Genomic DNA, 71,213 nt, shown 5'->3' on the forward strand with positions numbered 1-71,213 from the left:
CCAGTCTTCTTCAGATTACTCATTGGGTCCTCAAAGACGAACAGGATTTTCAAACCTATGGAGTATACAAGTGATCATAGTTTATTTCAGATTCCACCCATTCTGGAGTCAGGGTGTTACTGTGTTGTGTGGAAATGCCATATTATTAATATCATTTCAGCATTGTGGCTCAGATTTTGCTCCTAAAAGCAAAAATGTGTCCACAAAAATGGAAACATTAAGACCTGAGTGAACCCGGCAGCATGGCCTAGTGGCTAAAGTCCTCTCCTTGAACACACTGGGATTCCCTATGGGCGCCGGTTCTAATTCTAGCAGCTCTACTTCCCATCCAGCTCCCTGCTTGTGGCCTGGGAAAGCAGCAGAGGATGGCCCCAAGCCTTGGGCACCTGCACCCGCGTGGGATACCAAGAAGAGGTTCCTGGTTCCCGGCTTCAGATCGGCATAGCATCGGCCATTGAGCTCACTTAGGGAGTGAATCATCAGATGGAAGATCTTCCTCTCCGTCTCTCCTCCTCTCTGTATATCTGACTTTCCAATAAATAAATAAATATTTAAAAAAAAGACCTGAGTGAAACGAAGGGAAATTAATCATACAAAGTTATTTCCCCCTGAATGGGAGCAAGCTACATGTGAAGTTTTGTTTTTTGTTTGTTTGTTTTTGTTTTTTTTTTTAATTGGAAAGGCAGATATACAGAGAGGAGAGACAGAGAGGAAGATCTTGCATCCGATGATTCACTCCCCAAGTGAGCGCAATGGCCGATGCTATGCTGATCCGAAGCCAGGAGCCTCTTCCAGGTCTCCCACGCGGGTGCAGGGTCCCAAAGCTTTGGGCTGTCCTCCACGGCTTTCCTGGGCCACAGGTGGGAGCTGGATGGGAAGTGGAGCGCTCGGATTAGAACTGGTGCCCATATGGGATCCCGGGCGTGCAAGGCAAGGACCTTAACCACTTGCGCCATCACTCCAGGCCCCTACATGTGAAGTTTTAACCAACAAAATCCTAGCCACCCAGAAAAATGTAAACATGACTAGATGTTCAACAAGAAAGCCTAGATTCATCTAATGTTTTCTGTGTAAAGAATTTCACTCTACATCAGTTATTATAATCACCACCTGGGGAGAGAAAGAAGTTACAAACAAATTGCCATACATTCTGTGGCTCCATCTAACATAAATAAGACAAAATTTATCCACCGCAGTTTTATGATCCATTTTCCTTTAAACATGGCCCTTTCTCGAAACTACAGCTACAAGGTGCTGACAACATTTAATGAGAAGCATAAAACACGTGCAGGTAGGAAAATAGATGTACATTCAGAGTTACTAACAGATGCCTCAGTTACCATCCTTATAATTTAGATGCCCTGTCAGGGTTTTATTCCCTACTGTTTGTAGCGATATTTCTGCTAGCCTGAAAATAACTACATTTTATCATCAGCAGATATATGAAGCTTGGATGAGGTGTTGCAGTATTGCCTCTGTGTGTGTGAGCATATATATATATTTATGTATATATATATATATGATGCTAACTGAAATAGGATTATAAATTGAGCACAGCTCAAAAGAAGCCCAGTGGATCTTCTATTATTTATTTAAAAAAATATAGCTGTGCTTTTGGCATCCTGATCTGATCTGCAGTAGCCAGAGGTTACAGAGAACTCTGTCACAGAGGAATGCTGGCTCTACAATACAGGAATGCTTACAGGCCACATGACCAGAATGTAGATGGTCTCATGTTCTTCATGTCATGTCAATAGTCAAGCCATGTAAGGCTTCTCACAAGATCAGAGAAACCCCTACCTGCTCTTCATCGCTTTCGAGCCATACATTCAATTACAGGGTTCTCAAAAATCACTCAGAAAACAGCTGGAGACCATTCACGGGTTATTGAAAAGCCCAGAGCACCTTTGTAAGGCCTGCAAAATGCACTGGCTCTTTGTAAAATGACCTGGAAAGGGACATGCAGACCATTGCCAATGAGCTGGAATTAACTAATTTCCTTCTCAGAATGCAAATGGAAGTAGCTGTAGTTTGGGTGTTAACGGAATGTGAGGTACAACCAGTCTTTAGGCCCCTATATCTCCTGTGGCATTCTCTTAACAGGTAGACAGTCTGCATAGTCTGATTTAGTTTCTTCAGTAATTCACAGCTTAGACACCTTATTGTGCAGGGCAATTTATCCTTCATCATTTAAAAAGTTATATTATGTTTTAGTTTAAATAAGGTACACTGAAAAAAAGTTTTTTGAATGTTTTACTTATCTACTTGCAAGGTATGCTGACCAACCTTCCTAAAAGGCTACCATCCCCAGAGCTGGACTCAGGTGAGGCCCAAGCACTAGAGCTATTGTCAGCTTTCTCTCCAGGAAGCTGGGTGAGAAGACACGCAGTCATGATGCCAACCAGCACACTGATCTGGGATTCAGGCTTCCTAAGCAGCGGCTTAATGTGCTGCATCGCCACACCTGCCCCCACTCGCATGTCCATCAGTGAGACGGCACTCTGTCCACATTTCTATCTGTGTCATGACAGAATGCGTCCCAGTAATGCTGCAGCCTTCCTTCTTACCTCGAGGTGCATCTTAGTAAGATTCCACACTTACTCTGGTGCCGCCTTACTTCCCATGTGGCTTCATCCATTGATTCACACAACGTGCATCTATTGACTATCAGAGACTAACTGTTGAAGGTATCTCCATGAACACAGCAGACAAACATTCCCCCTTTCAAAATGCTTCCTTTATTTTCCAAGCTGCTGCAACTTTATGAGCACTGTCTGAAATAGAATTCCTCAGGTGACAAAACCAACCTATTTGGTCTCATCACTTTCGTCAATATGTCCATGTCATACCATTTACAGATAATATTTAGTTATCTTTATCTGGTGTGTGGAAAAGTTCTAATCATTTTACAGTGAGCTCATTTAGTCCTCACAGGAATAAGGAGATATAAGATTAGATTTGCTTTGGATCTTCAGTTTAAAAAGATGTATTTACTTGTTTGTTTTAAAAGCAGAGATTTCTCTTTCATTTACTGATTCACTCTCCCAAGTGACCACAATGGCAGGGGCTGGACCAGGTTGCTGATGGCTGAACTCCAACCAGGTCTGCCCCATGAGAGACAGGGGCCCAAGTGTTTGTGCCACCACCTGCTGTCTTCCAGAATGTACCAGCAGGAAGCTGGATCCCAGGCAGACCAGCTCTGACACAAATATGAGAGGCCAGGTCCCTGACTTTAATGCTTACCGGTTTTCCTATCCTCAGGTTTATGATGAACCAATGAACACAGCAGGCACTTCTTTTGGATTTCCATTCACTAACGCCTTAAGTTATCCCTAGAACAATCTAAGGATTTTGTGGGAAGGGGTTAGGGTGGCAGAAAACTAATTTTTTTTTTTGTCGTTGGATCTTTTGGCGTAGGCGTGGGGAGAGTTCAGCCAGGTGTTGAGGGGAGTCTGAGGTGTTGAGGAACCCCTGGAATGAGACCCGTGGCAGCAGCACTGCGGGGCCTAGAGGTAATGTTGACGTAGGGGCCACAAGAGCCCATTTAGTGGAGACACCGAGACCCCAGCCCCAATGTGAAAGGAAAGGCGAAAGGCAACACTGCGTGAGGTAAAGCCACCAGAACTCTTGGGGACGGTCAACAAATCAAGTCTTTTGACTCCCTCGTAGTATAACCCCACGGCTCCATACCGTTCTCTCCAATCTCTTAAAACCCCGCGCCCTACTCAGCCCAGGACCCCCTTTTACCTGCGGCTCCTTTCTGAGCAGCAGGCAGGCGCATGCGCCGAGAGACAGTCGCGGGAGCGCGGGAGGGCATCGATCAGCTCGGTGCTCGGCTGCTCGACTTGTCGGCGCTCGATGGAGGTACGTAGAGCATCGCTTCCGGGTCGGCGCTGTTTCCGGTTCCCACTGGAGGCAGCGCAGGCGTCTGGTGAGTTGCCTTCTTTCGTGATGCAGCTTTGGGCTTCTTTACTCCACGAGACCGGGTCGGGTGGCGCGGCGTCCTACCTTCGCGGAGCGGTGGGCTTGTCTGGGGACGAGGGAGCGCCCTCCGCGGCCAGCACGGTCGGCAGGCCGGTCTGTGTCTGGGCAGGCCCGAGGCTGGCGCTGACCGCGTCGGGGTGGTGCGGTGGCGGGGACCCCGGCCCTGAGCAGTCCGTGTAAGACCCTAAGACCTCCTGAGGGAGATTGCACGAGCCAGTTAGGCCCGTGTCCCTCCCTGCCCCGCGTCCACCTCGCGATCCCGTGCACCCGCCGGCCCCAGGTCTCTACTGAGGGACTTTGAGGGCTTTGCTGTAGCTCCTGCGTCTAAGTCCAGTCCGGGTCAGACAGGCCCTTTGCTCCAAGTTTCTGTACAATGTGCCCATAGGTGTTGACCTACAGTGTCCACTGACTGGTGAGACGAAGGAGCCCTGAGGGCCCCCACCCCACCCTGGGCAAGTGAAGTAGGTTCAGGTTTGCCGCCAAGACCCACCTGCAGCTTACCCGGTGGGTGTGGAGGGAATAGCAAGTGAGAAGGCCAGGGCTGTATTCCCAGGCCTCGTGCCCCTGCGTCCGGGTGGCCTCAGGGCGCGTGTTCCCTAATCTGCAGTAGCCAGGGTAGAAGCTGCTTAGGCTGCGCACTGGACTCGAGCCCACTGTGTGTGCTGCGTTTGAAGGGGCAGGTGCTGTACCATCCACATTTTACACAGGAAGACCCGGGAGAAGTAGGTGCTCGAGTCCTGCTGGCTGGTTGGTGGGGTGTGAACCCCTAAGCACCTGCGGCACAGCGCTTGGAGGTCACCTGGCCACAAGACAGCAGGTGAACTTGTACACCAATTAAGCGACCCCTGGGCAGGTGCCTTCCAAGTGCACACTTGGCTAATGCCCCATCTTCACAATTCTTACTGGATATACACTTGCTGTTTGCTTCCTATTTGCTTATTCATTTTCCTTTTTGCCATTTTTTGTTTTGTTTTGTTTTTTTTTACTAATGGTAGCTATTTCGTTAGGCAGATGGAAAGACAGTGTCACAAGTGAAGTAAAGGTTTAAAAATAAACATACTGAATGACATTGTGTTAGCCCCTGGCAGCACGTTGCTGGAGGTTTTGCATTGGGCCTGTGGTTAAAAAGCCTGTGGGACATCGTCGCGATAGCCTAATGGCTAAAGTCCTTGCCTCGTACACGCTCCAGGATCCCATATGAACTCCAGTTCTATTCCTAGCCGCCCCGCTTCCCATCCAGCTCCCTGCTTGTGGCCTGGGAAAGCAATCGAAGATGGCCCAAAGCTTTGGGATCCTGCACCTGTGTGGGAGACCTGGAAGAGACTCCTGGCTTTGGATTGGCTCAGCTCCAGCCGTTGTGGTCACTTGGGGAGTGAACCAGCAGATGGAAGATCTTCCTCTCTGTATCTCCTACTGTCTGTATATCTGAATGTCCAATAAAAATAAGACTTTTTTTAAAAAAAGCAGCAGCCTGTGGCCCACGTCCTGGTTGGAGTGCCTGCTCTGCCTCTTGACTCCAGTTTCCTGAGACCTATCAGTGCTGCCCAAGTGGCTGGAGACCCTCAGTGAGTGTCTGGTCCCTCCCTTCGTTTGACCTCTGTCAGGTTGGGCCATCTGGCAGCCATGTGGGGAGTGGACCTGAGGTGTGGAGCTCTGTCTCTGTCCCTGTGCACGTCTGGAGAGGGACTAAAGTCTGGCCAAACCGACATCCTGACAGGTGCCATTGAAAGTAAATGGCAAAGCTCATGGTAGTCATTGTATTGTGTGTGATTTAACCATGCGTATTTGGAATAGGTGTGTATAAGGGTTTTTGATTGTTTGTTTTGGTAATAGGTTTTTTTATCTTCTCTTTTAGGCTGTTTGAATATTTTTATGCAAACATGGATATCAGACCGAATCATACTATTTATATTAATAATATGAATGATAAAATAAAAAAAGAAGGTAAGTGCTTTCTTAAAAATATTTATTCATAGCTTAAATGTGTTTGCTCACTATAATCTTAAAAAATTGTACCACAAAACTTCTCACCTAGTCATTTTTCTTAGCTCCATAGTAATCAGTTCATTCAGTCTTGTGTAAGAATTTTCTAGGCCTTTTAAAAGCAAAAATAGGTAGGGGTAGACAGTATGTTGAATCTGTTCTTATTCATAGCTACTCGTATATGGCATCAAGTAGCTTTTTAAATTAGCACGGGGGAATAGCCGTTTGTGTTTGTAGGGAGGGAAGTGACAGCTGATGATGTAACCGAGTGGCGAGGGAGCTTTGTGTACTGACACAGGGAGCTGTCTCATCCCTCACAGCCCGTTTCCTTTCTTGTTTGCACAGAATTGAAGAGATCGCTATACGCCCTGTTTTCCCAGTTTGGCCATGTGGTGGACATTGTGGCTTTGAAGACCATGAAGATGAGGGGCCAGGCCTTTGTCATTTTTAAGGAACTGGGCTCCTCCACAAATGCTCTGAGACAGTTACAAGGCTTCCCCTTTTACGGGAAACCAATGGTAAGTCAGGACTGGTAGCTGGGCTTTAATCACTGGGAATGATTTATAAAGAGGTGCTTGAAATTCTGGCTTTTTGTATGTTACGGGGAACTTGGGTTTCTTTTATTTACGTATTTTTATAGAAATAAGTAAAGGTTGTTTCTTTCTTAGGATAATTCAGTTGAGCAAAACATAATGTATTGAAATGTAGAATACTTTCAGGACAATAGCAGAATAGGCGATTTTCTTGTGTCCAAAGTATTTAACTAGGCATTAATAGTAACCCATAGAGTTGAAATGAACACTGTAAAAATGTGAAACAAAAGTTTCAGGTGGAACAAGAATCCAGTCTGAAATTCCAGCAAGTACAGTGGTGAAAACCCTTCAGAGCAGGCAGGCGAGATGAAGCAGGGATCTTGGGGAGAAAGTCGTGCTCTCAACACAGAGATTTTGCGAAGCACAGTGAGAGGGAAGAGGGTGGGTATGTGTGGAGAGTTTTCGAACTCCAGCATAACTGAGGGGAGGTTCCCATCTCGGGCTGGAAGAAGCTTGGACTGGGGAAGGTAGGAAGGCCGTGGTGTCAGAGATGGACAGGGTACGGGTGAAGGGGCTGCCAAGTGAGGCTTCCCAGTACAAGAGTGAACACAAGCCTTGGGCATGGATTCCAGACCTTTGGATGCAGTGAGAAGGGATGTTGGCTTGGGGTCACCATTCTGGTTTTCCTGTTAACTCTGTGCTTGTGGTTGCTTCATTCCCTCCAGGGTGCCAGCTGGCCGGATAGTCTTTGCTTTAATTCAGGCATTAGCAAAAAACGAAGGAAGAAATAAGTATTTTAGACATCATGGGTCACACAGTTTTGCTCCCTGTTGCTTTGTGTTTGTAGCTTTTTTTCTTTTTTAACAGCCCTTAAAATTTGTATTTTAAACGTTCCTGGGTCCGGTGCTATAACCTAGCAGCTAAAGTCCTCTCCTTGAATGTGCTGGAATCCCATGTGGGCGCCAGTTCTAATGCTGGCAGCCCTGCTTCGCATCCAGCTCCCTGCTTGTGGCCTGGGAAAGCAGCAGAGGATGGCCCAAAGTCTTGGGACCCTACACCCACGTGGGAGACCTGGAAGAGGTTCCAGTTTCCTGACTTTGAATCAGTGCATCTCTGGCTATTGCAGCCACTTGGGGAGTGAATCAGCATACGGAAGATCTTCCTCTCTGCCTCTCCGCTCTGTATATCCAACTTTGTAATGAAATTAAGTAAATCTTAAAAAATGATTCTTAATTAGCAGGCCATAGAGAGGCCATGGGCTGTGTTGATCCACACGCTATGCTGCTGGTCTAATCCTTTGATGTTACAAATGAGTCGGGGACAGGAATGGGTAATTATCCATCTAGGTTGTATTAGTATGACTTTCAGCATCAAGATGTGAAAACTAGTCTCCTACCACTGCCTAGGACTAGTCATCTTTCAGTGAAGAGCCAGACAGTAAATATTTTTGGCTCCTCCAGCCGTGTGGTCCTCCTCGCAGGGACTCGCTCAATTCTGCTGTCTCAGTGAGAAAAGCAGCCCTAGGTGGTATGTGCATGAGTGGGTGCGCTAAGTTGTGTTCCAGCAGGGTCATGAACAGGCACTGTTGGCCGTGGCTGGTTGTTCGAGGGGCGTGGTGCTGGCTACCTCAGGACTGAGCACCTTCTGTTTGTCGCTGGGTAAGATCCCTCCTCACCTTCTCTCCTGTCACCATCTGTGTGGGAGGTGATCCCATCCCGGCATACTGGACTTCCAGCACTCACTGTCAGCCAGTAGGCAACCAACTGACATTTTTTGAAATTGTCAGGAAATAGAATAATTGAGATCTCAAATGACAGCAGTGTAGAACTGGACTTTAGTTTAGATCTAGAATTACACTAACATGAAGGTAATTCTCTTCCGTGGGTTTGAAGGCTGTTTGTTGGATGTGAGGAGCGTGCATGTGTCTGCTGCTCAGGTACAGGAACAGTGGGAACTGCTGTGTGTTGGCCCTTGCCTCACCTTGTCAAGTGATTGTGACAAAGAATCCGTTAACCTGATGTTTCTGTTGGAGTTGTATCAGGAAGATGGCAGAGATTGCCAAATTTTCAGAATTCTGGAAAAGAGGGAGAATTCTTTGAGATGTCTTATTTGTATCCATTTATGTAGCTTAGTTTTTCTTATGTTTTTTATTCCAGCAAACCAAATTAGAAATAAAAATAACATCATAAGTTGAAACTGTGAACAAGACGATTCTTTGTGATTCAAGGAGTCTTAGTGATCCTCAGTGAAGTTGGGCCCTTTTCCAGCCACTGGTGTAAATGTGCTCATTGCCCTTCTCTGTCTGAGTTGTGAGCTGAGGGTTCCTCTAATGGATGTTTAATCTAGACCAGGGATTCTCAGCACCGGTCCTCTTGACGTTGTCAGGTGAATAGTACTTTGTAGTAGGGGACTGTTGTGTTCGCTCTAGGGTGTTAGCAGTGTGGCTGTTAAGCATTAGATGCCAGGATGCCTCCAGACAGCGCCAGCTGCTCCCTGGCAGACAGGATCGCCGCTGCTGAAAGGCTTGGCTTAGAACGGTCGGCCGAGAGCCTTTGCTGAGATCAGGTGTTTGCACTTGTGTCTGTCGTCAGGGCACTTGAGGACTATCCAGGTCAAGCACAAACAAGGTTGGAGATCCAAGGGAGGGAGTCCTTGGGGACAAATGGTAGTCGCCTTCAGCTGTCAGCCTGTCTCCTCTGGTTAGGTCATGGTGAGCTGCCTGCCAGGGTGAGCACGCAGCGCAGACGAGCCTGAGAAGTCCTGGGATTCCGGGGAATGCTGCTGAGCCTCCCCCCCAGCGCCCATCATACATCTCTAGCTCAGTAAAACAGACTCCCTGATCTCTCATTTACACTACTAGAAATGTTGGGTTTTATCCAGATTGAGATCAAATTCTTGCTCTCCCAACATTGTTATTTTGTTGCTTTTTAAGGATTTGAGAGTCAGGAGCTCCATCCCCTGATCTGCTCCCGAATGGTGATGGCTGGGGCTGGGCCATGAGAACCAGGAGCCCAGGACTCAGCCCACTCTCCTGGGTGGTGGCAGAGCTGCTTCCTGAAGGACACATACGTGCTAGTTCTCAGGGGCCAGAGCAGGGGCGCGAACCTGCTCCCTCAGGTGGGAGACATAAGCACCTGTATTGTTTGGGGTAGGACTGCAGTGTTTTCTTGTGATCAGTGCAGGTGATGCTCTCTTCCAGGGAGGAAGTGTTTGTTTAACAGGTGTTTAACACGAAAGTTGCAATTTGGTGTTACATCCTAGATAACAGGTTAGTTCCTGGCTGTTTAACACTGTGTAATCTAGCAGTGATACTTCTGAGACCAGGTTGGTGCTGCTCAGTTTGTCTATGTAAATCGCCACCCATTGTGTCCTTGCTGCTTGTGCTGGGTCTCAGGCCCCAGCCACACTTGCTACACTTTTAAGCTGGCTGGGCCAGCAGGTTGCATATTGTGTAGTTGATGAAGCTGCCATCCTACACCGGGCTTGTAGATGAACTCCTGCTTGTCCTTGCAGCAAGGAGCTACCATTCTTGCTGACCTGGCAAAGTGAGAATAAGCAGGTGGCCCCAGTCATGCGGGCTGTGAGACCATCCTTGAGTTTCCTCAAAGCATTTGAAATTACATTGATGCTACCCTTACAGTCATCTCACTCTCAGGTAATATTCAGAGGACGGGCATTCCCAGTTCCCAGTATCCCATGCTGGCTCTTCTGTTGTGAGTTACCAGTGAGGAGTTGATAGCTTTCGAGTGCATTTTCTCTGCTCCTGAACAGAAAGACGTAATTGGGTGTTTCAGTTTTGTTTTTCCCAAATGAAAGCTTATGGTTTTCCTTGTAATGAACAGTTGAACCTAACTTTGTCTGTGTTGTTACTCAATTTGTTTCCATTTAGCTTTCAGTATATTTTAGGATTTCTTTAAAAATATGTTTCAAATTGGCTTGTGATGTGTTTGTGTAATAATTGAAAATGTTAATAACTAGTTTAAATGAGAAATAACCTATTTTAAAATCATTAAAACAGAGAATCCAGTATGCAAAAACAGATTCTGATATAATATCTAAAATGCGTGGCACTTTCGCTGACAAAGAGAAGAAAAAAGAAAAGAAAAAAGCCAAGGCCGTGGAACAGGCTGCAGCAACTGCCAACAAAAAGCCAGGCCAGGTGAGCTGGGCGATGCTCATCCAGGTGATATCCTGGCTGTCAGCTTGATGAGCCGGCCTTAAATGTAATGGGTGGTCTTGGAGACACATGTGTGTCTGTGTAACTATGTGTGCTTAAAAGGTACAATTTAAGAAACTGGAATGGCTAGGTTCTCAAATTTCTATATTTACATTTTAGCAACAAATTAAAATGTCAGCCTTTCCATATTGCGGTAGATAGTGGGCAGTTTGTAATTGTGTGACATTTAATTGTATAACTCATTAACTTTTTTCTCTGTTGCTACATGCAGATTAGTACCTTAGACATTATCTTTAATCCCAAGCACTCCACCAAGTGCTGCTTTCTCTGAACAATTCAAGGATGCAAATCTAGTATGAAATACCACGTAAAAGTGAAACTTGGCATCCAAAAACATTTACTTCTAGATTGAAAATGATTAGAAAAGCATTTTCACTAGGTACAGTGTTTGACTTTTCTCCAGTTGTTTTAAAGTAAGGCGTGTCCTCCTGCCCTTCCCTAGAGCTCCATAAGCTGAAAGCATAGTGACTTATGGTACAGTTCATTAAAACTAGGGCTGACAAGGTAAACACGTGAGTGTTTGAGTCAAAGCTAAAAGGGGAATGCTTAAAACTGAAATTACATGGCATTAGAAAAGCTGGAAGTTAAAGTTGTTTTTATACATGATTTAAACATGTGTTCTGCTATTTTATCTCTCATCCTGTTTCTTTTGTTTAGGTAACACCAAATGCAGCTAATAACCAAGGAAATGCAGCAGCAAATCCTCAGGTAGTATTTTTTCCGTTTAGTGGTTACTCTAGAATAAAATTAGGAAAAAATGATTAAAAAAACAACAACAACATCAATAACATTAGATCATTAAGAATACACAATGATAATATAAAGCAGCTGGTTTCCCAAAAAATGATCTACAAGACATAACACTTTTAAATTGTGTATCGTATAAGGTTCCTCAACATTTTAATTTTAAATGGAAAAGACAAAACCTCGCTTCATTGCTTGTTTCCCATTATCAGTGCATGATGACACATTTCAGACCTCGTGTCGGCAGTGCTGTTGGCCTGCACCGTGTAGCCAGAGCTTGGCCGACCCTGGCTCTGGGTAACGGGCGAGGCTCACGGCTCTTCCTGCACAACGTCGTTTCTGATCAGCTCAGACACTCTAAGGAGCTGTTTCCAGTCACACATGCCCTCATTTCCTCAGCCACGTGTGTTTTGGCCTTACTGTTTGCAGCCTCCTATATAAATCCTCTAGAAATTCCTTCTCAGTTATGGGCCATTGGTTGCATTTTTTCTGTCTGTCTGATGCTAGAGTTTGGCAGGAACCTGAAGTCCAGAGAAATCTCAGTGTACCTGACCTTTCCCTCTTGTTCTTGTTTTATTTGCAATTTCTATGTCCACTTCCTTTCTTTGAAATCTTGAGGCTTTTGTAGTCCACCTGACAAATATTCTCTTAGCTTTGAACTGTTCACTGATTGTTCTTTATATTGATCTTTTTCATGAAGCCAGCCTGAAGACAGAACGATCCTTTATATATATGTATGTACATATATACGTAGGATTTATTTTATTTCTGTTTGAAAAACTGAATTATAGAGAGAAGGCAAAACAGAGAGTGAAAATCTTCCATCTACTTCCGCTGAGCTGGTCCAAAGCCAGGAGCTCCTTCCAGGTCTCACCAGGGAAGAGTGGCCAGGGTCATGGGCTATCCTTGGCTGCCTTGCCAGGCCATAGCAGGCAGTGGGTTCAGGGAGTGGAGCAGCCAGGACAGCAGCTGGTGGTCATATGGGTGGCCAGTGCTGCAGGCAGAGATTTAGGCTACTGTGCCATGGTGCTAGCCAGAAAGATCTTTTTCTTGTGAACCATACCCGGTCCCTCTAGTTCTCCACCACTTCAACCTGTGTAGAGCTAATAGCTGTGCATATTTAATTTACTTGTCAAGAAAAATTATAAATTAAGCCAACCAGTAGTGTACTTGGTGGTAAGCTTTCTGGTTCCCAGGTTTGTTATGTGCTGGGAGGTGGGAACACTGCTGTGGGGAGTACCAAGTGTTGTGGTTTTATCTTTAATGTAACAATTGATGGCTTACAGTGCTGTTTATACTTACAAGCTATCTTTGCCTTTTTTTCTTTTTAATAGGTCCCTGATTACCCTCCAAACTATATTTTATTCCTTAATAACTTACCGGAAGAGACTAATGAGATGATGTTATCCATGCTTTTTAATCAGTAAGTTTTTTTCATAAGCAAGTCTGTGTCTGGAGCCTCCAGAGAGGACAAATGACTGTTGCAAGGGTTGAATCCATTTGTCATCACACAGCAGTAATTCCTTACAGGTGCATTGATTTGGTCTGGGATTAATCATGAATTAAAGCCAAGCTGCAGATTTAGCAAATAAAAACCTTAATTTCCTCTAATGTTTGGAATTAGTAGTTCTAATTGATGAGCAAAGAAAGAAGCAATGTGTTGATAGCATAATGACAAAGATAGAGTTAGCTTACATCAATCCTGTGGTTCTTTCACAGTATTAATTATATTTAGGCTCTTGCTGCATAGTACTCGGGTTTCATGTTGTAGGCTGTGAGTGTTTTTCTTGGAGTAATACAAAGTTACTCAGGCAGTTTGCTAACACAGCAGACATGTAAGTATTTGCACATCTTCATGAGTTCCTTTTCTTTACAGATTCCCTGGTTTCAAGGAGGTACGTTTGGTACCTGGAAGACACGATATTGCTTTCGTTGAGTTTGAAAATGATGGGCAGGCGGGAGCTGCCAGGGATGCTTTACAAGGGTTTAAGATCACACCATCCCATGCCATGAAGATCACCTACGCCAAGAAGTGATGTATGGGAGAGTCCTTTCTGCAGGGCCTGGCGTTATTTATAGTGTCTGTGTCGATACTATTGTGGGGTGAGGGGAGTGGAATTTTTGTGGCGGACTTAAAAACTAGTCTTTAGCCTTAGGGAAGTATGAAATATGAATGCCTTAATTTTGTACAATAAACTTATTTGTATTCTGTATGCATAATGGCTTGTTTATTGGCCCATTGATGTATCATCCAATGTCTTTTCCAGTCTACATCACTTTTTACAGTCTAAAACTCTGATAGCATGGTTTCTAGTCTTATGGACCAGCTAATGATACAGCAACATGGGTTTGTTTTAATGAAAGTTACTGTGAGTTACGTTATAGAAGCTAATAAAGCACTGGTGGCAGTGATCATCCTGGATATTAGAAGCACTTAAGACCAGGCAGGGTCTCAGTGTGGCCAGTGTGCCCTTCCCAGAAGTGAGCATCATGTTGGCGGACAGCGGACACTGAGATCTCTCCATTCAATAAGACCAGTTAGTTGTTCTGTTTGGGTAGAAAGTGCGGGAGGGAAACTGGTGTCCTGGGGTAGTGTATTCCTAAGGAATTTTGCATGATTACTATCTGACCTCTCTCCTGAATAAAGAACTGTAAGGGGAAGATTTTCTGATCCTTTTTTTTAAATATATATAAAACCAATAGGCTAATTGACAAGGGAACCAGTGCTCACCTTGTTACTTCTTTGTAATTATTAATGAGGCATTTCCAAAGCTCATTTTCCTCAGCCTTCAATTTAAACTTAAAGCTTGATTGCCAATAAAACTGTGCATGCTTTTAGAAGTGGGTAGTTTGTCTTGCAAAGAGCACGTGTTAAAAAGTATTATCTATTTTTATGTGTTTGAATATTTTCTTCAATGAAAATTTACATTATCACAGCATATATACTTATGGAAAAACCACTTTTAAAATTAATTTAGAGATAGGTCCTTATCACATACTTGGGCATGCATTCAGAGGAGTGAACAATGAAAACTCACTTTTACGAATTCCAGTGTGAAATACTAGAGAAATGAGTTATGTGACTAAACTTTGTACTCTTGGTTACTCTATTGTCTCAGGACAGAAACTGGCACAGGTTGACCCCAGGCTCCGGCGCTTGCTCTGAGGGTCTGTGTCGGAGGAAGTAGAAGTGCTCGGAAGTCTGGAGTTAAGTGAGATTGGAGGAGACAGGATAGGAAGAAATTGGGCCTTTAAAAGCACTTGCTTCTACTCCAAATTTAGTAACTATTTTAGGGTATTTTGAAAGTTGAGATAATTTACCAACTATAAAATTCAACCATTTTAGTATTTTGATTACCTTGGGCAGTCATAGACACACTTGTGTGATGATAATAATGATTCAGCACATCGCATTATCCCTAAGTTACATGTGCCAGGTTGCAGTCCAAGGGAGGCCACCCGACTGTCACTTAGTTCAGCCGCATTTGGAGTGGAGCTCTTCTGATACTCATTGGTGTTGGCTTGTGGCTGCAGTCCGTTCTGCCAGTCCAGTGGATGGGCATTTAGGTTCTTTCCATCTTGGAGATAAACGAACGCAGTGGCCGTAAACATTAGCATAGGAGTGTTGTGGGCCTTTCACACATTCTATTTGATTTTGAGCGCAGAAATGATACCTGATTTAATGTTTGTATTTCAATACAATTCCAAATGTAAGTAAAAGTTAAAGAAATAGTTCATAGAACAGCCTGAACTGTTCGCGAGGACAAAGGAACTGCAGAAGTTGGTCTGATTTCATGTTACCCTTCCAACTTACGTGTGGTTTTCCTTAGTACAAGATCAACCTCTTGATAAACAACATTATTATCAAAATCAAAGAATAACTATCTGATTGCAGTTTTGCTGATCTGTTAATGACCCAACCATGTAACCAGGGTCTTGTTGCATTCAGTTGTTAAGCACTCTAGTCTGTCAGTTCCTCACCGTCTGTGATCTTCATTTTACATAGAAGTAATCGATCTTTGGATAAGTCTATTTAGTACTATTAAAAACTATAAACTTAAAGCAATGTAGTCTACTTCCTTATCTGTGTTTCAAATCCATGGGCTCAACCACTTAGTATGTCTGGAAGAATATTCTGTCTCTACTGAATGTGCATGATAAGTAATTTAGGGACAGTTTGAAGTGTATGTGAAGTTGTGAGCAAGTTAGATGCAAATACTATGATTTTTACATGAGATCATTTAAATGTTCATATCCACGTAGCGTAGGATGCTCTATTCTTTGGGTGAACCTCATTTGTCTCATATACAATCGAAATATTGAATCAAACTCCCAAACCAGGACCAACTATCAGAACTCCTAATCCCAAAAATGACACAAGAGTGGAAGTGCAGAAAAATACACAACAGACATATGCACAAACAACCAGAAATTATTGTACACACACCTACATGCAATAACAGCCCTTAACAATACAACCCTTGTATTATACACTGTTGGGATAGTATGCTTATCGGTTGACCCTTGGGGACAAAATTATTTTTAATTGGCATTGAAGTGCTCAATAAGTTGCACTCTCCCTTGCTTTGTGGGCGGGTGTGGGAGGAGGGGCCCTCTGAAGCTTCATTGCTGAGCAAGAGAGCGCATCCAGAAATAATGGATGGGGGAAGAACTGGGGCCACCTCACAGGAGACAAACCAGCCTCAAACACCTTAGAACTGCAAATTGCAGTTCATCTCACTAGAAGTGAACTCTCAAGCTGGGGTCATTTTGCATTCATAGCTGTGTCTCCAGTGCCTGCCATGCAGAATGGGGCCATGTCCTGGTGCCTCAGCTCACAGTGGCCCTCTCTCCAATGAGAAAAATGCCCGGTGGCAGGGGAAGGGAGCAACCTTTAACTCTACTGCCTGCCTGCCTGCCTGCCTGCCTGCCAAGCATTATCTATGAGCACCAGATACCGAGTTTCAACAGTCTTGGATTGAGGAGGAGGGGAAAAGATTGTGCTGCTTTCCTCCACCCTCCTGCCTCCTTTCCCCGTTGGTAGGGTCTGGATGTACAGTAACTAGTATTTGCAAATTCATGTGCCTAGAACAGACAGAACTTGTAAGAATTCTATCACGAAGGACTTGTCAATGTGAAAGTCCTTTACCTAGCTATTATGTAAATCTAGATGGAATTTAAAAATAATGCACATTTTCCTGGAAACTTTTGGAAGGGGTTTTAATAGATTTCATATTTTCTTTTCCTTTTTTAATTTTCCAACGTTTATTTATTTCATTTGAAAGGCCAAGTGACAGATACAGAGAAAAGTTCTAGCTGCCGATTTGTTCTCCAAATGGTTACAAAGGCCAGGTCAAAGCTAGAAGCTCCATCTGGGTCTCCCATGTGGGCAGCAGGGACCCAAGCATTGGAGCCATAATTTTCTGCCTTCCAGATGCAATAAATAGCGAGGAGCTGGATTGGAATCAGAGCAGCCAGGCCTTCAATCAGCACCCTGATAAGGGATGCCAGTGCTGTCGCGCTGACTTGACCTACTGTGCCACAACACCAGCCCCGAGTCTCACGCTATCAAGATATTCCTGCAGTCAGCAGCACAGCTTTGCTCAGAAAGTGAAAGTGACACTAAACCAAAATACTAACACTAATAATAATAATGGTTTAAATTTTGTAATCCTCTCAAGCACATCCTGCTGTTGGATGCAATAAGACAAACCAGAGTAGCTGAACAATGGTGCACCTGAACACCCCTTGTGTGTAAAACAAGATGCTGAGTTTGAATCTCTTTGGAAAAGCAGATGCTAATTAGCCCCTGGAACGGGGTTGCCTGTTATGAAAGCAGACGAGCTGTGGACCTTTCCCATTGGCCCTGGGTATTTACCCAGAGGTCTGGCTCTTGCATAAAAGATGGAACTCACTTCCAGTCCAAGGGTGCTGGCCAAAACAGCCACGGGGGAAGATGGCAAGACGTGTACTCCTTCTGCTCTCGGGTTTCGTGGCAGTGTGGGCCGTGCAGGGCATCTTTATGGACAGACTGGCTTCTAAGAAGCTCTGTGCCGATGCCGAGTGTGTCTGTAAGGACTTGCTTGCGCTCATCATGACCTTTCTCTTCCCTGACAGCATGTGATGTGATTGCACCTTGAAGCGCAGTCTTTTTCAGGGTGCACGTGATAGCACGGCTTGTCCAGGTCTGTGCTTTCAGCGATCTGCCATCTATTCACGGCCGATTCAGTTGGCTGAGATGTTCTTGCAGCTCGCTTTTCTTGGCCGTCTTCATCTCCAATTGAACCCTGGCTGTGAGATGAAAAACATCAGTCTCTCTGACTTGCTAGTTTTCTTCTTCTTGCATTCTTTGCCTTTTGACTGCTAGAAAATTCGGGACCTTTAGATACATTTGTTTAAATTTTCTTTCTCTTTTCTTGCAGATACCATTTCTCTGGCTCAAGCTCAGGAAGACTACCATGCCCCAGACTGTAGATTCATTAACGTCAGCAAAGGGCAGCAGATCTACGTGTACTCGAAGCTGGTGAAAGAAAATGCAACTGGGGAGTTTTGGGCTGGCAGTGTAAGACAGGATGATAAAGAAAAAAAGAGGGGGCTTCAGAAAGTTCATAGACATGGAGATTAGATTTTGATGCAAAAATATTCTTGTGTGCATGCAAATTTCTCACAATGCATCATTTCCTTGAACACTTGTGTATCCACAGTGTCACTCATGATGCTGTTAGATGCTAACCTACCTTCAACATACTTGGATGCTTTAAATTAGCTGTTAAGAACAAGGTAGAGATTTCAGGCACAAGAACAAAAATTTAGGTATATTCTGCTTGTATTTCAAAGATGATTTCATAGAAAAACCAAATGCAGGTGATGTGACGGCAGGAAGAAAAAAATCCAAATGCTTTGGGGATTGAACATTCCAAAGACTTGCTTCTTATTCAAAAATGTTTCAGAAGAATGGCCAAGTTCACGTCCCAAGTGCTGGAACCAACTCAAGTTTCAGATTCTTTTAGGAAATGCTGGCAATCCCTGTAATTGCAAAGACTCTGCTTTCTTCAGTAAAAACATACCCGAGTGGGCCCTGGGGAAGGATGAAGGCGACACGCTTTACTGCCTTCCTCTGTGGCCCCAAACTTAGCTTCTAATGTCAAAAAGAACTACATCTAAGTGCCTTCAAGTATCTGTGCGAGGGAATTGTTAAAAATTGAGAAGTGTGCATCCTTTAAAATAGAAGCGTAAATTCACTGCTCAAAAAAAAAAAATTATCAGCTTTATTTATTGGTGATTTCCAAAAAGATTTTAGACAACTTGCAAGTTTGTGTGACAAGGAAATATTACATGTGTGGGTGTTCCTTAGTGCTGGGAGGGAACGCCAAGGCGAGCTGGGAGCACTGGGAGCCCCCAGTACAGGGAAGGACCGGCAGTGTTGCTGGTCTCCTTGTCAGCAAAGAGGATGCTGTGCACTCCTGAGCAGATCCTCCCGTCAGCACTGCCCTCAACGGTACTCTTCCGGCTTACAGGTGTACGGTGACAGCCAGGATGAGATGGGCATTGTGGGTTACTTCCCCAGCAACTTGGTTGAGGAGCAGCGTGTGTACCAAGAAGCTACCAAGGAAGTGCCGACCACGGTAAGTGTCTGTAGGGTGATCGGAGAAGGACTCCCAGCTTGGATCTTGCCTGGGATGCCCGCAAAACCACATCATGCAATGGATACGGAGTTTTAGTATAAGGCACCTAACTACCTTTGGTGACTTTTCTGATAGAGCAAGCCTGGGAAAACACCTGTGGCTACTCTAGGTAGTGAAAGATTTGTGAATGTTCTCTGTACAACTTGCTTTGTTTCTTTCTTTTTTTTTTTTAGCTTTATTATGGATATAATTGGCAAACAATTTATATGTACTTAAGAAGAACAATTTGAGGCTTTGATAGCTATGTGCACTGCGAAATGACCCTTATAATGAAACTGGTCAAAATATCTATTGTGTGTGTGTGTGTGTGTGTGTGTGTGTGTGTGTGTGTGTGTATTGAAAGCGTCAAAGAGCTAATCTCTTAGCAAATTCCAAGTGTACAAAATAGTACCTTTTTTGTCTTACATGAAAGTCATCCTAGAAAAGAGGCTGTATTGCAAAGAAAGAAATCAAAATAGTGTTAGCTGACTTCCCAATCATTGGCACTTATTCAACAATGACAGGTTAGGGGAAATGGGACAGCTGTTTTGGAGAAAATCAAAATAATCTTGGAGTGCTTTATTTTTTTGTAGTGGGTACATTGTATTTTTGTATGAAACAAAATCATGCTCTTCGTTGTGCCCTGGGCTCCTGTAAACTCCTGGCAGGAATAAAAGATCTTTTGTGAGCCACTCTGCAAGCCGTTCTTGGAAGTTATTCCCCTGGAGCTAATTACCGTGCCTCCAACATCCCAGCCTACGCACGTGCGACTCGCTCGTCCTGGCTTCTGAGCACTAAGCCAGAATCTACCAAGCAACCATAAATTAAAAGTTTACTGGCAGATTTTCATTTGAAGAAGTTTTTGACTTCAAGTAGTTACGCTTTCACACTTGTCAACATCTACGTATTTTAAATGTGACTTTCTCGTTGACTAAACTTGATTTTAGATAAAGAGTGCACATCTGTTTTCTGGTTCAGCCTGCCCAGTTCTAAGTTTTGTTTCTTTTCTTCTTCCTCCCCCCCCCCCCCCACCACAGGATATTGACTTCTTCTGTGAATGAGACATCAGTCCAAATGGCAGAGAGAAATGCCAACAATAAAGAAAATACTAAATACTACACAAAATGTGTGTCTCTCATTCTGGACTTTTGCTTCAAGAGTTTGTTACATTTCATGTCCTTGGTGGGGGGGAGGGTGGTGTGGGGCTGGAGGTGACAAGTCAGTGTGTTTCCGGCTAGCCTTGCCTTCCCACAAACAGGGCTATGTTTGACCCAAAGAAGTGACCTGAGGTTGGAGAATTATATTTCTTTTTTTTTTTTAACATTTATTTATTTTTATTGAAAAGTCAGATATACAGAGAGGAGAAGAGACAGAGAAAAATCTTCCATCCGATGATTCACTCTTCAAGTGACCGCAACAGCTGGTGCTATACTGATCCAAAGCTGGGAGCCAGGAGCTTCTTCCAGGTCTCCCACGCAGGTCTCCCCGGGTCCCAAGGCTTTAGGCTGTCCTCAGCTGCTTTCCCAGGCTACAAGCAGGGAGCTGGATGGGAAGCGGGGCTGCTGGGATTAGAACTGGCAACCATATGGGATCCTGGCACGTTCAAGGTGAGGACTTTAGCCGCTAGGCCACCGTGCCAGGCCTGGAGAATTACATTTCAACCTGGAGAATCTTCTAGTAAAGATGCACAAATAAGATGGTATATTTGTAGTTACTTCTGAATAGTCCTTCTCCCCAGCTTTCTGTATGTAAGCTTCCTTTAGGATATGGTGGCTTTTTACCTCGCTCTGGCAAGTGAAGTATTACTAATGTAACTGGAAGGGCTGTATTATCAAGGAAGATTCCAGTCGAGGGGAGAGCTTAGCTGCTGAAGCTTGAAGGTGAGCCAACACCTTCCTGCTAGGATAGCGGCCCTATGTGTCAAAAGCCTCTCGTTCAGGCAGTGGGGGCCTGGGCTGCTGTAGAAGGTACACTTAACTTTGTAATCCCCCTCAGGTGTTAAAATGAGAAACCTATCCTTGGCATTCCTGATCCCCAATCCCCAAGTCCCTTCACGAACCAGGCCAGCCAAGGCTTTTCTCAAAATGGAGGCCAATAGCCAGAATCGGCATTTTAGGAAAGGGCTGTCATGAGGGGCGTTGGAGGAATGGCGGTTCCCTAACCCTAGCTGCTGGCACCGTGTTTCCGTGAAGACAAGGTGAGTATGAAAAATGTTGGAGGCTCAGGGCACTCAGTTCACAGTTTACAATAACAAGCGTGAGTTACGGGGCTGGTGCATGGCACACTGAGCCAGGCAGCCACCTGCAGCAGACATTCGATGTTGGAGTGCTGGTTGCAGTTCCTGTTGCTCTGCTGCTGATGCAGCTGCCTGCTCATGCGCCTGGGATGGCAGCACAAGACGGCCCAAGCGATTGAGCCCCTGCACCCACAAGGGAGACACAGACAGAATCCTGGGTTCTTGACTTTGATCTGAATGAGCTTTGGTTGCTATGGCCATTTGGGGGAGTGGACTAGTGCATGGAAAAATCTCTCTTTCACCCTCTCTCTTCCATCACTCTGCCTTTCAAATTAAAAAAAAAAATACATTAAAAGAGAGAGAGAGAGAGAGAGAGAGAGAGAGATCATGACTGAAATTCAGCAACAGTTTCAGCTCAGGTCCATTACCGAGAGCCCAGGTGCTTGCCACAGGTTTGGAAGAAAGCCAAGGGACAGAGCCCCCGCCCAGTCAGCACCTGCCATGCCCAGCGAGTGATGCCTCCAGCTCCTCCATGGCGGCGCTGCTAGATGCCTATGCTTGTACCACAGTCAATGCCACAGGGAAGTCATTTAAAGGAATCTTGGGCAGGGACAAGCATTTCTGCTCCATTGCAGGTAGAAGAACCAGGCAGAAGCACTAGCAAGAAAATCACATTTCTTCAAACATCACCCTCCTTTATCTGAAAATGCTGAGGGGGGAAAAAAAATCAAAGGAAAAAGAAATGACTCCAGCTATGAATATTCCTTGCTGCACCCTGGAAATAGAATTTCAAGCTTTCAATGTCTTCTTAGTTGCATTAACTAACAAAGACCATGGCCGATGAGGAATTTAATTAGGGGCATGATATCTGGCCCTGGGTGCTTCATGGGAGCTGCCCTCCGAAGAATCGGGCCCTGTCATCACTGTAACAGCGTTCTCCCATCTCTGGTTTAAATATCGTTCTAAACGGAAATTACTTTCTCGTCATTTGGGAATAATTACTTTGATCATTTTTTCCCTCAAACATATACTGGGATAAAGTTCAGCATGTTTGGGGTCAAGATATCGACTTTCCCTCATCACTTTCCCTGTTTCCTGTGGGTTTCAAAGTGTGACTTTCTTCAGGCAACAGAATCCGCTGAGATGGAAGTTTTAATCTGACCGATGCTATATCAAGCTGGGAAAGGTGACCAAAGCTGCCGACAAGTACATCTCCACCAACAAAGGTAGAAGGCTCCGGCCCATGGTCCTCCCATGCCCCCTCACCCTGCTGCTGACCCCTCAATCATTCAGGGAGTATAAGCTGCCTCTTCTCTCCCGGCCAATGGGAGAACCTGAGGGCCACACTTAACATCTGTCCGTCTTTCCCTGGGTTTTCGATGACACTGTCAGGGCTGTGATGGAGACCAGACAAGCAGGGGAGGTCTGAAGCTTGCATCTTAGGAGCCGCCAGCTAATGTCCCCTGAGCAAGGGTGTTGGCTAAGCTGTTGGGGCTCAGGAATAGAATGGCACACTGACCAGAACGGCAGGAAAAGACCAAGGGGGTACTGATGTTCTCCCGACTCTGACTGTGTCCTGAGGCAGCCAGGTGCAGGAGGACAGCCAAGGTGTCAAGGTCTGAGAGTGACAGCTCTAAGCCAGGACCTTGTGTCAGGCTCTGAGAGGAGGATCCACACCGAGTGAGTTTGTGAAGGATGGTTTCTAGAAGAAATGGGGGGGAGGGTGGGGGAGGAAGACAGAAACAGATGGGGAGGATTGAGTGAGCGGGACATTGAGAGGGACAGGGGCAGCCAGGCACGGCAAGGAAGTGGCCCAGGTAGGTTGCCTGGTCTCCAGCAGTGGCCAGCTGCTGCCCGACTCCATTATCCCAAAGCAGATCTCAGGGGAGCTTAAAACAGGCCAGTGCTCGTGTTGGGTGAGCTGCTCTCCCAGTGTGACCTGTGGCAAGTGGCTCTGCCCCACGAGCCTTCCATTTCATTGCACTTCAGCCTCTCATTTGCCCTAGTTCCCATCACAGCCTCCGTGGCCCAAAAGCTAACCAAACCTCAGGTTTCCTGCTTCCGTTGCTTCTGTGATGCTGGAGTGCGCCCTAAGCAACTTCAGTGGTGCTAGGGTGCCCTCCAGTGGTCAACATGGGACCTGGCACCCAAGGAAACGGAATCGCCATCATCTTCCCTAGCAACTTTGAGCTGCATGACACTCGGGATAGAGAGGAGGGCTGATCTGCCTTTCTTTCGTGGTGGCCTAACAAGCATCTCGAATTGAAAATTCACACATCAGGGGAAAGCCGGAGTTTCCTTTGGAGAGGGACCCCTTCAGGACTCGGAAGTTGTTTTTGTTGCTTTCACTGATTTGTAGAATAATAGCGAGTGATACCTTGTGCTGAGACCAACAGTAAGGGGAGGCATCAGTAGAAAAAAAATCTAACCTCCAACACTCTCCACTGGACACTTTGGGTGGTTGGAAGGCCCAGGACGAGGTGCTGCAAGCCACTTCACTTGCTAAGCACAGGAGCAGGCTCTGTCTGCCCCAATAACTGTTGCAATGCAACTCTCGAGAAGTCGGAGTTTCTACCGTGTAGAATGGAGAGATTCTCTCCTCCTCTAGCTTCCCTCCCCAGCGTCTGGTGACATTTTATGACCAGGACTGGATGTGGCCTGGGGGGCACCCCTGGTGGGTAGGGGGCCAGGGTCGCCCGCTAAACACCCCATGATGCACAAAACAGCCCCCAGCAAAGAGGACTCCGGACTTGCAGGCTTATGGCGCGGAAGCTAAGCAACTCGACTCCTAACAGGTGCAGTTGCATCAGCAGGTGGATTTGGGAAAGAATGGCAAATGCTCGCAGGCCTAAGCAATTAAGTGACCGCGGTTTGTTTTCCAAGCGCAATCTGTGATGCGTCTGTTCTGTCACGAGCCATTAGGTAGAGCTGGGACCTGAAAAATCGATTTGTGCAGATTCCTTAGGGCAGCCTGAGCTGTGGACTCCGAGTGGCAGGGCCTCCGGCCGCTCCACCTGCGCAAGGCCCTTCCACTTCATGCTCTCGCTGCACTCATCCTTGAACATTTCGCCGGGTGCCCTTCATCAGCTCCGGAAGGGATCGCCACCGATGGAGTGCAGACTTCATTGCATTCCTTGCTGTGGCAAGCTCCTCCAGGAGATGGCTTTTCCAACAGCTCGCATGTCCTCCTCACTTTATAGCTTCTTCGCCAAGGTGCTACAACGTCCCACTGTTTTTCCAATTAAAATAGCGCCCCTCACCCCTCTGTCGTGCATGCGCTTCGCCTTCATTGCACCAGCTGTGTCTATCCCGTGTAGATCTGTTTTCCGTGATTTTCACTCCTTTGTTCTTGTCATCCGTTTAACCTTGCCCCAGAGAGCTCCTGGACACATAATTTTCTCTACAAAGTCTCCATGCACTTTTAGACCCGATTAAACTTTAAACAGTGCACACGTATCCAGATGCTGACGGCGTCTCATTTCTTTGCAGAAGAATTTACTTACACTTTAGTAAGTCAGGGCACAATGAGATTTGGCTGTGTGCACTTCAGTTCTGAGAAGGGAAGGAGGGTCTCTTGGTTCTACATGGGCTGTATCTGTGGCTGTATTTACAATAGGGACGTAATACAGGATGCAAGGACATGCATGGACACAGGTATTGATTGAAACCTACACTCTGCCCCGCTCAGGTCTAACTTGCTATTTTGGGGAGCTTGAGTTTGTTTATTTATTTATTTATTTATTGAAATAGTGACTGAATTTAAATTTGAAAAAAAAAATGAAACAGACCCATCCTTCACTACACCCACCAGTCCTTGGGTTCTCCACAGGACCTTGGTTCCAGAAATCCTGTCGATATTCAAATCCCTGTATATTCATATCTATTATCCAAAACGGAATACTATTTGCATGCAGCCTACATGCTTCCTCCTCTTGGTTGTAAATCATCTGTGGACACTTAGAATACATAAGGCAATGGAAATGTCATTACCTAGTTGAGTGTCAGTTGTTTAGGGAGGAAAGACAAGAGCAGAAGGTGCCCGTTCAGCAGAGATGCAGTTGGCGGAACCCACAGATGCACAGCTGTGAATACAAGGGGGCTGACTGTTGCTTCTTCAAACAGCCAGAGTGAACAACAGAAGCGCAAACCACTGCTGAAATTCACCCTGGACATTGGAAGTCAGGTCTGCAACCCTGCAAGCCTTGCGCTCGGTGCCTTCTCTCTGGAATCTTATCAGAGAGGGGCAAATTCTCACCTTCATGTGCCATCAGGCAAGCACCGCAGATACCACTGTCTTCCTGGCTAGGAGCCCTGGACGTGGGCTGCAGTGAGAATGGGGCTCAGTGTAGGAAGCCTGTAGAAGGCTCCCCTTCTCCTTCCAGCTCTCTCCCAGCTAGGCTACAGGACAGGGTTCAACTCACCAAGGCTGGTTCTCTCCCTGCAGGTGGAGAAGTTACAGGACTGGAGAGGAAGAGCAGTTGAACACTGATTCCTGGTCCGTACTGCCTGCATCTCTGCTGATGGCATTAGAGGTCGTTGGAGCTTGCTCTAGGTTTTCACAACAGTCTGAGAATACCAGGAAATTGACAGTCCCTGGGAGGAACCAAGGACCGATGCATTGATGTAAGGCATATCAGCATGCCCCACCTGGGGAGGGCACCTCTTAAGCGAATAAATCTCCCCCTCTCCCCAAAGTCCTTGATTGGAACTGGGTATCTATAAGGGGTGTCTTTTTTCTTACTATTTTTCAAAGGCTTATTTGTATGTATTTGAAAGGCAGAGTCACAGAGAGGAGGAAACACACACAGAGAAAGAGAGAGATTTCCATATGTTGGCTGTCCAAATAACTATAATGGGCAGCACTGGGTTGGGTCAAAGCCAGGAGCCTGGAATTCCATCTAGGTCTACATGGGTGGTGGGATCCCAAATATTTGGGCCATTGTATACTGCTTTCCCAGGCGCAGTAGCTGGGAGCTGGATCGGAAGCGGAGCGGGGGGACCTGAATCCCATGCTCTGCCACGGGATGCTGGCACTGCATGCTGTGTCTCATCTTGGCGAACCACAAATCCAGTTCCACAACTGGTTTTCTTGCTAACACCCTCACACATGGTGACTCTTCCCTCCTTTGTCTCCCTTTCCAGCTTGGTTACTTGTTGATGCTCCCAGGAATAATTTCCCAAAGAAACTGCTACTTAAATCCTTCAGGATCTGCTTCTCAGAGACCAAAAATGGCCTTAACAGGCATGCCTGAGAAGTAAGACGCACAGTAGGTCGCGGGAAGGAGGTCTCACCCTCAAAGGGCAGAGAGGACCGAATGGGGCTGGAGGTCTACCAGTCGCCTCCTGCTGATAGAAGTGGCTCAGATTCCAATCAATGAGATGGACATTATTAGACAGCAAAGTGGCGGAAAGCTTGGGGTTTTCTTCTCGGATGCCCACCCTTCTCCTCCCAAATGAATAACAGCTAAATGGAACATTTCTTTTCCCCGAAGTTTAGGTGTTTCCCAGGCCGTCCCCAGCCTCACAATGCCAGCCGCCTGCGAGCAGGGCTGCTTCTGCAAGGATGGAAAGATGTGGGTCTCCAGCACCTGCTCAGAGCTCTTATCACTGCCAACCACGCTTGCTTCTCACACCCGCCTGGGGAGGACTTACTGTTCAAACAAGGCAGTCCCTTCTGTCATCTCCTTCCTGGTAGGAACACGGCTTTGAGGTATGAAGATCTTGTAGTGCACCCTTGTGGATGTATTTTATTAAAAGGTAAGATTATGCTTGCAGCAAAGGTTAGGCAAACATTTACTCAGTACCTTGGAACTCGATGGAATGGGAACATTTTCTCCAGTCGGGCAGCTGAATGAAGTGGCTGGCAGGTTAAGAAAGGTCTTTACTGAAAGGTCAAAATAAAATATAATACGAAATACAAAAAATAATTTGAAATGGAGATTTTTTTTTATCCTCCCCCCAATTTTTTTGTTTGAAAGGGAGACTGATTGTAAATAGCAATTTGGTACTTCTTGCCAAGTTTCAAAATTTGCTGTCTGCTTTGAAACACAATTATTCTCGAAAGCAAATGTGTTGTGGAAGAGGTGCCCCTCAGCAGGCCCTCAGTACAGCTTTAGATTCAGCAGAGGTGCCAACCGTCTGCTCTCCACCAGGCGAAGCAGGTGCACTCCTCCTTGGTGACACCTGTTTTATCCTGCACTGCCCAGAGCCGGGTGCTGTTTGACTCGCTCCACCAGGATCCCATTTCCCAAGGACATGGGTGAGATGGGGAAACTCCTGAACCAGAAACTTTACATTTCACAGGGCCAGATAGAGTGGCACTTTGTTTAATAAAGATTTATTTTAGAGAGCGAGATCTTCCATCCTTGTTCACTCACCAAATGGTTGCAGTGGCCAAAATTGGGCCAGTGTGAAGCCAGAATCCAGGAGCTTCTTTCCTGGGCCCCCCACCGGAGTGCTGGAATTAAAGCACTCGGACGATCTTCTGCTGCTTTCCCAGGTGCATTGGCAATGGGCTGAATCAGAAGAGAAGAAGCTGGGACTTGAAGCCATGACACCAATCCAGATCCTTCTCTTCCAAGGACCATGTGGGTATTCATAACATTGTTCATGAGTTATACAAAATTATCGACTTAAAAAACTAGCCTGCTCTAGATTGACTGAATTCCTAGTCCTGCCTATGGGTGCCTTGGCAGAACTAGACAAAATGATGCCATGGGCCATAGAAGGCCCACAGGCCAGGCAGTGGCCACTCCCGCGAGGAAGGGTGGATACGGTCTGAGAGCTGGGGATCGTAGCTAGATTTGGGGAGTTTCCTAGTTTTCCCAAAGCCCCAGGGGCATGAGGCCATGCACACCAGGTACTAGCAGGCTCCAGGTAATGCATGCTTTTTCCATGACCAGATGGACAGAAAGATGGGCTTGCTGTTGAGTTAGTTTCCAAGCTGTTTGCCATGTTCTGGGCCTCAATGGCTGGCCACCCTCCCTTTTTTTGTTTGCAGTTGATCGAATCAAATCTGCTCAGAAGCCTCTTTGAACGTTGTCCCTGTGATGTACCTGTATTTGATGATGTTTTTGCCTCTGTGCGACTTATGGCAGATAGTTCACTTCTCCATGGCAACAAGTCCCTATTTTGAAAGCCCCTATGCATTCTTTCACCACCATGTCTACCTCCCCAGGGATCACCCCAGCCTACCCCTAGCAGCTACAGGTTCAACACCCAGAGCAGCAGCCATCCTCCAGTGGCTGGGCCCTTCTGCGAGGCTGCTGGATGCTCTCTGTCATGCAGAGAGTCTCAGCTCACCACTCTTCTCCTCTCTGGCTCTTCAAGTCCACGCTGCTTCAGCAGCTCTTGGATGGTCAAGCCTATCTCCTACATGCTGGTCAGCTTTTCTGGGGAGAAGGTTGGTATGAGATGCTAGTCTGTCACTTCTGGAAACAGCCGAGTCTCCTATGTTAAGCTGTTGTGAGTTTGATTACTTGCAGCTTAATGAATTCCTAACTGATGAGCCTGCTGTCATGAGACCAAGCCTTGTGTACAATCTGCGCCTCAGACGATGGGTGCAAAAACCTGAGCAGGTGGAGGCAGGGGCAAGAAACTAATTTTCCTGGTATGGAAGAAAGAACCAAGACCAGTCTTGGGGAGGGGGTGGAAATTAAGTGCCTCAGGACATTCAGAGCTGGATCATTCGGATCTCTTCCTTGTGAAAACAAAGCAGGGAGGTGGGAATCTATAAAATGTACTAACAGGAAGAAAGGGTTATTAGAGAAAAAACTTTGGAAACTGCTGAGTGGTAATATTTCTAACGCAAGTTAATAACTTTCTGGAAACCCAAGAGGGAGGCATTTTGTCTTCGCTTTGCCATTAAGTGCAGAACCGAAACTTTTGGCACATGATTTATAACCCTCTGAGCTCTGCGGATTTCATTAAAAAGTACTAAATAAAGCCTGACGTCTCCCAAGGTGTCCCACAGCTTCGGACATGGGAGCGATAAGGGGCCTTCTGCAAGGTTATACTCGGCTGCAGGCAGCCCACAGGTCTGAGTAACTTAAAGGACAAACAAGATAAACACATCACACACATGTGAACACACACCCTTATGTGAGCCAGCCAGTACAAGCTCAAGTGTGGTCTGTCACCTGCACTAGCCAATGAACATACCAGTGGATGCAACTGGATCAGTTCTGCCTCAGATGAACCAACAGGTATTATGGCCCAGCCCAGCCAGCCCATTACTACTGGTGCTTACGCATACTAGCAGGTGCTGAGACCTAGTTTGGGCAACCCCCAATAACTCCCAACAGGCCACTCCAAACCCTGGTTTTTATATATGCTGGCCTCTGCTGCAGCCTAGCCTGGTCCAGAGACTATCCCATCTGATTCTCATGCACACCCAAGGATGCTTCAGCTTAGCTCAGCTGGCCCTGCCCCCTGGTTTGGTCCTCACGTATGTAAACCTAGCTTGCCCCCCAGCGCTGGTTCTTCTGCTTAGCAGTGGTAGATACAGCCTAGCAGGGAAGTGCCTACTGTTCTCCTGGCAGCCTGTTCCCAGTGCAGATCTTGTGTCTGTCAGGGAATACTGCAGTATCCTTTGTCAGGGGATACTTGACATGACTCACACCCAGTTCTGGCATTGGCCAGGTCATGCCACAGTCTAGCTTGCCTGGTTCACATCCATGTGCCTATAGGTACAGCAGCCTAACTGAGCCTGGCCCCCTGCCCCAGACCAGCACACCCCCAGTCCCAGCTCTTGCGTTGGAGGCAGAAGCTTAGCATTGGAGTCCACAAAGTTCTCCTACCCAACCTGCTTCCAGCCCTGGATCTCACATGTGTCAGCCAGTGCTGTGGCCTAGTCTAAGATGGCCCACACCTCTCCCCACCACCTCCCCCCCCACCCGCCCCAGTCTTGGCATTCATCAACAGGTCTACAGCCTGGCCCACCATAGTCCCAGCTCTTACCAGCAGGTATAGCAGCCCAGACCAATTTGGCCCACCTCCAGCCATAATGTGAACTGGTAGGAGTTGTGGTCCACAAGGCCTAGCCTGTACCCTGCTCTGACACTCATTGTTGCCAGTGTGTGCTATGAAATGACCCTGCCAGGCCAGCCCCCAGACCCAGCTTGCACATGTGCCAATAGGTGTTGCAGCCCAGCCTGGTCTAGCCTACTTCCAGTCCTGGCTCTCACACTCAGCAGTGGGAACTGCAACCCAGCAGGGGAGTCCCCAGAATTCCCCTAACTGGTCCATTCCTAGCCCTAGTTTTTGTTCATATTGGTGGTGCTATGACCTAGACTGGCACAGCCTTCCTGAAGTTCTAACCCAATGAGGCATGGCCTACACCCTCTCCTGGCTCTCATGCATGCCAGCAGGTGCTTTGATATGGCTCAGCTGGGCCTGTCCCAAGGCCTGGCACACACAATGTTGTTGAGTGCTGTAGCCTTGCCTAGCCTGGCTAGCCACTAGCCCTAGCTCCTGTTCTCCCAAGAGGGAGCTGTGGACTAGTACGGAAGTTCCCCAAGTTTCTTGGCCAGGACTGCTCCTAGCTCTGGATATCATGCATGTGTGGCATGATCTGCTTTCAGGTTCAGCCCTTGAATGCCCTGGCATGTACTACAGTCTGGCCAACCTGACCTTCACCCAGTCCCAGCTCCAACAAATGTCAGGTGGGATCTTGTCAAGTGATTTCCATGGTGCAGCCTGGTGTGATCCAGCCTGGCCCAGCCCATCACAAATCCAGTTTTCTGCATACGTCAGCAGGTGCTGTAGACCCACAGAGATGAATCTACAAGTCTCCTACAAAACCTGCGGCCCGATTCAGTTATCTCCTGTTATATCCCACACTTGAGGACACTTGTGGGTGGGTACTGTGGCCTAGCCCAGCCAGGTATGCTGCAGAACCCCAGCTTTAGGGTGTGCCACCCAGATGTGGGGGATGCTGTTTAGCCTAGATCAAGTGTCCAATGGAGGCACATGCCTTGTCCTGACCAGACATGTCCTCCAGGTTCTCCCTCTAAACCCTCAGTTTCAGGTCTCTCACCTACCTGCAAGTGCAGAGGCCTGGTCTGTGGAAGCTCCCAGAAGTCATTCCTCTCCTATCAAACATGCCCTCAGCTGCTCCCACTCCAATCTTTCTCCAGATCCACATTCTGGGTCAATCTCAGCTTCCCCAGCTGAGGGCTGGGGTGGCATGTCCCAACTCAGCATTCTCTGGCTTCCTTGTATATAAAAGAAAAAATGAAAAAAAGGAAGAAAGGAAGGAAGGAAGGAAGGAAGGAAGGAAGAGAAGAGGAGAGGAGAGGAGAGGAGAGGAGAGGAGAGGAGAGGAGAGGAGAGGAGAGGAGAGGAGAGGAGAGGAGAGGAGAGGAGAGGAGAGGAGAGGAGAGGAGAGGAGAGAAAAAGAAAAGCAACTGTGCTGGCACACCAGGTACTGGCTGCTTTTCTCCCAGCACTGACACTTGCCAAGGTACAAGACAACCTAGACAGTTGCCTACATCAGAGCACATCTATTCTGTGTTAAACATTCTTCAGTATTTTAATAACTAATACCAACTCTTGCAAGCCTCTGCCCATTATTTTCAGGTTTTGTAGAGTTTCCCTCACTCTTTCCAACTTACTGCGCTGTGTTCGTGCCTCTTTCTGAGCACACAGGTGTGAGGTTGGCCAGTAGAATGGGCGTCTTCGCTCTGCTCTCACGTGAAAGGAGTGCGAAGCACCTGCGCTGATGTTTGTGGGCAGCTTTTTGTCTTCCTACTTTTAACTAAGAAGAGTTTCCACCACAACAGAATAAAGTTTGTCAAAGCTTTTCACCATTGGATAGTGTTTTCTACTTTGAGATGTTTAATTGATGAAATTTTTGTTGTAAGTTAATAACGCTAACTTGTATTTTGAGAGTAAAGGTCAACGTGGCAATGACATTTCAACTTTTGGATAAATTTGTTACTTAGTAATTTGGTGTCTAAATTCATGATGTTTACCAAGCGCTGCTTTTTCTTCTTCCTTTGGGTTATAATACGAAGGTTCCTGTTTTGAATAGTTATTCCCAGTTTCCTCCCCATGGAAAGATTTTGTAAATTATCTGCATTTTGCCAGTCTGACTTAAATTTGTAGATAATATAACAGGATATACTCCTTTCCAACAAGATTTAGATTTACTAATTGATTGTCTTTAATAGTAGCAAAAACTTTTCAGGTTCTCTAGTAATTCTTAAATTTCTTTTGGAAAATCAGTTTTTTTAGATATTGATTTGATCTAAATTCTATCGGTAGAGTTCCCAATGACACCTTTATCGATTTAATGTTGCTTCTGCCATTCTCTACCTCATCCTGACATGTTTCCAACAAAGATTTGATAGGCGCTATTGTGATAGCTCCTTGTAAGTAAATTAAAATCTTCATTTTTAATTTCTTTGCTGATTCATGGCTTAGTTAGACTTAAGACATTTAATAACAATATTGTTGCATTTCATCTTTGTTCTCATATTGAATTTCTGAGCTGATTGCACTGTGGTCTCAGAAAAACAGCACAATGCTTATGCTTGTAAACTTCAGAATAGTTTACGGCCACATCTGTGCTTGTTTTCAGAAGATGAAGATTGAATACAGGAAAGAGGTGGAGACTCCCATTCTTTAGAAATCAGAGGGGATGGTCAAAGGATTCTGATCCTAAAATTCTCACTCATTCTCAGCAAAGTATGTCAGCAGCAACTCCTACTACATCAGCAACATTTCCTGTTACTCTAGAGATCCATCAAAAATGCTCTTTACATCTTCAGGTATTTCACATGTTTTATGTATTGTATATTTCTTACTGTATTAAAGTGTCTGTTTCATTTTGAATATATTAGAGTAATAAAAAATAACTCAACACCCCAGCACGATACCATACTGGTTAAAGTCCTTGCCATGCATGATCCGGGATCCCATATAGGAGCTGGTTCTAATTTCAGCAGCCCTGCTTCCCATCCAGCTTCTGCTTGTGGCCGGGAAAGCAGTCGAGGACAGACCAAACGTTTGAGACTCTGCAATCCCATGGGAGACCCAAACGAGCTCCTGGCGTCGCAGTGGCTCATCTCCAGGCATTGCAGTCACTTGGGGAATGAATCATCGGACAGAAGATCTTCCTCTCTGTCTCTCCTCTCTGTATATCTGCCTTTCCAATAAAAATAAATCAATCTTAAAAGAAATTTGAAGAATTTATGAAGGAACCATGTGTCACGGTGCTGTGTTCAGACACACAAAAACGAAATGGTACACAAAAGCTTTTAAAGTATATTCTGATATGTTCTTTGTCATTGGGCCAATGAAGCTGGCGTGATGTTGTTGAATGCTTGTAAGTCTTGGGTGTGTACTACCTTTGGTCTTTATCATCTCCCAAATGCATCCATCTTCTCAGTATCAACTCTACAACAGAAAAAGACCATGGAAGTCTGTCTCAAAGGCTAGGAGCCCTGCACGATACAGGCTCAGATGACACTTGCAGACATGCTCTTTGTTTACAACTCAAAACTTCATGTATTTATATGATCAGAACATGCATGTCACACATAAAAGATTACCCCAAAGTGGGGCAGCATAACCTATTCTTGTACCAGCCATCCTTGCGGTCTCCCTAACTCTGGGTTTGTGCAATAAAGGGCTCGGGTGCACAGGTCACACAGGTGCTTTGGGTTCAGACACCTGAGAACATCTTCAGAAGCAGAGACTACTAGTATGATGCCTTACAAGCAGAGGAGATGTGGGAAGCCCTGAGAGGTGCAAGGAGTGGTCCAGGAGCAAAGGCCTGGAGGAAGGAAGGGTTGAGTCTGACACTTAATCTGTCACTTTCCAGTGAGAGCCTTGAGTCTCAGGCCCGTCCAGGAAGATGGGGTCTGCTGCTGGTGGGACTGTGTGCAGGCAGGTGTGCACATGGCACCTGTGACAGGGGTCATGAGGGGTCCACAGGCCTCAGGGAAGGGCTGCTTGAAGGAGGGGGCTCAGCTGAGTGGGCCCAGGAAGTGACATCACTGCCCGGACAATGATGGAACACAGCCTGGGTAACCCCGGTAACCAGGTGCCCTCACTCTGGCACGAGTGGCCCAGCCATTCAGTTGTTCAGAGCTTGGAGGAGACGATGGATCCCCGTTGTTTCCCGCGTTCGCGAGGCCCAGACCTTGGTCAGCCCCGCACACAACCCAGATACAGACAGTGGATCAGCCCACGTCAAGACTCATCCACTCAACTCAGTCCGAGGGTCCTAAAGGTAACATCAGATAGCCTACCCGGGCTGGCCTCTACTTGAGTCCTGCTGGGTGGCCCTGTAACATTCGTGTGTGTGTGTATGTGTGTGTGAATGTGTGAGTGTGTGTGTGTGTATGTGTGAATGTGTGTGTGTGTGTTGGTGTTGTAGGTTTCAAGGAAAATTTGGCCCTGAAAGGGACAAGAGGTTGGTAGGTGTGGGGAACAGAGTGGAAGCATGACACCCCTGGGATTTCTGGGGCACCAAGTCTGGGACCTGCTTGTAGCAACTGCCTTTTCTCACCACAGAGTGACCCTAGGACACCCAAGAAGAACTCCAGTGGAGTTCAGACCATCAAGGCAGGCAGGCCTGAGGGGGAGCCCTCGGCCAAAATACAACAGTCAACACCAGCAGAGCCGGACCCTGCCAAGGTGGCCACAGCTGAGGAGCCAGGACCAGTCCTGGGGAGAGAGAAGCCAGCACCAATGCCACCTGTGCCCTCCTCCTCGGAACCAGGACAAGACCTGGGAAGCCCTGAGCCAGAGGAGCCAGGAGGCGCCTCATCTGCACCCTCTGTGGGTGGTCCTGGCCCTGTGAGAACTGTGGATGCAGGCATGCTGAAGACACTTGTTTTCCAGCTGGTGCCTGCACAGCAGAGGGGGGACCCCTTCTTTGTGCCTGCATTCCTCAACATTTATCAAAGGTTCGCGACCACCCACCAGGTCCTCGACCTGCTCTTTGAAAGGTGAGGGCTTGCACCTGCACACACAGGGGCCTGCACTCACCACTCCTGCTCGGGTCTGGGTGATGCTCTGACTCTGTCAGAGTCCCAGGTTGCTCTTGCAGCCTTTTGGTACTCAGAGGACCAGCCGGGGGTGGAGAGAGGGCTTCCAGGTGCCTGGCCCAAGAGGAGGGCTGCTCAGGGCTTGGGATTCACCTATGGTTTTCTTGCTGCCATGGAAAGGTTCTGTGCCTCAGGAACACATCTCACAGCCATGGACATCCACATTCTCCATTAGGTCCTGTGTTTGGAAGTATAGAGAATCAAGCCTTGGGGATTTTCAGAGAGGTTTAAGGATCATTAAAGGCCTTTGGAGGAGCTGTCTGAGGTCACACAATCACGCACAAGCACAGTTTACTGCTTGCTGTGCAAAGGCACCTGTCCAGGACACATGGCAACCATCCCGGCACAGCACAGACCTATGGCCATCCCACCTCTCACTCGGGGAGATGTCCCACATCTAGAGCTCCTGTTCGGTGGGACAAAGCTAAATTCACGTGACACTTCCTGTCCTCCTCTAGATACCACAACTTTCAAGAAGGAAGAAAGCAAGATCAAGATTGCAAGGAGTGAGTGGGCCTGGCACAGGAGGAGGTTCCATGACCCCCAGCTGGGATTTTGGGGGTGTGGATGGACTGGCTGTGTGCCAGACACGCAGGCTTGCTCTGCTTCCTGCCAGAGGTCTGATAGTCAGATAGTGTTGCCTGCAGGAGGAGGGAGAGTTGGGTGACTCCTGGGATCAGGACAGCAGGGAGAGATCACCCAATCACAAGCCATCCCAGTGAGGCTGGGCATTGCAGTCCCATCCCATGGGGCTGATGGGAGGTGGGGAGGAGCCAGCTCCAAAAGAGGCCTCCCACAGCCCTCCTGCACATGCGGTGAGCATCCTGTTCCTAAAGCCCACAGTCACAGGCACCTGGTAGGGCTGAGGGACAGGAGAAGCCAGGTGTGTGACTCTGCTGCCCACGTGTCTGTCCCCAGGGCCCTCTGCTCCCTCCTGGAAACCTGGCTGCAGCGCTATCCTGGCCATTTCTATCAGGCCCATGACCTGAGCTGCCTCAAGAAGCTGGCTACTTATGCTTGGACCCAGATGCCATATAGTGACCTGGAGTTCCAAGCCTTAGAGCTGCTCACGCAGCTCATAAACGAAGAAGAGTACAAGGAGCTGGTGGCTGAGCTGGAGGCCAAGGCTGAGCCTGAGGGTGAGGAGTGCTGGGCTGGGTGTGTGAGCGTTCAGAAGACTATCAGGGCTGGGCCACCCTGGGAGGAGGCTCTGAGACTGGTGTCGATGGGCACCAAAGAGCAGGCTCAGAGCCCTTAGGACTGCAGCCCAGTGTGGACAGGGTGTTGCTGTGAGCCAGGGCAGGGACTTCTCTGCAAGACAAGGGGGCGCCCTCTGTGTTTTTCACATCAAGCTGCATGAGAGGTGGTAGTGATTTTCTTGCTTGCTGTCCTGTCCTGACCTGTGCACTTCTCTCTGCTTACATTTGGTGCCAACCCCAGCAGCTGCTCCCCAGCCAGAACGGGAGGAACCATCTCTGCCCCAGGCAGGCCATCCTCCTGCCATCGAGGTGCTGCAGCCCCCCAAGGGTCCTACCACAGAGCCAGACTGCAAACCCAGCAAGGCACAGGAACATCCAGTACACGTCCTTCGTGCACCCAACCTGTCGACGGCCAGCCAGCTGGGCATCCTGGAGGCAGGCACGGTGCAGAAGCACATGAACCTGCTGCTACCTGCACAGCAGACAGACAACATCCTGCACAGGTTCACTGGCACACATCACGTGCTTTGCCTGCTGTTCCCCAGGTGAGCACCTGCACCTGCACACACGGGGATGACTCGGGGTCTCCTGACTGGGTGTAGGTGATGCCCTGGACCTTGCAGCTCTTCAGATCATTCCTGCCAAATCTGTGTGCTCAGAGAACCGGACCCTCAGTGATGTCAGGACTGCTGGCATTCACCGAGGAAGGGCTTCCAGATGCCTCTCCTGCTGGAGGGGACGACCAGGCATCTGATTTAGGATTTCCTTCACCCTATGAGGCAGCTCTGAGCCTCAGGCCTCTCTTCTCCTGTCCTCCTTCCTGGTTCCCGGTGTGTGTGTGTGTGTGTGTGTGTGTGTGTGTGTGTGTGTGTGTGTGTTTGGGGGAAGGTGTCTGCTCAGTCTTGTTTGAGTTGGCACACCACAGGCTGGAGGAGGATTCCCAGGCCGATGCAGATCCCTGCATAGGAGCCGGTTGGGTTCCCTCACTCAAACAATGCCATTGGGATCTGCTCCTTGAATGCAGGTCCCTGTCCAAGACCTCAGCAAACTTGAGGGCACAGATCAGTCCAATGTCCCTGTCCTCCTAGTCAGGGAGTCAGTCAGAATCCCAGAGCTCCGGGAAGGTGCAACAAGAAAGAACACAGGTGACAGCTCCTCTGCTCCACTGGGTCCTAAACTTGGGGCAAAGCTGTGAGGAAGAAGATGGACCAAACCAGTGAGAATGCTTTGGGACATGAGGGACAGTGCCATCTGCACAGCTGGGACATGAGAGGTGGCTAGCTGAGGACTGGCTGTGCCCTCAGCTCTCACATTTCCTCTGATTCCTGCTTGAGGACTGTGGACGAGGGCATTGTCTTCAGCAGGAGACAGAAGTGTCAGTCAGGGTCTCCAGGGCATAGTGAGCAGGGTGAACTAAGCTCTGCTACAGAACATTGTAGACCCTCTGCCCCATGCCTTTCTTGACCAGAGTCAGGGGTTCCTGGTGCAGTTGGGGGCAGCGTGCTCCTATGTGGGGTTCCCACTGTCTTCTTGCAGATGGGGCTGAACTTCCTCTGCCCAGAGACCAGCCCCACAGGAGGAAAGGATGGCTCAGTGCCCCCAGATGCCAGATACTGACTTTGCTGTCCCCATTCCTGTCCCAGGGCCCTCTGCTGCCTCGTGGGTCCCACATTGGATTGTTCCCTGGTGCGCATCCACCAGCCCCGGCACCTGGACAGCCAGAACCAGCAGCTCATGATGTACCGCCGACCTAGCATGCCTCTGTCCTACCTGGCCCTGCGTGTCTACCTTCTTCTGAGCCAACTAGAGGACCAGGAGCCCAAGGAGGCAGAGCCTGAGCCTCAGGGTGAGCAGGGGGTGGGTTGTTTGGGTGTTTGGGTGTTTGGGTGGGTGGCTGGAGCCCTATCAGGGTCATCAGGGCTCTCTCATGCTGGGTGGAGGTTCCCAAGCTGCTCTGTTCCGAGGGTATAGTGCAGGCTCAGAGTCCCAGGCCTACAGCACAGTCTGCTGGCAGAATGGGCCTTCTCTGCATGGCAAGGGCTGTCTCAGACTTGGCAAAGGCAGCAGCGGGGCTGTGGTGCTCATCTTGTCTTCTCTTGCTGCTGTTGCTGCAGGTCTCACCAATGATTCTATGCCAACTCCTGCAGCTGCTCTCCAGCCTCAGGCCCCAGAACCAGCTCTGCAGCCCCCAGAATGCCCAGGAGCCAAGACCCAGGCAGAACCTCCTCGCGGCAAGACCACACGCTGGCCCTGGAGCCGCCTGAGGCTGCGCCAGAGGAACCCCAGCCAGGGCCGTCCACAACATCGACTCCCCAGCTGGGTGCGCACCCTGGGTGCCTGTTTTTGCATCCAGCGCTCTGGCCAGAGCCAGGGCTGAACTCCCCGTGTTAGGAGTCAATTGGATTCTGGCAGAGCTAGAGCTCCCTGGACCTTCCAGGTTCACCTAAGCCAGAGCCACCCCCCAACCACAATCCACCTGTTGCTTTCCCTTTCCCTCTGTTATACCTCACATTAATAAACACATTGAGTTTACATGTTGAAGTGTGGGTTCTAGTGTACTGAGTCACACCCCAGGCTGTGGAACACCCCTGCCCTGCTCTCAGCTATGCAGGGCCGTGAGTGGGGTGTCCCTTGGAGTCTCAGGGTCCTCATCTGGGACCTGGGTTTCCAGCCCTCCCTGTAGAGCATCTTGTGGCAGAATGGGCTGCCTGTGTACATTGTGAACCTGCAACTCCTCAGCTCCTGGCTCCTGGCTCCTGGCTCCTGGCTCTTGGCTCCTGGCTTTGGCTGAGGACCCAGGACAGAATCGCCTGGACAAGTTGGCCTCTCTCCCACAAGACTGATCCTCAGTCACTGTGACTTTCTCATGATGGGTCACAATGATCTGAGCATGAAATTGCCTGTCTTTGTGCCCATTGCTGTGATGTTGACAGTAGAGGTCCAGCACTGGTTGCCAGAGCTGGTACAGGTAGCAGTGTCTGTAGCACAGCAGGGAAACTGGGCTGGGCCCTGCCCCAGCCAGCTGCTGCCCCTGCCATCCAGGTGGAGACTGAGGTTCCTGCAGATGGGGACACGTGAAGTATCCCTGGTGATGGGCTCTGCTCCCTGCAGGCTTCCTGCTGTGGCCAGGTTCCTGTTGGTCACTAAACTGCTGCTACCATGATGAAGGGGCTGTTGTCACCCTCCCCTTACACGGAAGCAAGCAGCTCAATTCCTGCATCTAAGCTCCTGTGTCTATCTGGAGTGTGGTGCTGTATCCGTGAAAGCCCTGGAAGTCATTCTTCCTCTACCAAGCATGCCCTCAGCTGCTGCCACTCCAAGATGTTCCCAGACCCCCTTCACAGGCAATCTAAAACCTCCCTGCCTGGAGTACCAGCATAGGATTTCCTGGCCTTGTGGTTCTCACTGGCCTGGTGGTCCCTGCTTATCCATATGTATTTTTAAAAAATCAGTAATAAGAAACCGTACTGGTATAGTTACTATGGATTTGACATTAGGCAGGCCAACAATGCCCACCCTTTCATTGCTTTACTCTCAGCAGTAAAAATCAAGTGAAATCTAACTTGTTCAACCCAAGAGGTATTGAAGGCAAAAACATGATTGTTGCAGCAATCTGTAATAATAGGTTCAATGTTTTTAATGTTTTTGAAGAATGAGAAAACATTATGATGTTTAAGTTTGTCAGAAGAGAATGTTAAGAACTAGGTGTCTGAAAGGAAGAAAAACTTAAATCAACTTCCATGTGCCAGCTTCCCTGACCTTGGCGTGGAGAATAATCTACTGAGTCTTATAGAAGATGAACAATTTGCATTTGATAAAAATTGGCTGCTTTGTCATAAGTTTTCTACAAATTATGGAATTGTAAATTAACTGAAAGTTGGAGTCAGTACCATGGTGCAGCAAGCTAAGCCTCTGCCTGCGGTCCCAGCATCCCTTGAGGGCACCAGCTCAAGGCCCAGCTGCTAGGCTTCTGAGCCAACTCCCCGTTTACGGCCTGGGAAAGCAGCAGAAAACGGCTGAAATCCTTGGGCCCCAGTCCCCACGTGGGAGATCCAGATGAAGCTCCTGGCTCCTGGCTTTAGAAGAGTTCTATTCTGACCCCTGCAACCAGCAGGTGGTAGTGCTCATTTTCTCACTCAGTCTCTCCTCTCTTTAAATCTGCATTTCAAATTAAAATAAATCAATCCTTGCAAGAAAGGTTAAAATTAACTGTAGGTCAATAGAAAATCCTTACTGAGACCCTGGAAGAATATCCGAGAATCTCCCTCCCAGCCCAGTTTCAAAGTCCCAGATGATCTCAAGTAGCACCCAGTATATGTTTGCCCAACAAACTCACAGTGAGCCACAAACAAAGGGAGAAAGTATTTATTTTTTTAGAAGAAAGGGGTGATCAATTGGACCAAAATCTAGGAGGACAAGAAGGAGGAGAGCTGAGGCTGGTTCACTGGGTTTGCTAACATGGAAGCTTATGCGGAATTGAGGGGGGTGGTCCAAGCCCACTTAGAGTGTGTTCAAGGGCAAATGGAAACTGAGTGCTTTTTGTTTGTTTGTTTCTACATTTATTGTTAAAATTAGTTTAGGAGCCAGTGTGCAGTTCAACTGGCTAACCCTCTGCCTGCCTGTGTCTTCATTCTATATGAGCACTAGTTCATGTCTTGACTGATCCACTTCAGATACAGCTCCTTACTCATGGCCTGGGAAAGCAGTAAGCGACAGCCCAAAGCCTCGAGACCCTGCCCCTGAAGGAGACCCAGAAGAAGCTCCTGGCTTCTGGCTTCAGATTAGCTCAGCTCTGGTCATTGCTGCTATTTGAGGAGTGAAACACTGGGTAGAAGATTGCCTTCTGTCTCTCCTCCTCTCTGTAAATCTGCCCTTTTGATAAAAGTAAATTTTATATACATAAATATATATGTATATGTTTATATAAATAATCTTTATTCAATCAAATAGCAGGGATCTCTTTGAGAATCAACATGGGTTGTAACTGGTTACTGCTGCTAAGAAGGATTTTTTTGAAAAAGATTAATTTATTTGACTTGAAAGAAAAATTAAAGAGAAATTTTCCATCCACTAGTTCACTCCCAAAGTGGCCACTATGGCCAGAGCTCGGGTTGGTCTGAAGCTGAGAGCCAGGAGCTTCTTCTGTATGTACGGGCTATTAGCACGGAGCTGGATCAGAAGTGGAGCATCTGGGACATGAACCCATTTGTAATGCCATTTATACAGCCTGATTCAGTGAAGAAATGTTTATTATTAAATACCATGCAATTTTTTTCTGTCTATAAGTTCACTTTTGCAAATAATAGAAAACATACGATGCGTGTCTTTCTGCATCTGGCTTATTTCACGTAGTATAACGAGCTATCTCATCTTTCTAGCTGACACCCATCGTGTCTCTTGAGGAATTCCTCCCTGTAATTACTGAGCACCTGCTTCTCAAGGGACTGCTTCTTTCCTTGGCCTGAGCCTGCCCTCCTCTGATGGATTGTGGCTCTTGGTTCTGACAGGGAGTTTTTAAAACAATGATGAACAGAATTAAAGATGTCGAGGTAATCATTGTGAGTCTAAGACGACACATGATTAAAGGTTAGTGATTATTTTTTCATAAAGCTCCTGAATTATTTTGAGAAAGGGCATTGTCAGCATGTGGCTCGCTCCTTAACTGCGCACACAGCTGCTGTGGGCCAGGACTGGAGCTGGGAGCCGGTCAGGTTGTTGGTCTTCTACACGGGTGGGAGGGACTCATTGACTTGAGCTAGTACCAGCCTCCTTGGTCTGCTTTAGTAGAGGCTGAGCTTGGGACCCCTATACCCACAGGGGATACCCAGGCAAAGTCTCCTGGCTCCTGATTGCAGATGGGCTCAGCTCCAGCCATGGCGGCCACTTGGGGAGTAGGCTGGCAGAGAGAGGATCTTTCTGTCTCTCCTCCTTGTGGATCTGTCTTTCCAATAAAAATAAAGGGATCTTAAAATAGATAAATAAATAATCTGAGGCGTGAGAGCGAGTGAGTCCTCTCGGGGGATGAGCGACTTTGAAAGGCAGAGCAAGTCGGTGTATTAGAGATGGGACAAGCGGTTGTTCTAAGTATATGGGAAGGAAGGAAAGTTTGCTTGCCAAATGGTGAGAAGGAATAAGCAATGAGTTTGAGAAGCTCATTCAAAAGAATAAAGACAACATCAATATAGATGTACTGCTTAAGTTCATTCGGAGGGAAAACAGTGTGATTGGGAACGGCCAGAGTGGGACAGCAGTGGGCCACCTTTAAAAGGCGAAAGCTTTACATGATCTGAAGAGAAACCAGAGCATAATGGTGGGCCATCTTTACACACTGTCTTCCTGGCAGGAGTCCTGGGAGCTGGCAGCAGTGTTTTCTCACAGTGACTGGAGGACACAGGGAGTCACCCAAGGTCCCGAGGGAAATGGGCAAATAAAGAAATAGAATGTGAACAATAGATACCCATTTTAAAAGCATCTGATATCAGACAAACCGAATCAACATCTCTAGGAATCAGCAACAGGAAATGAAAATGTAACTCAGGACAGTGCGTATCTTAACCCGTGTTTTCGACACAGGGAAAGCTTCAAAATTATTGGCTGAAGGGTCGGATGGTTATTATGCCAGCCCAGGAGTGCACAGAGAAAGGCCCTGGTTTCTCATCAAGGACCAGCCTGGTTCTCCCGGGCTTTGACCCTCCCGGCTCCCTCTTGTATTTGTGCTGTTCTGCCTGGGCTTGCAGCATGCAGATGGCATGATCTGCCCAAGCGCAATGGCTTGAAGTGTGAAAGGAGGCAGCTCACTGTCCTGTCATCTAGGAAAACTCTCCAGCACTCGGGGAAAAGGGCAGACATAACCCATCATGGGCTAGTAGGGGATTTCTGTGACTAAAGCTGTGGACTTGAGCAGGGATGCAGAACCGTATGGCAACATCCCTCACAAGCCGTACGAATGATGGACTTTCCAAGTAGCCGGCCACACGGTTATTGGCTTTTGAGGCCCACCTGCCGTAGCCCGAGCAGGACAGACAGTTCACAGGCCTTATATAGTCTGTGGGCCATTCTCTCAAGTACCACCCACAGAGATTAAATATTAAAAGACCTGCATTCAGAAATCTACTAACAACACCCGTTGCTGTGGATGTGAGGGCAAGATACACCACTACACTGTCGGTGGGCGCGCAGGCCAACGCAGCCACTGTGGAAGTCGGCTTGGAAGTCACCCAGAGAACGGAAGTTGATCTACCATAGGACCTACCCATCCCACTCCCGGGAATATATCCAAAGGAAGTACAATCCGCATGTGAGAAGGTGACATGCAACTTTATGTTCATAGCACCACAAAGGTGAAGCTATGAAACCAATGCAGATACCCTGTCAAAAGAGGTACAGACAAAAAATGTAGCTTATCTGCTCCATGGAACACCACACAGCCATTGAAGAAGAGCAGCCAATCCCAAAAGGACAAACACCACACGTTCTTTCTGACACAAGGCACCATCCCACATGTGCAAACTTTTCGTGGGATCTGCAGGAATCCGTGTAAATGAGTCCAAGCCATAGGAAACTCGAGTCGGCAAGGCGCAATAACACGCTTCGCCAGGAGGTGGCGCCACAAACACACGTTCTCCGGAAAGTCTGAGGTTTGAGGCTTTAATTTCTGTGCCAAGTGACTTCGGCCATTTGTTCAACAAGTGGAGACTTCTACACATAATGTGATGGTGGGGAAGGAGGCAATGGACACAGGAAGATCATTTCCACGTCTTGGCATTGGATTGATGGATTGATTGATTGATTGACTTGCAGGAACGCCATCCCCTTGCTCCTAGGACATTCAGTGTAGCGCCCAGCTGCAGCCAGGAGCCAGGAACTCAGACGGGTCCCCCAGGGCGTGTCACAGACCCAAGGAGCTCAGCCATTCTCTGCTGCTCGGGGTTCATCTTGGAGGGAGCTGGAGTGGAATGGCTGGGTCATGCAGTCGACCTATTTTCAGATATCTGAGGAATCCATACTGCGCTCCTTAATGCTTGTTCTAAGTCACATACCTACCCACAGTGGTTGACGGCACCTTCTCCCCGACGTGCGTGCCAGCATTGGATATTTTTTCAATTTTGGATTTTGAAAGTGAAGGGAAAGCTGGTGACATGTGTTGTGGGCGGCGGCAGCAGTTCTGTTCCCAGAAGGTGCTAGGAACGCTCGGGAGCAAATCGTTGCTTCTCGTGCTTGAATTCTACCAGGGAGTGGAATTTTGGGTCTTTTAACAGACAAAAGACGTGCGTTTCCTTTTGTTTTTTTTTTTCTAATTGTGGATTTTCAGGTGGCAGCAGCCTGTGTGTGGGGAGGGGAAAGCAAGGACCCGAACAAGAGGAGACTCCATTTCCATAAGATGTAACTGTCATCTGTCTAATGTACGCAGTAATGTGTGTGGTCCAGGCAAACATCGGCAGATGTTTTCATTAAAAAAAAAAACCACACAACAAAATCTGCTCAGCGGCAGAGTAAAGCAGATGGCATGGTGACAGAGCAAGGTAACCCTGGGCCTGTGGCTCTAACATTCCACAGGGGCACCGGATCATGTCCCGGCTGCTCCAGCTCCCATCCAGCTCCCTGCTTGTGGTCTGGGAAAGCAGCAAAGGATGGCCCAAAGCCTTGGGACCCTGCACCCACATGGGAGACTCAGAAGAGCTCCGAGCTCCTGGCTCCTGGCGTCAGATCGGCACAGCTGCAGCCGTTGAGGCTGCTTGGGGAGTGAATCATCGGCCGGAAGATCTTCCTCTCTGTCTTTCCTCCTCTCTGTATATCTGACTTTCCAATAAAAGTAAATAAATCGTTTTTAAAAGTGGAAAAGAACCAGACGGCCCAGAAATAGCAGCTTTTGAAGGTGTTTTGCTTGGGCAGCCCACGTGCAAAGCGTCTTAAGGTGGGCAAATGAAAGGTGCTGCATGCTACGGCTAGAGGGCGCTCCAGGCTCATAGCTGGCGGAGAAACCGCACTTGGCGCAGAGGCTGTCACCCAGACACAATGAAGCCTATTTTTTTTCCCAGAAAACTGGGTATGGTGGGGAGGCAGAGAAAAGCACAAGGAATGTGAGATTGACGTTCACCATCCCGGATAACATTTAAAGACAGACGTCAAGTGCTCACTTTGACTGGGGACTGGGAACATGGGCACTGGCGTTTGGTTAAGGGCACCCTGGTTGGCTACGAAGTCTCAGCTGATCTTGGTGATCATAGGCTGGCGAAGTCTGCCTCCAGAGCGCCTTCTAAGCCAGGTGATCCACGAGCTCACAGCACTTGAACACCCTCTGTTCACGCTACACTGTCCACTCCCTTCTTCCCAAACTGGGTATCCTAATGATTCCCCGCCTCGAGTTTCCCTCCCGGGCAGGTGTCAGTCGCACCTTCTGCTGGCTCCGCAGCTCGCTCTCTCTCTCCTTCTCGTTAGGAGACTGGGTGCTGGGCATTGGCTTGCTGAATTGTTTCACACCTTGAGTGGTCAAAGAAATCCTATGCCTTTGAGGATCTTTCATCACTACCCATAGTGCTGGCATGTGGTCGGGGGGCTTCATGTTTATTTGATGAGACTGTTATGCTTGGGTGAGTGTGGACAAGGGGCAGGGCGGGTTTAGCATCCTGCCTGAATCAGAGCAAGCATTCTGACGCCATTATAGGTTGAGATAGAAACATCCCTGTTTAACACGTACCTGCATGTGGTTAACTTTGAGCCTATTCCTTTAAGTCTGATCTTTCTTTCTCTCTCCCCCCCGTGTCCTCCTTGTCATTTGCCTCTTCGATTCTTTTAAAGAACTTGTTGCACATCTGCATTTCCTTTCTTTGGGCCCTGGGTTTCTCTCCCTTCCCACTTCTCTTTTCTGTCTTATATATGTGCTGCTTTTATTTAAAAAAATTTATTTGAAATGCAGGTATACAGAGAGAAGGACACAGAGAAAGATCTTCCATCTGATGGTTCATGCTTCAAATGTCTGCAGTGGCTGAGCTGAGCTGAACTGAAGCCGGGAACCTGGAGCTTCTTTTTGAATCTCCCACTCTGGGTGCAGGGGCCCAAGGGCCTGGGCCAGCCTCCACTGTCCTCCCAGATCATAAGCAGGTGTGGGATCAGAATGGAGCAGTCAGGACATGAACTGGCTCCCATATGGCTGCTGCCACCACAGGAGCCTGTCAGGTCTCTGCACTGACCATGTAGCGTGTCCTCCTTTAATAATGAAGGTTATATAACGAGACTAACTTGAGACATTTGCAAGAACTTTAACATGGTCTGCATGTGTCTGATGTTTTGGTGCTAAAAGCCATTGGTGCCATTGATATCAGCTTGGTTTATGGACTTACTCATTAGTGAACAAAATGTTATATACAGTAGAACATAAAGATGGAATTTCCCCCCCACATATTATGTGTCCCCTGAATTCTTTCCAGAAACTTAGATGGCTCAAACCCTGTGAATTCAGACCTTCTTGGAAAATTGATCAGATGGGTTCTTTTTCTTTCTTTTTTTTTTTTTTTCGCTCTTTAACTGTTTCACATCTCAGCATATTTTCCAAGTTGTTGCCTTTGACTGTCAGCTTTGATGGGGGACCTGAGGCTTCTCCGAGCTTCAACTTTAGGGTATGTCACAAGCTGTGGGGGTTGTTGAAGGTTCAGCCACAGGGGGCTGCACTCCGACAGCTCCGGGTGCATGCCAGGTTAGAGGACCGGCACCTCTGACAGGCTCCTGGGCAATGCTGAGCTGCCTTGGTGGGAGCCCTTTCCTCGTGCAGGCATGGAAAGTCTGATGTTCTAATGGTTTGAATTGAGGAAGTGACTATGAAGGGACATTTGATGCAGTCAGGCTGAACGGGGTGGGCGTTGGCGTGCCATCATGAGGCAAGGGGATGGTGGGAGTATGGTGGGTGTGGGTCCTGGATCTGCAGACAGTCCCCAGGGAGTTGGCACTGCCCACCAGGTGGGGACTTTGGCCTGTACTGCTGAACCAGCATCACTTACACATACATGAAGCTGCATCACAGGTGGCAGGAGTCCCTAGAGATGTCCCCAGCATCCTGGTACAGGTGTGGACCCTGTAGTTCATCAGCTGGACACCGCAGCTGGACACCCGCAGGAACCACACACTAATGCTTGCTTTGGCAGCCATTTCTCTCTGTCTCGTTTTCTCCCATTTCTTTCCCCTGTTTTCAGGATCCACCTACCAAAAATCAAACGCCAAACTCCTGGCTCTTCCCAAGTGTGTCTTTCAGACATCACTTCTCAGGAAAGCCAAGTATTGGCTAAGCATTGGCCTTGGAGGGGCTGCTGATCCTGGGGTGATGCTCGGCAGGATTTAACTCTGTGGAGACTATTTCTTATAGTCGCCATGAATCAAGACCGTCACCTCCCAGGGTTATCATCTGCAGGTGTTGTTTTTTGTTTTCTTAAGATCTTTTTTTCTTGAAATGCAGACTTAAAAGAGAAAAGGAGAAACAAATCTTCCATGCAATTGTTCACTCTCCAAATGACCATGACAGCCTGAGCTGGGCTGGTCTAAAACCAGGAGCTAACAGCTTCTTCCAGGTCTCCCATACGGGTTCAGGGACTCAAACACTTGGGCGAGCCTCTGCTGCTTTCCCAGGTCATATGAAGGGAGCTGGAGTGGAAGTGGAGCAGCCAGGACTTGAACCAGTGCCCGTATTGGATGCCAGCACCACAGCTGAACACTTAGCCGACTATGCCACGGTGCTGGTCCCAACAACAGCAAGTCCTGACCAAATGTATAAAATGGATCTGGATTATGCCTGACACCGCAGTGCTGGTGCTCAGGTGCTGCTGTCCCCTGTCCCTGGAGCCTGACTGCTTTCTGATAGGAGAGGATGGGATTGGCAGATGGGAGGGGTTGCAGCAACCTTCAGAGATGGGCAGAGCTGGGCAGATTGGGTCCTTCCCCTGGGGATACGGCCTCTGGCTTGCAGGAGGCCATGGCTGCATCCTGCTGGCCTGTCTCTCTGCTTGCCTGCAGCACCTTCTTTGGCACAGCCTCAGAGCCATAGCTGAGGTCCCTCTGGATGGCGTGGTGTACTCCTGCCTCTTGCCCACTGCCTTCTTCTCTTGTCCTTTTGATCAACTTGCTCATTTTATAGCAGGAATATTGATGAGATGGCTAACATTCCCTGATCTGTCTGCACTTGGATCTCCATTTATTGATGGTTTGCTTCTGAAACAGAGAAATGAAAAAAAAAAAAGCCAACTTGAATCTCAGAATTCTGCCTGCTTCCCTGCCGTGTGGAAGGAGAACCGACACAGGCTCCTGAGAGGCAAGAAGATAAGTGTTGGCGACCTCTTCACCCTCCATCTACGTGGTGTGAGCTTCATGGGGATCCTGCACTGGGGATGTGGTTCCAAGTACATCAGCCGCGGGTCGACAGTAGTTAAGCATAAAGAATACAAAGGAAACATAAAATGCAAAAGAAACCAATACAGCTTCAGAGTGCTCTGGGGAATTAGAAAGAATTTTGCAACTCAGTTTTTGTGGACTCAAATTCAAAGCAGAGTATGCTTATGAGAGCAGCCTGCAGGGGCGGGAGTTCTGCAAGTGGCATGAGAAGGTAAAGCATTGCAGCCATTGGACAGAGGCACGAAGCTGCTCCTGTCCCCCAGCACAGTGCCGGGCTTGGCGCTGGCCTCCAGCTCCCTGTCAAGGCAGACCCTCGGAGCCAGTGGGGATGGCTCAGTCACTGGGTCCCCTCCCAACTCCAAGGGGCTTGGATTGAGTTCCAGGCTCCTAGCTTTGGCCACAGCCCAGCCCCAAATCTTCTGGGCATTATGGGGAATGAATCTGTGGATGAAAACTCTGTCTTTTCTTTTTGCCCAAATGTAAAACAACTAAAAATAAAGTCCAATTTAAATGCACATGTTTGATGAACTTTTCCCTTCGAAGTCCTCGCACCTTGGAGGCTGTGAGCTCAGTCCAGGCCTGTTACCTGGTTTTCCATCCTTCAATTCCATCTCAGCAAACAGAAGCAGCGCGGAGCAGTGGGGTTCATGGTCATGGCTTCTGGGCTTGGAGAGGTGATGGCTTAGTTTTAGAACAGCAACAACAACAAGCTATGGAATTGGTGATGCTGAGGATCCAAATGCTAAGGAGCGAGGTGACTCAATTCCCTATTATTTCCTTCTCATCAGTAGACTACAGGCAGTCAGGGCTCAGGATTTGTGGCTAATAACTGCAGTGGTGGTAGGGCCTTTAAAAGACAGTTTATTCTTCTTCTTCTTTTTTAAAGACTTATTTTATTTACTAGGAAGGCAGAGTTATAGCGAGGGAGGCACTTTGGGAGGTGGGAGGAGATCCTGCATCTGCTGGAAGGATCAGCAAGGAAGGTAGGAGCCAGGAGGTTCTTCCAGGCCCCTCATGTGGGTGCAGGTGCTGAGCACTTGGGCCCTCCTCTACCTCCTTCCCACGCACAGCAGAGCAGGGAGCTCAATTAGAACTGGAGCAGCTAGGACCTTAACTTTGCCCAAATGCAATGCTAATGATACAGGTGGTAGCTTAGCCCACTACACGATAACACTGGCTCCAAAAGACAGTTTTTTGGGTAGTAGATTTTTTTTTAAGATTTATTTATTGTTTTAATTGGAAAGGCAGATCATATTTGTGGAGAAAAGAAGAGACAGAAAGATCTTCTATCTGCTGGCTCACTCCTCAAATGATCAGAGCTGAGCTGATCAAAGACAGGAGCCAGGAGCTACTTTCAAGTCTCCCATGGGGGTACAGGATCTCAAGGCTTTGGGTTGTCCTTGACTGCTTTCCCAGGCCACCAGCAGGGAGCTAGATGGGAAGTGAAGCAGCCAGGACATGAACCAGTGCCCATATAGATTCCAGTATTTGCAAGGGGAGGATTTAGCCATTGAGCCATGATGGCAGGCCCTGGGTAATAGTTTTAGTGTCCAGATTTCTTTGCATAGCATCTTGGTTACTCATTGTGTTAAAACAAAATGTGAAACACTTGCATGTGTAAACAGAAACACAAAGAGTGGGGAGAGAGAGATTTAAACAAAGAGCTCAGAAATTTGCATTTTAGTCATGGGCAGGTGCTGTGGTTAAGTCACTGCCTGGGCTACTCACCTCCCATGCTGAAATGCCTGGCCTCCAATCCTAGCTCTGCTTCTGATCTGAGTTTCCTGCATGCACCCTGGGAGGCAGCAGGTGATTGACTCAAGAACTTAGGCCCTTGCCACCCCCATGGAAGCCCTGAATGGCGCTCCAGACTCCTGGCTTCTACTTGGCCCAGCCCCACACATTGCAGCCATTTGGGAGGTGACCCAGCACAAGATTTTTCTCCCTGTCATTCCAAGTAAATAAATTCTTTAAAAAAAAAACAAAGCAAAAATGTTACTTTCTAAGAAATTGGATCTGGCAAAGGAGGGAATAATTATCTAGGAATTTGTAGTGGTGGAGGTTGGTAATGTGAGGCAGAAAGAGTAGCTTGGAAATTCTTGAAAGTCAGGCGGATAGGAGATAAGGCAAGGTCGCCTCGCACTGCCACGAATAGTATCACAGGTGGAGCAGTGTGTGTGAGTGGCATTTGAGAAGCTGAGGTTCATGACCTGGCAGACCCGCGTGGGAGGCATCAAAGAAAGGAGCCACAGGTATTTCAGAACTGTCAATCCACCTCAGAGTCAGGTTCTCCTTAGGAGAATTTGAAAGAAAAGAGAAAGAACTCCAGAGGGAATTCGGCTGCCTTTTCTAATGCCTGCTCTCTTCCAGCCCCTGCTTTGCCAATATTCTTCCCACCCCTGACCCACAAGTGCTCATGTTCAGGAGCACTTTCTTCCTTATAGGCTACTGGTTTGAGAGTCTAGTTTTATAAAACCATTATCTTCTAAGTAGAAAGTGCAGTTTTAAAATATAGGGTATATTCAGTTGCACAGGAATTCAGTTGCACTTTTTGAGATCAGTTGAATTATCTGTGAGTGAGCAAGCAACAGAGAGAGAGAGAGAGAGAGAGACCTCCTCAGGGGCAGGTCACTTTCTGGCCACAGGGGATGTGAGCTTGACCATGCAGAACTCTGGCACTGGCAGACCCTCAGGAGGAAAGAGGACTCTGTGTGATGCCCTGGCAGGCTGGCTCTGAGCCCTGCAGCCTGGCGGGGGGCGTGGAAAGGGGGATCCAAGGTCTCAGCTGATGGTCAGGCAGGAGCAGTCTGGTGCTTCTTCTGAGCCACACTGTCTTCTTACTGTCTTGATCAGTCTAAAAAACACTAGGGTCTTTGTATTCAAATGAGGGGAATGAGATGCCCTCAGGATGGAGCAATGTTGGCCATCTCCTCTGGCCCAGTTGAATGAAAACTGGATGCCAGCCTCGCTGCATCTTCAAGACATAAGGGAGCAGGGCGAGTCACTCTGCCAAACATTGAGCCACAAGTATCTGTTACCGTGATTAAAACGCAGGACTCTGCCCTTGCAGAGGGCTGGATTTTTAGCCCTGCCTGCTATGCTATACCTGATTGCATTGGGCTTGCCATGCTGTGAAACAGCATCACAGATTTGATGATGCTCAGAACAACAACAACAAAGTCTGTTGTTAGCATGGTTAGTGGTCTGGGTAATGGAAGATATGCTGTGGATCATTTATGCTTTTGTTTTGTTTTTAGCCTTGGTATGTGCCTCCAGGACAAGTTCTTTCTGAGCCTCGCTGGTGATAACTACATTCTGTTACCCATTCTGGAGATGGCCATGGGGCATCCTTCCTGGCTGGTGTGATTCCTTTGTTGACTAAGTTCAAAGTGAGCCAAAGTGAGACTGACACATTTTGGAGAGAGAGAGAAGCACCAGCATGAGCCTGAAGTATGTCTCAAGCTGGGACACCTTGGCACTGCACACAGGGGTGACCCTGGGCCCATAAGCATGCTGTGGACACTGGGCACTTGATGTCCTCCACCTACTGTCTCCCTGAATGTTATGGAGGGCCTGTCCTCACTGGCAATGACTGTTGCAAGATGTTTTCTTTTTGGGTTCAGACAATGGTTCAGTGGCTAAATCTTCACATTGAACCTGCTGGGATTTCATATGGGTGCTGGTTTGTGTCTCGGCTGTTCCATTTCCCATTCCAGCTCCATGTTTGTGGCTTGAGAAAGCAGTGAAGGATGGCCCACAGCTTTGGGACCCTGCACACACATGGGAGATTAGGAAGAAGCTTCTGACTCCTGCCTTCGGATCAGCTCAGCTCTGGCCATTGCAACCATCTGGGGGAGTGAACCAGCAGACGCAAGGTCTTTCTCTCTGTATCTCCTCTCTGTAAATCTACCTTTCCAATAAAAACAAACAAATCTTTAGTTTTAAAAAGTTTCCTTTGTGTGTTTTTCCAGATCTTCAAATCAACACTTATGTAAAATCAAAACAGTACTTATGTAAAATGAAGAAGTACATTTTACATCCTATTGCCTGTGTCATTTCTGACATGCTAGGCCATTCTTGCTGCACCCTTAGCAGCTCAGAAGTGTTTGTTGATGTTTGAGAGGCTGTCTTTCCATCCTAAATGCAAAAGGCCTTGGTCCCCAGTGTAAAAATCATTTTAACTCAAAGACCTTATTTAAGCAATATCAGATCCTGCCAAGTCAGTATTAGCAGTTTTGCAAAGGGGGATGGAACAGAAACAAAGAGGATCTTTACACACACACACACACCACACACACACACACACACACACACACACACACACACAGATCGTTTGATAAATTTGCACCCTTTAATGGGGGATGTAGTGAAATGTAGCTTGGCCCTATGGAATGCCGGAATAATCCTTAAAAAGGAAAATGTATTCATGTATGTGTAAGTTTAAAATGTGTATATGTGCACATACATGCATATACACTGATGATATCTCTTAGATGATCATGAGAATATGTGTAGGTCTTATGCCTAGATATTAATTATTTTGCAACAAGGAGGTATCTGTGCATTCTATTTTTGCTATCTTTTTGAAGTAGCATCACACACACACGTGCTCAAAATAGCACCCAATGATCCAAATCGTAAAACAATTTCCTTAAAATCTTATACACAATTTCTTTAAGTAAAAATTCTGAGACTCTGTTCCACGTCTTGGAATTCATTGTATAGCACTGAGAGTAGCTCAGATAGCTCCATATCGGCCCGGAAGATACCTTAGGTAGTGAGTAGAAATTACTCTAAAGGTAGACTAAAACCCAATGCCCTGTCTACAAAAAGAAGACAGTGCAAACATGCACAATTCAACAGTCTGATAAGATGGAATTTTAAACGGCAGTTGTCTGTTTCATGGGTTGCTTTATAAACCCCGCTGCTCTGTGGTCTGGGACTGAGAGGTCTTCAGGACCTGAGGTCACTCTCACCACTTTCCCCTCTTATTAGTCAGTGGTGCTTCTCATTGCCTGCTTGTTTCAGTATAATAGTACAGTCTCACATATCCCCTTTTAGCATGTTTTATTGATTTATTTAAAAGAGTTACACAGAGAGAGGTATAGACAGAGTTACAGAGAGGGGTGAAATTGAGAGGAATGGGAGAGATCTTCTACCTGATAGTTCACTCCCCAAATGACGTCAGCAGCCAACATTGGACCAGGTTGAAGCGAGGAGCCTGGAACTCGATCCAGGAATTCCCATGGGCGTGGCAGAAGCCTAAACCTTTGGGTCATCTTCCACTGGTTTCCCAAGGTTCCTCAGCAGGGAGCTGGATAGAAGCAGAGCAGCCAGCATCCAGAAAGGAATCTGGTGGTTTAGGCAACTGCTTAAGTCACTATGCCACAACAGCTGCGCCTCAAATACCTTAGTAAGATTTTTTCCCCCTTTGGGAATGACCTGACAAAGCTACTCAGTTATGTACGGGAACTGGGCGGTTTGTACCACAATGTGAGTATCTCAAACAAACAAACAAACAAAGGCAGTGGGCTTGTGTAATCCCCTCTCCCTGGCCCCCTTTCCTGTAATACAAATAGGATCTGGGGCAAATAAAAGGTAACCTGTATGTTCCTTGAAGGATCTAGTCTATCCATTGTTTCAAACTATTCTGAAACATTGAAAACTAGTATGTTAAACTCCTCTCATGAGGCCCTCTATTTCTAAAACCAAACATGGACACAACCTCAAAACAAAACTACAGATCCATATCCTCAATGCAAAAATGCTCAACAAAATACTAGCAATCCAATATGGTAGGTGTAACTTGTAATAATTTTTTTTCTTTTCCTTTTTTATTTCTTAAGATGTAGGGAGAATTCTGCCATCCTTGAGATCTTTTTAAATTTTTTACTTCGAAGTTTTTGAGAAAAATCTGCCCCATCTTTTGATGTACAGAGCTGGTCAGTAAGCTGAGTCCAGAGGTTACAAAAGGGAGATGGACTGAACTAGCAACTCCTGATTCCTCAAAGTATAGCTAGATCCCAAAGGTGGGGCAGCTTGACTGGCTAAGTCACATGGTCAAGAAAATGTGGAGATACAAAACAAAAGCCAGGGAAAGTCAAGCCTGAGGTTCAAAAGGAACTCGAGTAGGCTATTCTAGGTTCCAAAGAGGGCCCTGCAGTTCCACTTGATAGCAAGGCTTGAAATTCATACAACTGTGTAATGCTGTAATTGCATAACTATGCATGTATGAGAGTGCAAAAAAGCTCTATTTTGAGATTTCTGTCACAGCCTACATGAAGATATAACTGGCGACTTCTCTTGGGAAGGAAAAAAAAAACAGCAACGAGATCATCAGACGCAGGCCTTCCCCTGAAAGGATGCCTCAGGCAGGACCTCCCTGGACATCTGGGCCATCAGGCCACTCTAGCAGCCGTGGGGATGTCACTTTCTTCACAGCTCATCTTTCACTTGCCATTTCTCCATTGCTCTCCTTCTTGCTGCTTTGCCACGAGGCTCCTGACCTTTCCTGGGCTCAGTCTGCGCATTCCAGGCTATCTTTCTTGTTTCCTCTTTCCTCCTGAGACTTGCTGTAACTTCTCCTATCCAGACATAACAGCAACACCTTCTTGCTAAAAAAAATTGTGTGGTAGATCTTGATTGCCTACAAAGAAACTTCCTACATATATAGTATCTATATATATATTCATATATATAAATATATATATATGTTTGTATGTAGTGATATATAGTGACATATATACACACACATATATTTAGTGATCTCATAAAACTACAATAGAGCCAAAAATTTTCCTTCACCTAGCAACACTACTATAGCCATTACAATGTTACAGTGCAACACGTTACTTAGGAGTTTGTGGTACTGCTGGCATGAGCACACCTACAGTGTCGGTGGTCATATAAAATACAGCGCATACAATTATGTACATTGTGTAGGACTCAGTAATTATAACAAGCAGGTTATACTGGCTTATGACTTGACTTCTTGTATTTATGAAACCAATAATTGAGAGTGGAAAATACTCCTTGTTAGATCATTCGCCTCATTTATCATCAAGAATCTATGTGGAGGGCATGACCTACGTGTATAGATGCATTCTCTATGGGGTTTGCACAGCAATAACGTCCCTTCATAACACATTTCTCTGAGTGCATTCCCATCCTGAAGAGATGTGTGACTGTACTCCTGTTAATCTTGCCCAGTTTGCCCTTGTGCTTCTGTGTTCCTGAAGTATCATGATTGTTCTCTACCTGCCCTTTGGAATATTATCTCTAATTTTGCAAACATTGCTTCCTTCCTTTATTTTTTTCTGAATTTTTAAAAATGAAAAATGACAATAGCAGAAATGAGAGGTTTTTCCAAATGCTGGTTCAAAGGCCTGCAACAGCCATGGTTGGGCCAGGCTGATGGCTACAGCCTAAGCATCAATCAAGTTTTCCCATATGTGTCAAAGAGACTCAACCATTGAGCCATAATCTGCTTTCCAGGTTGAATTTTAGCAGGAAACTGAATTGGAAGTGAATCCTACTGAAACCTAGAAACCTTGTTATGGAAATCAGACATGCCACATACATCCAAACTGTTGAGCCAAACTCCCATCCCTGAAATCTTACCTATAACATTCTGTGATCTTCTGGGAAACAACATTTAATCTATAATTACCCTCCAATTTTTTTTTTGTTGTTGTTAAGATTTATTTATTTTTATTACAAAGTCAGATATACAGAGAGGAGGAGAGTCAGAGAGGAAGATATTCCATCTGATGATTCACTCCCCAAGTGAGCGCAAGTGAGCGCAAGTGAGGACTTTAGCCGCTAGGCCATGCTGCCGGGCCCTACCCTCCAATTTGGAAACAATCCCTCTCTCCTTCATTCAACCCTTGGAAGAATGATATCCCCCTGGTACCACTGCCCCCACATCTAAACTCTTGGAGGCAAGAGTCAAAAACCTATGCTAGCTGGGCCTGGTGCAATGGCTCGGTGACTAATGTCCTCACCTTGTATGTGCCAGGATCCCATATGGATGCTGGTTCATATCCCAGCTACTCCACTTCCCTTCCAGCTCTCTGCTTACAGCCTGGAAAAGTAGATGAAGATGACCAAAAGCCTTGGACCCTGCACCCATGTGGGAGATCCAGAAGAAGCTCCTGGCTCCTGGCATTGGACCAACTCAGCTCTGGCCATTGTAGCCACTTGGGGAATGAAACAGAAGATGGAAGATCTTTCTGTCTCTCCTTCTCTATAAATCTGACTTTCCAATAAAAATTTTAAAATCTTTTTAAAAAAAAGCTATTCAAGCAGTATGTAGTTGAGATTTACGCTATGTGGCTGGTATTTATGTCACAGGCCTGTATTAGACCATTTAGTAAAAAGTATCAATAGACAGGAGAAGTGAGTCAAGAGTGAAATCAGTATTCAAGGAGACAAGGACGTGGCTCTGTTTCATTTCCACATGACCATAAAAGTCCAGTATAGGACCAATATCTGTGATTAACCCTCAAATTGAATTAAAAAGAATCTATATTTCTTGAATCCAAAATTTCAAAGTTTAAGATTTTTCTGTACTGGGAATGGGACTGGTATCAGTAGTGGCATGTTCCAGGATGTGAACCTATATTCTTTCCCACTTACTACTGTCCCAAGGAACAATGGGCGATCAGTAGGTTTATACTTATACACAAAGCAGTTAAAGATTGTTTTTTGTGTAACATTTCCTAGCGACAGAAAAAAATAACTAAAACACAAGATATATAAAATAACTATAACAGCAAACTAACTAAAACACTTATGAAATTGTGAGAGATACACATGTGACAACAGACCAAATGTGTAATACCACGCAGGAAGTGGTAGAGGAAGGCTGACTTTCAACCAACCATCTAGACGAGAGAGAGACATGCAGCTTGGATTTTGCCTGCAAAACCAATGTGAAGACAACATTACATAACAGATAAATGAAAAAAAATTCTCCTTAAATTTGATGCTGCCTTTCTCAGCATTTGAGAGGCATCATGGTGTAGTGATAAGAGCCTGTACATTGTGTTAGAGGGATTTGGCTGTCACACCTGCTCTTGTCATTCATGTGTTATCTGGTCTGAGTGATTAAACCTTGTCTGGTTTGGGACTGTCACTTAGAGATAATAGTACTTCTCTCTGTGGGGTTAAGGCTAAGGCAGATTTTCCTGTGGGAATGCATCACTCCTCAATCTGGGACATGATGATTGTGTACAGCATCTGTTTGTACTCCCAAGGAAGGGCAGGTTTTTGCTTTTATTTTTTTTTTTCTTTTCTTCTTCGTTATTATTATTGTTTTTTATTTGCCACATGTTGATGCCATTATCTAATGGAATGTGAAATAAACAAACATGAAGAAATAACATATCACTTGTATTCATGTCATTGTTGTTTATTTTTTAAAAAGTATTTATTAGTTTTATTTGAAAGGCAGAGTTACAGAGAGAAGGAAAGATACAGAGAGAAAGATGTTCCCTCATTGGTTCACTCCTGAAATGGCCTCAATGGTCATATTGAAGTCCAGAGCCAGAAGCTTCTTTCTGGGTCTCCAACGTGGGTGCAGAGGCCCAAGGACTCAAGCCATCCTCCACTGCCTTCCCAGGCCGTAAGCAAGGAACTAGGCCAGAAGTGGAGAAGCCGGGACTGAGCCAGGATCCCCCCATGTAATGCTGGTGCCAAAGGCAGAGGCTTTAGCCTGTTGAGTTCTGGTGCTGGTACCCATTTTTGTTATTTCTATTCCTGTAACTGTATTATTTCTATTCTATAACTGTAGCAAGATGAGTAGACAATGAATTGCATGCTTTTATACCTTCCAAGCGTGTGCTTTCCTACCAACTGAAAATCACCCCAAGTTGAAGAAAGCACAAAGATAGAGAACTCTCCACTCTCCTTAGTAGGTTGAAGGATGAGGAAGGTTTTGTTTCTTTTGCTCATGCATACTCAATGCTGACCAGCAGAAAGTTTGATTATGTTTGTATATGAAGGTACATGACTCACTCAGGAAGCAATGGGTAAAATGAGTGATTACGAGCCAGGCAAAATATTGCTGTGTACCTCTCTCTATTTTTCTATTATATGAGTCATACAAAGGAAATATGAAGCTGACTCTTCAGGGGATAGCCTGTTAAATAAAAAACCCAACCCAAACTTAATAATCAAAACAAAAAAAAATGTACTGTATATTATTCTTCCTAAATGGGAGCTTGATGACACAATTGGGACTAATAGCCACTGTTTTTGAAAGCAAGAAAAATTGACCTACAACATCACTTTATTCTCCAGCAACAAATAATGGGACTGGGCTTCTGAAGTCAGTTGGTTATAAATAAATGCAATTGGGCTGGGCAAGCCCAAATGCCAGATGCCACTATCACACTGGATTCATGGTTTGGAAGATTCCAGTTATCAGCTCTTCTCTAGGAATCAATCCCTAATCTTGATGGCTTAAAACAACAAACCATCACAGTTCCTGATTTCTTAGTGATTCCCTGCCCTGAGCGACATTGATTGACATCGCTTCCCACCGCTGATCTAGCACAGGGTTTGAATGGGGCACCACGGTGGCTTCACTCATGCACTTGGCACTTAGCCTGGAGTGGCTGGAGGGCAAAGTGTAGCTGCGATGTCAGGCGTGCCACCCTCAAGGTTACTTTATGGCTCCTCTCAAGTGCCAGTTTCCCTATAGGTTTCAGTAGAGGGACATTTCATTTCTCTTCACACATTTCAGGGATCCCAAGGTGAGCAGTCCTAGAGAAAAGCATCAAGGTCTCTTATGACTGAGGTGGATTTCAGGACATCCACCACAGTGTATTGGCCAGGAAAATCTAAAAGACCAAATCAGTTTCCAAGGAAATGCAATGAGATTTAACTTCATATTTTTTAGGAGATATCATTTATTTGAAAGACAGAGTTGCAGAGAAAGAGATCTTCCATCTGGTGGTTCACTCGCCAAATGGGCTGGGCCAAGAGCTTCATTTGAGTCTGCTACCTGGGTGACAGGGTTACAAGCACATAGGCCATCTTCTGGTATCCTCCCAGGCACTTTAACAGGAAGCTGGATTTGAGCTGGAGCAGCTGGGATTCAATGGTGACATTGCAGGCAGACTCTCAATGCATTACTCACAACACCAGCACCTGAAGATTGATGTCTTTGTCAGAGGAGTAGCAAAGAATTTATTTTAATCTTTTCTTTAAAAATTTTTTTCTTTTTTTTGGAAAGTCAGATACACAGAGAGGAGAGACAGAGAGGAAGATATTCCTTTCGCTGATTCACTCTTCAAGTGGCCACAACAGCCACAGTTGCACTGAACCGAAGCCAGGAGCCAGGAGCTTTTTCTGAGTCTCCCATGTGGGTACAGGGTCCCAAGGCTTTGGGCCGTCCTCGACTGCTGTTTCACGCCACCAGCGGGGAGCTGGAAGGGAAGTGGGACCGCTGGGATACAAACCGGCACTCATGTGGGATCCTGGATCATGCAAAGCAAGGACTTTAGCCGCTGTGCTGGGCTCAAATTTGTGTTCATCTTTAACCTGTTATTCAGACTCACTCTTGTGTCTGCATCATGGCAAGGCTGCTTGCTACATACTCTGATTTAGTTCTAGCTACGCACATTTCTGTGCCTTGATGGTTGATTACTACAATCACCTGCATTTCTCCATCTGCATCCCTGGGACATAACATTTTCCAATCTATTTTGAGCCCACCAGTTGAGAAGGACCGAAGTCTTTTCAGGAATAAAACCATCCTTTAGCTTACTGTGCTAATGTAAACATTTTTGCTGTAATACACAATATTGTTCACACTCATCGCACTGAGCTCACAAATCAGTGACCTTATTTAGAATCCCTGGCACATGGTGTTGAATAAAAGTAACCTTGGTGAGTATGCTTGTGTAATGAGTTCCCAGAGCAAGAAACACAAGCTCAAGTATCATCTCCTAAAACATCAGGTCCCTTGTCCGACAGGCCATCCTCCGAGGGGCCCTGCTCTCCTGACCTCTAACCTTGCAGGTTGATGCTCGTCTGGTTCTAAATGTGATCCAGGTAGACTGATAGAATCACAAAGCCTATGTTCTTCCTTGTCCGGCTTTTTGCTTTGATCATTATGTTTAATTGACTGTTTACATTATTGATACATGTAGCTCCTGTTTCATTTTACTGCTCTACAGTGTTTCATTACTTACTGCATCCATTTATTTTTCCGTTGTGATGTTCAATTGTGTTCACCTTTGGGTGGATTTTTGACTTCAGAACTTATGAAAACACTTTTAAGAAACAGGTGTGTGTTTCAGCTGAGTCTGTACTGAGAGGAATCTCCGAAATCCTTCATGATGCACTTTTCTTTTTCCATCCCCAAGACCTCTGCTTATCCCAGGAACTGTAGTTGCTGCATTTCTTCTGAGTCAATTCTAAACATTCTGGTTTAAGTAGACCCCTTTTGTAGGTCTGCACATTCATCACAGTTGTTCTCCCCTAATGGATACTGTCTGGTGCTTTTCTTTACGAATCTTTGGGTCACCCTTCACTGTCTTCTCATTAGAGAGCTGTATTGGAAATCTCTGACCCTTCCTATCAGCGGTCCTGATCAGTGCAACCTGTTGGTCAGTTTGTTTATAGGTTAGTCCAATCAGGACTGCCCTCTTCTTTGAAGGTATTTTCTGTCCTCTTCGGCAACATTTTTTTCAGCTTAAAATATTGGCTTTCTATTTTCCTGTTCTCCAAGTTTCAGTTAACAGTGTGTAGCACAAGCAGGCAGTTGTAGAATTATCATGAAGCAGATACTTTGGTATGAGATAGCTGTTACCCAAATTCTTGGTGAGTTCACTTCATATATGCTCTTTTATTCCAGCCAGTCACTTATATTGGCTTTGCTCCACAACTCAGATTCAGCTTTGTGTCTTCTTAACCTCCTCCTGTCTTGTCCCATCTGTGACCGAGCTCTGGTGCCTTCTCTCTGCAAAACATATTCCCAGATCTGACTATGAGCTCCTTAAGCGACTTCCTCTTTATCCACTGTACTCATCTTTACTGTTTAGAGCTCTTGCCACTGGCTGAAACCATATGTGTTTATCTGTTATTGCTTTTTCCTAACTATAGGAAAGGACTTACCCATGGTTACCACTGTACCCCTGGCAAATATGCTACTTACAGTATCTGGTCTATATAAGCATTTGCATGATTATTTGCTGAAGAAATGGATATGTGAATAATGAATATACAAAATGAAAATGCAGATTCCCAAGTCCTCCACTGTTGTGCACTAAAATTAAAGGCCTTCATTATTGTTATTATTATTATTTTAATTTAATAAATGTATTTGAGAGGCAGAGAGACACTGAGAGACTCAGATATATAATTTTGCTCACTCCCCCAAGTGCCTGTGAGGACTGGCCTGAACTGAAGCCCAAGCCAGCAGCCAGGAATTCAACAGGAACGTGGTTACTTGACTTGCTGCTGTCTGAAGGGGTCTGCATTGGCAGGAAGCTGGAACCAGCAGCTGGATCCAGCTATGAAACCCATGCACCCTGAAAATGGACAGGAGTGTCACACTCCTCTACTCTGCACCGCTTTACAATCTTCAACGCCTCCCCCCGCCCAACACACACCCACCCAAGGATCTTGATTCGTTCTTTTCTCTGGCATAACCCACACTTCGCCGTTCTGTATTATTTATTTCAGTCTGCCTGATGCAAACCTTTTTCTTACAAGCAAATGCTTGGGTCTTCTCCTTCTTGGCCATCTGTGGTTGCTAAATAGCTCTGCTGCTGGGTTTCCAAGCTGCATGTCTCACCAAGAAGTTTAGCCGATCTGGAAGGATCGTAGCCATTGAAAGAGGTATTTGTATGCTGCAAAGAGGACCTTGCAAAGACTGCAATTCCCTGCCGTGTGAGCCCTGTGCAAGCATCTCCAAGTCTTTAATACCCATTTCACCTCTACTGTGCCTAGGAAGCTTTGTGTGTCAAGGTTCAGTGGCGCTGACCGTTTTCATTTGCAGCCTAGTGAACATAGAGAACTATGTACAAAAATTCAATGAGAATGATTTAAATTTAAATATATAGTTCCAAATAAGCTGCATTGTTTTTCCTCTTTGCAAAGTCCAACAAAGCATAAATTTTATATAAAGATCTCTGCTGCCGTTGATAAGCTTCCAGCAATAACAAAATCAGCAAAATCAAATTCTCATCCACAAGAGGGGAAAGCAGTTTGCAGACGGGATGTTTTTGTTTGTTTATCGGTTTATTTATGTGACAAATCCTCAGGCTCATTTATTATCCTCGAATTTTAAATATTTGAATTTCCCCTCAATTACTGAGCATCAAAGCATTCCTTTTGGAAATAGGCAAATATAATGATAATAAACGCTGCCCAGCACCGAGAAAACACACCCACCTTGCAAAATCTTTCACGCAGCCTAAGGAGATGAGAGCTGCTGATGTGTCATTTGGAGCCATTGTGTGTTGTGGTTGAAATATTTCTGCTGTTCTTGATTCTAAAATGAGATGCCTGTAATATGTCCTGTTCTTTTATGTGAATATGAAAGAGAAAGGAAATACCACCTCTGTATGGCAGCCACAAGCATTTATTTATTTTTTAAAAATAGCAGTATTTTTTAAAGGAGCAGTAGAAGTAGAGGGGATTCTTTTTTTTTAAGATTTTTTTAATTATATTTTTGACAATCTTTACATAATTAGGGTAAAAAGGTTCAAGGGCTATAGGGAAGTGGGTAAGATTATTATTTCCATATTGTTTCCTTCATGTATCTGAGGTAAAGGGGGATATTGAGGGAAAAGCCCCACCCCAGGTCCCTGATGTGTGACATGTTCCGAGGGTCTTGCTCAAGTGGTTTGGATAGTTTACCAGGAGTGAATTGCTGCCAGTCTCGCCACTCTGAGCACGATAAGGTCATTGAAGAATCCACTGATTGACACAGTCCATCATAGAGTCTCCATTTGCCCAGTATTTTGCTGCCAACATATAGCTGAGGTGGTTGATTGACTTGTTCTGTCTTCTGTCTTTTCTTGGTTAGGGTTCTGCGTTCGGCATTTCAATTGGGGAGATCTCCAAAGAAACTTTGAGATATTCCCAGACCAGATTCTTGTGTGTTCTAGCAAGCACAGGGCCTGGCACAGTCCATCACCCCAATCAGCTGGTGGTTGCAATTGCTGGGTTGGTTCTGTTTTCAGTCCCGACTTCCACTGGAACCAATGGGTGTTGCAGTCCAGCCTGGTTCTGCCCAGCATATACTCGGCCCTCGCATAAACAAGTGAGAGCTGCAGCCTAGTCAGGGTGACCCACAGTAACCCCCACCAGGCCCGCCTCCTACCCTGGTTTGCCAGTATGTGTAGCAGACTAGTCCAGTCTGTCCCACATCCCATTTGGCTCTCGTACATGTCAATGGGTATTGAAGCTTAGTTCCATCTAACCAGCTCAACTATCCAGCCCTCACGGATGTTGTTGAGTGCCTCTCTGTCTAGCCACCCCAGCCCCCATCCTAGTTTTCGTGCCCTCCTGTGGGAGTGGTAACCCAAGAAGGGGGAACCCACTATTTCCCTCCCAGGTCTCTCTCACTCCCAGTTTATGCACTCTGCAGGTGGTTCTGTGGTTTGACTTGACAGAATTAGCCCCCAGTGCCAGCTTCTGCCAGCTGATGCTGCAGCTAAGCCCAAACAACCCTCACCCACTCTAATTTATGCTTGCACCAGTAGGAATAATCAGCCCAGCCTGGCTTTTCCCTGATCTAGTCCACATGAGGCGCACAGGTGTTGTAGCCCTGCCTAGTCTCTCCAGTGGGACGCTCTCCAGTGGGAGTAGCTGTCCGGCAAGGGGACCCTCCCATATTCCCCCTGCCGGCTCTGCCCCCTCCCTTCCTAGTTCTCATGCGTGCTGCAGTCACATCCGGTACAGGCAACCTCATCTTGGCATTCCTTACTGTGCACTGGTTTTTGTTGTGACCTAACCTGGCTCAACCCACACTCTATTCTGGTGTTTGGATTTGCCAGTGGATGATGTGAACTGATTCAGCCTGGTCTGCCCCTGACCCATGCCAAATGCATGCCAGTGGGAAACTTTCCATGGCTTATTCTGGGCTGTTTCCTATCATGCTCCTTGTGCTTACCTGCAGGGATTTTTTAAAAATTATTTTCCAAATAGATATTTCACAAGAACTCCACATTTAATAAAGAAAAGACAACAAACTTAAAAATTATTTTTATTTGATTTATTTGAAACTCAAAGAGACAAGAGGGTCAGACAGAAATCGACCACTCCCCAAATGCTCGACATAGCCATGGTTAGACCAGCCCAAAACCAGGAGCTAATCTCTTAATCTGGGTTTACCATGTACCATGTGGGTGGCAGGGACTCAATCACGTAAGCATCAGCTTTGCCTTCCAGGTACACACCAGCAGGAGGCTGGTATCAGGCCTCAAACCCAGGAACCTTAATGGGGAATGCAGACACCCCAAACAACATGTTTAGGGTTGATTACTGACTTTTCAAGTCACATTTACATCGTCTTAATAATCAACTAGGGCTTCTCTTTTCATTATTCAGCCACAATGTAAAGAGGTGGATAATTAGATCATCAGTGTAAGAAAAGGAAATCTGAGATAAAATCCATTAAACTGCAGATTCCAACATTACCACAAGTGTAAGCAGCAGCAAAGCAGATATTTTATGTCTGTTTCTTTTCAGTCCTATGCTGTTATAGAAAACTATCACTTTATCTGTTAAACCATGTGAGACAAATATAAAGGCCTGGAATCCCAATCACATCACATTAAAGTTCATTTCAGCTCTAAAATCGAAGTAACACATTTATGCATTTATGCTGAAGTTAAAAAGGTGATATAACTTATTGTAGGAATAATATTTCAGTAATGAAGATTTATTTGGGAAGTTTTATGCTAAAACTCAAATGTTCCATGTAGGAGGATCTGTGCGTGTTAGGTAAGTATGAATCTATAGGCTGAAAGCAAGTTTTTCCTATGAAGATAGTTCTTTCCAGTTCTAACCTCTTTAGTTAATGACCGCATAAAACAACAGCTAGAGTGGCCATGTTAAAGCCTACATCAGGATTTTGTGTGATTTTCATTTAACTTTATTAAGGAGCTAGGGGTGAGATTTTGGCATTGCATGTCTATATTTGACACTGTTCTTACAATTCTTACAAGTTTATAATTCACATAATATGGGGACATAATTCTTACATAGTTACTAAGTTGTTTTCCAAAATGGACAAACTACTTTTCACTTCCCTCAGCCAGCTGTGGTATTCCATGCTGTCTAGGGTTCAGTATCTTCAGAGTTCATCTTGTTTTGTTTTCCATTCTGACAAGCACAGAGTGACATTGTTTTAAGTCACAATTTCCCTAATGACAGGTGATCTTAAGCATCTTTCTGTATGTTTATTTGCTACAGTCTATTTTCTTTGATCAAGTATCTATTTAACATTTTTTAATTCATTTTTATTGATACTAGTTATATGTCATTTTGGAGTGCAAGATAATGTTTATGTACTTTTATATATCATGTATGAATCCACTCCAGATATGTAAGTTAGCCACCACCTGAAAAATTTCAGCCTCATAATAACATTACAAACCCTCTTTGTCATTTTGAATTATGTAATACAATTTCTTTAACTTGCTCCTTCAAAAACTAGGTTATTCAGTGTGACCGTATCCTGGAAGGTGTTTCATAAACTCTGGAGACAAATTTCTGATCAGGCATAAGAATATCCTCTTCTAATCTGTGGCTCGTAGTCTCTTTGTAGCAGTGCCTCCATCCAACAGCAGGTTTTAACACTGAAATTCAGTGTACCACTTTGCACTTTTGCAGAACATTTTTTGGCAGTATCTCCAGGAAATATTTGACCAACTAAGGTCATAAGGATTTTTTCCTAGAATTTTTCTATTTTACATTTAGGCCTATAATTCGTTCATTTTGAGTTTAGTGTTTTTCTTAATTGGAAACCACTAAATGTACACTGGGAATGGAGAAACAAACTGTGCTCATGCAGATAATAGCTACAAAAAAAAAATCCAACTACTAGTACATGTACCCAAATTAATGAATCTCAATGTATTATCCCAAGTGAAAGAAGTCAGTCTCATCGGCTACGCAAATAATTCTCTTTATTTTGTATTCTTGGAAAAGTCAAACTATGAAGTCAGGAAGCATGTCATTGATGGTCAGGGAGTAGGTACTGTAAGTCATGGGAATTTGGGGATATGACAGAATTCTTCCATGCCTTGATTTGTAGTGGAAGTCAAGTGACTACATATGTATGTCAAACTCAGAATTGTACACAACAAGGTCACTACACCTTAGTGAAAAATGAGTGAATCATATATTTGTTACAATTAATGAGCCTATGCAGACCCATCATTATCAGTCAAAGTCAGCAGTTCACCCACAGTTTAAACCAGTAGGACTGATTCTTGTTCATTCCATGGATTTTGATATGAAAATTGGGGAGAAAAAGAGTTTTTAGGATGGGCATACCTTCTTGTCAACTTTGCTGAGAGTCTAAGGCTGATGTAAATATAAAGATTTTTAAAATATCTGAAAGGAATCTTTATTTGGTTTTATATGTATAATTGAGGCATATTATTAGCTCCACAGCTGTAACCATTGTGTCAGGGCTTGAAACTAGAATCACTACACTTTCTAGTGTCATGCTCAAGACACCGCAGAAACATTGGCTGGCTCTCTGTTTCTTTAAAATGTCCGTGTATTGGGTAGGAACCCAGTTAGCAGAACCAACACCTCCTGCTTCCCAGGGCACACGTTTGCTGAAAGTTACCGTCGGAAACAGAACAGGAACTTGGGAAATGGCATGCAACAGTCTCAAGCAGCAGCTTAACTACTGTGCCAAACACCCACATCTTTCCCTAGTACTTGAATGCTCCCTTCTCAGTACACCTGACTTCTCTGCCTGCACAATTCTCTCCTAGATCTACAGCTCCCGGATTATACATGTAAGCCATCCTGGGGCATAAAATCCAATCACGGTGATGCTGAAGAGTATTTTAAAATTTAAGAGAAATGTAACAGCATGTGCTGTGCAAATTATAAACTACCAGCATATAAACAAGTTAACAGTTGCTACATTAGATTGTGTGACATTTTGATAGCATTACATTTTTTGGGGGGGGGGAGCTGGAGGGGGGAGAAAAACAGTCTTGCAGGTTAGCAAGCTTACCATTACACAAAAATCAACCCTCGCATAGACTATGAGAGTGGCAATGTCAATTCCGATTTCAAGGACTGAGAAGCTGTGGTGTGTCTACCAGGACATCCATACCACTAGAAAACACATTTGGAGGTCAGTGCTGTGACTCAACAGGCTAATCCTCTACCTTCAAGTTCCAGCATCCCATATGGGCACCAGTTCATGTCCCACCGCTCTACTTCTGATCCAGCTCCGTGCTTACGATTTGAGAAAGCAGTGAAGAATGGCTCAGTCTTTGGGACCTCGCACCCATGTGGGAGACAGAAGCAGCTCCTGGCTCCTGGTTTTATAGTTCAGCTCCAGCCACTGCAGCCGTTCTGGAAGTGAACCAGATGAAAGACCTTTCCCTTTCTTATTTCCCCTTCTTGCTGTAAATCTGCCTTTCCAATAAAAATAAAATAATTCATATGGTTAAGAATCAGATAGATTTTATTCCTATTAATGCAATGTGGGTAGCCAAGTCAATTTCCTTTAGAAGAAATAATCTCAGTATATTCTCCTCATTCTTTTCTTATGGGCAGTGCCATCAATGCTGAGTTTGAATTCAATCAACAAGATATTTCCTAATCTTAGGATAGGCAAACTGAAATAGCAGAGTTCAGAACACACTGTAATCTCACCAAGATAGAATGGCTGGTGGAATCTACCTTAACATAAAGTGATCAGAGGCATAGTAAGCAGTTGCCAAAGAGCCTCAAAGTTGTCTGAATGGGAATTTTGCTTTTAGGATCACTGTAGCCACCTGCAATGTACAGAAGCTTTAGATGGAAGGATTCATCAAGAAAAACTCAGTAAACTCAACATCGCATATTTACCTCAGCCACCTTCAGAGGTTCAATTTGCACTAGGTCCTCAAGGAGTGGTATTTGAGCTTGATGATTTACTAAGTAACTACTCAATTAAAATGAAACATAACCCCGTCTCCCACTGAATGTCTCACAATCTGAAAGGGATGCTAATTCAAACAAGAAGTAGACTTCAATTCAGTGCTCACATGTGTGGACATAAGAGGGAGAAGCTAGTTTCAGCTGGAACAGAGGGAAAAGATTTCGGCGGCAAGCTTATTCTCAAGCTGGTTCCTGTATCCAAATATTGCAGTAATCCAGGCATGTAGATTTACTTATTTTCATATTTTCAAGAAGGAGAAAAAGGAGGTCGGTGATGTGGCTCAATAGGCCAATCTTCCACCTGCAGGCACCAGCATCCCATGTGGGCAATTGTTCTAATCCCAGCTGCTGTACTTCCCAGGCAGCTCCCTGTTTGTGGCTTGGGAAATCAGTGGAGAATGGCTCAGGTCCTTGGGACCTTGCATCTGCGAGGGAGACAGGAAAGAAGTTCCTGGCTTCCCTAGCTTCTGATTGGCTCAGTTCTGGAGCTGTTGCGGCCATTTTGAGAGTGAACCAGCAGATGGAAGCTTCTCTGTGCGCGTCTTTCCTTCTCTGTAAACCAGTCTTTCAAATCAAAACAAATAGGGTAACAAAAAAAGGATAGGAAATGAGTACTCCCATGAGTTGGTTCATTGCCCCAGATTCCTGCAAAAGTGCAACAGGTCTGGGCTGGACCCAGGTCATCCAGGTGTCTGGCAGGGACCCAACTCCTTGAACCATCACTACTACCTTCAGGGCTCTGCATTGGCAAGAAGCTCCAGCTGGAAGGAGGTGTTGAACCCTGGCACTCCAACACAGAGACAGGTATGTTACATGTCAGGCTAATTGACTGCTCTGAGATTGTCTATTTTGGGAAGAGATTATAATTTAGATGTGTGTGTACACCTTGTATTGTACCCCTTTGAAAGATGAGATTGAGAATGTTAGGGTATGTTTTAACTAAACTTGGCTGACTTCCTTATTTTTGTATAGCATCATTGCTTTCTCAAAGTGTAAAACTGTGACAACACATGTTAAATTTACTGTGTATACCTTTAAAGGATATTATTTATCTCAACCTTTCTTCCTTACTCTCCAAAACGTCTCTTTAGTAATACTTAAAATTATGATGTAAATTTCTTTTTCACTACGTGACATTTTAGAGGTTCTAGAATATTCTTTAAAGGTGAGGATCATACACACATCGACGCCACTGAAATGCATGACAACTCTCTTGTCCACGTTTAAAGCTCTGTGAGAATTTGTTGGTCATAGGGGAGAAATGTATTATAGCCTCTCTTTTTGGCTGATTTCTTCTTCCTTGTGCTATTTCCAGAACTTGAGCCTCTACTTATTTTGCTGTCTCTCCCTAATCCAGAGCGTTGCTAACAAGATTCCCAGCTGCTTTAAAAAATGCTTTGAATAAATGCCAGAAGGTACAAGTGGCATTTACTCAGGAAATATTTTTAGAGCGGCTGATGGTGTTTACAGCTAGAGTGATAATTGAAGGCATCATTTTCAGTTCAGAAGCAGTCAATAAAAGGGTCTTCTCAGCTTGAAATGTGGTGTCTTAAAAAACATTTGTCTGACCTGAAGGAGCACAGCAGCATGATCCTGTTCCTACTCTAACCTTCACATACAGCCACACACTGACCCAGAAGAAAACACAGACAGCCAAAAAAAAACGTTTTAAGATTTCTACAACTAAAAATATTTCAAGTCGTTAACACAGGTGTTTCGAAGTAAGAAGAGTACATATTGTGTGCAGAGACTAGTAAAGTCATTTCTGGCTAGCAGCCTTGACCAGAGATGCATTGTCCGTGGATCCCTATAAAGTGCTCTGGTTGCATTTTGTCTACACACATATAACCCATTATGAATCTTGCTTTTAGTCAATTAACACTGTATCTTGAAGCCATCTTTGCATCATCTTGTAAAGACTCAGTTTATCTGTGCAATGCTGGTGTCATCTTCCATGGTGCAAAACGAACTCTCATTTACTGAGTCTGTTTGCTCCCACCACTGAACAGTTACGTTGCTTCACCATGGCAAGCAATGTTGTGCTTCGTATCTTTGTACATCC

At 46.0% G+C, this 71,213-nt stretch overlaps 2 protein-coding genes across 2 annotated transcripts; both read left to right on the top strand.

Moving 5' to 3' along the window:
* The first annotated feature begins 5,389 nt into the window (after positions 1 to 5,389).
* Positions 5,390 to 13,695, top strand: LOC121166640 (U2 small nuclear ribonucleoprotein B''). Its single transcript, XM_040995860.1, has 7 exons — positions 5,390 to 5,549; positions 5,840 to 5,928; positions 6,313 to 6,485; positions 10,519 to 10,659; positions 11,395 to 11,445; positions 12,816 to 12,904; positions 13,358 to 13,695. The coding sequence occupies exons 2-7, from the start codon at positions 5,865 to 5,867 to the stop codon at positions 13,515 to 13,517; spliced, it is 678 nt and encodes a 225-aa protein (XP_040851794.1). The 5' UTR covers positions 5,390 to 5,549; positions 5,840 to 5,864; the 3' UTR covers positions 13,518 to 13,695.
* Positions 13,696 to 17,437: 3,742 nt separating this feature from the next.
* LOC121166644 (otoraplin) lies at positions 17,438 to 20,206 on the top strand. The gene is made up of 4 exons (XM_040995867.1): positions 17,438 to 17,552; positions 17,904 to 18,043; positions 18,999 to 19,106; positions 20,183 to 20,206. The coding sequence occupies exons 1-4, from the start codon at positions 17,438 to 17,440 to the stop codon at positions 20,204 to 20,206; spliced, it is 387 nt and encodes a 128-aa protein (XP_040851801.1).
* The last annotated feature ends 51,007 nt before the right edge of the window (positions 20,207 to 71,213 follow it).

The sequence above is a fragment of the Ochotona curzoniae genome, unplaced genomic scaffold, assembly GCF_017591425.1.
Source record: "Ochotona curzoniae isolate NIBS_2020 unplaced genomic scaffold, NIBS_Ocur_1.0 patch188, whole genome shotgun sequence".
NCBI lineage: Eukaryota > Metazoa > Chordata > Mammalia > Lagomorpha > Ochotonidae > Ochotona > Ochotona curzoniae.

Excerpts from the sequence above, each read along its gene's own strand:
- LOC121166640 (XM_040995860.1), top strand. The coding sequence starts at position 5,865 with ATGGATATCAGACCGAATCATACTATTTATATTAATAATATGAATGAT. Across the intron at positions 6,486-10,518 it reads CCTTTTACGGGAAACCAATG|AGAATCCAGTATGCAAAAAC; the intron begins GTAAGTCAGGAC and ends TCATTAAAACAG. Across the intron at positions 10,660-11,394 it reads CCAACAAAAAGCCAGGCCAG|GTAACACCAAATGCAGCTAA; the intron begins GTGAGCTGGGCG and ends TCTTTTGTTTAG.
- LOC121166644 (XM_040995867.1), top strand. The coding sequence starts at position 17,438 with ATGGCAAGACGTGTACTCCTTCTGCTCTCGGGTTTCGTGGCAGTGTGG. Across the intron at positions 17,553-17,903 it reads TGCCGATGCCGAGTGTGTCT|ATACCATTTCTCTGGCTCAA; the intron begins GTAAGGACTTGC and ends CTTTTCTTGCAG. Across the intron at positions 19,107-20,182 it reads CCAAGGAAGTGCCGACCACG|GATATTGACTTCTTCTGTGA; the intron begins GTAAGTGTCTGT and ends CCCCCACCACAG.